A 72,089-nucleotide genomic window follows, 5' to 3' on the forward strand; every position below is an offset into this window, starting at 1 on the left:
CCTTCTATGTTATCTGACCTCGCTTTCGCTCGGTCAGATACCATAGGAAGAGGACACTCATTCGTATAATTCTGAATATAATGAGACCTCGTCAGTATTCTCTATATACACGTAAACCCGAGTAATGGATGAGGGAATGTGTGACACCATTACGTAAAAAAACAAGCACATAGAAAAGTAGTGCTAACATTCATTGCTTTAAAATTCTGTAATGCATAAGTTTCACAATTTCTTTGTGGCATTTTTTTAGCAAACGTTTATGCCGTTAGAACAAATCATGAACAATATAAGCTCAAATGCTTTGGCCATCATTGTTTACAGCTAAAGGGAGATGAAAGCAGTCGAAAATATTGACCAATCAGCAATTGGCTCAAAACCTACCCTAAACGATATCTCCTAGGAGATGACAGCTTGATCTTTAAAAGCGATATCTCCTCTGGAAACAAGTATTGGTTGGTAAAAATCATTCTCAGATTGAGAGTGTTGAAACAAAAAATGACATTACCTATCGTCGTGGTTTCTTCTGGCCCTGATTCAAGAAAAGAAAATGGCGTGTTAATTATATGTCATGACACAACAAAATATTACGTTATGATCGTATCTACAGGATATCAAATATACAATGGCAGTAAGTAAAAACGCTTCAGCTAAACGAGTGCTCTACTGCTTACGGTTTTGGGTCACAGGATGTAACCATACATTGTATTCTCGCAACGCTTAACCATATGTCAGACATTACTTTTCAACACCGACATTTAACTATTTGATTACATAATTCAGGGGATAAAAAAGTCAAAGGAAACATGGCTCTTACCCACAGTCGTTCCTGTCCCACTCGTACTTTCATTAGCAGCTGAAACAACAGGAGTTCAGGTAGTTCCAGGATACAGACTTTCTACAGTCTCCATTAATGAAAATGCGGAAAATTTACCATGAGAATATAAACATTTATATTTTCAGAGAAGTGGTAATCAGACTAAACTCCAGTGGGCACGGATACATTAATCTCGTGATGACAGAATGTAAAGAGGGAGACTGGATATATGTAGTGCATGACACGCACATAAGTACTTGATGCCAGTTCCTAGGTAATTTAAAGATGGGGATTACCTTTCACTGCACAATATGAAGAGCATAATCGTCAGTACAGCTCAACTCTGATGTTGTATTCCAGATGACATAGGAATCCGCAGGACATGTAATGTTGGTGGGAGCACCGTTCACGCACCAGTAGTACTCTCTGCAGTGACTTGGGTATGTGTAACTTCGTGGTATGCGATCGCCACTCACTCTGCCTTCACAGGAGAATTCACCTTTGTGGAAGAGTCACATAAGTAGTCACTTACTGCACGTATCGGTCACCTACTGTATAAATCAAGCACATTTAGGTACCTCGTAAGAATGGGAAAGGCACACGAACTCGGTGCGCCTAGTGGCTGCAAGAGTTGTATGATCCCCAGGGAGTTGAAGATTAATAATACGACTTGAGATTGACATCCAGTGATCGAGGGAAAAACAAAGCGCCTTTGAGCAGCTGAGCTGGATATCGGCGCTATACAAATGTTACTATGTATGTATATCAATGTCTGGAAAGTACTTCAGTGTGGCAGAAGTATGATGCACAGCGCCATTCAGAAAGTGGTCAACACTTTTTATACTTGGGATTACACTTTCTCTGTAAAGAACATATGTTAGAACCCTTTTGGCTGAGTCCCATTCGGCATTCGATGCCGCACTCTCAGAATCAGGCACCAGATCACCAACACAAAGTCACCGATCAATCTCATACACTAGCCATCGCATAGTCGACAAAATGCTGGTCTGAAAACTGGTAGTCTATAGCACATATTTTCATCTCATTTTCATCTCAAAATGCCTCCAAATGAGAGAGTGTTATCCCTGATGATAAATATGTTGAATTTGCCCACTTTATATGGCATTCACATTTTGTCAGAATTTTGCTAGGTCACTGATATGGTTTGTATTTGTAAAGATAAATAAATAACAGGACTCATCTTCATAAAAGTATTGATCACTAAAGGAGAAGAGCACCTCAACCCTTTCTTTTGTTTAACGTATAATTTTACTTGTTAGAGTGTTGTTTACTCTTTAGTCATAATCGTCTGTTAAATACCTGATGGACCAGGAGGAGGACCTCCTGACATACACACATCATTCTCTATATCAATGCACTGGCCTTCCCCACATGTGGAGATGTACACAACATCGTTGACACATGAGATCCAGAGTTGACACGTGTAGGGATGCTCTAATTTTGCCAGTCTGGTTCACGCACTTGTCCGCTGAAAAGTGATCATATAGATAAATAGCTACTTCTTATAACACGCATCAGTATTTTGTCAATCGAAATGCGATGACACATAGTGTTGCTAATAAATAATTAAATGCACACAATGGTTATAAATTCTATTCAAGTGTGTTAAATTGTCTGATATTTGCATCTACTTACATGGAATAACATGAACATCTCCACAGGCTGTGGATGTGTTAGCTCCTTGCTTGACGTTACAGCAGATGCTGGAGGCATTCCATGCCATGCTGAAGGCATAGTAAAACTGGGACGTCGCCTCCAGGGCACACGTGTCAGTCTGGTTTCTCCGCCACAAAGTCCTGTGTGATGAAGTTCAGTCTGTCCAGTGTTGTTCCATTGGCCAGTGTTGCACTCCAGTATACTTCAGCTGGAGGGACGCCTTGTCTGTAGGTGCACACAAACAATGACGTCTCCTTCCATCTGCCTTCCACTATCTCAAACGGAAGGGTCAAGGTCGGCTGTCCTGCATGAACTGACAAAGAAATAGGTCAATAATGATTTAGTGTCAGTGAAATAGAACTTGCATAATGTCATAAAATGTCATATGTGTAAAATCAATGAACTACTGAATCATATATGAGTCCAGCAATATCTATGGGAATTCTCTCCAAACAACCGCAGCACCTTCCACGAAATGGGTAGTCGACATCACATACTTTGCGTACCCTCTGACAAGTGTAAATTGGTGCGGCTCTACATTGAATCCAGCTTTATCTATGGGAAATATCTTCAATTGCGTTGTCAGTGCTTACCAAGAACTGTAACATTCGCCGTCGTTGTGAGATTCCCCTCTTCGCTCACGACACGACATTCATATCCCCGGTGTCAGTGCAGCGTGGATAGTTTATCCTGTAGGAGAACTCGGTCATGTTGTCGCTGATGTCTGGAGACTGGTCTAACAGGGCGTCATTCTTGAAGAAGTGCACACTGCTGAATGTGTAGCTCCTGTCTATCTTACACAGAAGAATCACGTCCCAGTCTCCTTGGTAGACACTGACATCGGTCATGGACAACGTTGGTGGAAGAAGTGATGTTGTTGGAATGACGGTGGATGAGACGTCATGCGTCGCTGTAGGATCTATCGACGCAGATGTGTAGTCTGGCAAAATAGAAATTTGCATGCTATTTACACCTAAACCTGTGTTTGATACATCAAGGTTAATTGATTCGACAGCTGAACCTGAAGTCATCTGAACAGAACCATATGCTTGGACAGCTTCACCCAAGACAGCTACACACTGGCTTGATGCTTCGCTAACTATTTTAGGGATTGAGATGTGATCTTTAGCAGCCATATGTATATGTAAAACTGTGTCATGGTATCTCAGTGGGATTGCACTGAACACCCAGCATGACTCATGATTGTTACTAGCAGATACACGCAGGTGCATGCACGTTGTATTTTGAGTGAGATATTCGACCTTCCTACCGGGCTTGACTGTGGTAATATCCTGACTCGTCTCTTCTACAGTGACCACAGCAACTGTCACAGACTCTGTCTCAATGACGTAGATCGACAGTGTGGTGGTTGGGGATGAGGAGGGCTTAAAATGTTAGTCAGTGCAACTTGCAGTGGAGCTGACGTTTGAGAAGATGAAGTAGAAAATTGCTGCAATGATGACAGAGCCGTTTCTGCAATACAAATCGTGTGACAGTGGACGCAGTATATAACTGTGTGAATAGATGCGCTATAAAATGTACATATTATTATTATTATTACATAACTTTACAAGCATCGTGAATAGTACCATTGTTATATTGTTATAACATATTTGCACGGGTACCTGTAACATTTTATTTTGTTCTGTATGACCCTTATTAATAATATACAGCCCGGATATCTTTACAAAGTCGTATTTTTCAGCTAACATCAGTGGTGTGCACGCACAGTACGTTGGTAAAGCTGCATGTTCTTTTCTATAAGATCATGTCTTGTCTACAAGAAACACAATTAAGGACACTTTCCTCCGACGTTTTGACAATGGTTATGGCACACTACACAAACCATCTGTTTGGGCTCAAAATGATAGCTTATGGAGTATGGAGTCACAGAGTGGATCAGACAACATGACGTGTATGTGATGAGACTAAACGTTTATTTGTAACCTGGGAACGTTGTACAATCAATATCTAGCGTACCCTCCACATACTTGGATTACTGCCTGTACCCTACGTCTCATACCCCGTCAGCCGTCGTTGCAGAAGACACTGTCGCCATTCCTGGAGCAAAGCTGCTCCTCATGCAGATTTTGACGAAGGTGGCACGGGTGCTGGTATCCATCGCCCGATAAACCCCCAATGCGGGTCACCGAATGTGAGTCACTGCATTGCTCTGAATGAAAACTGCTATTGCATTGCCCTAGCTTTGCCATCCAGCAATACAGGCCTTGTGGTAAGAGGAGTATCAAAATGAGGGACAACAACTGGATCCAGCACTTCCTGGATATACTGATAACCCAATAGATTCCCACGTATTGTCACCAAATCAAGAGTACAGTCATGAGAGACACATCCCGCATGATAACGGAACCTCCACTCTAAGTCGGTTGGTTGGTTAAAGTAGAAAATCTTGTTAGCGGAAATTCCTGAGAGTGTTTTCCCAAATATATAACCTGCAGTGGTGACACGTTTACGTTAATGTGTTGTTTCTTTCAATATTTCAGTTAGTTGAATGTATTATTACGCTGGCTCCAAACTCAGTTTTGAGTTACATGAAGAAGGAATCGGCTTTTAATCAGACCAATGAATTCTTCGCCAAGTCCTCAGATTCCTGCGTTGCCGTGGTAAACAAGAAGCCAAACGTGCTTGTTAAGATGATCGCTTCCTTCTATGGTTGTACAAGACTCCTAAGGCGATTCCGGACTGTTCTCGTAAAGACCCGGCAAAATTGTAACCAGTCCGTCAGAACGATGCTTGTGGCGAATGGTTGTCGACGAGTGACTCTCAGTAAGGCACTGTCTTCACGATTTGACGTCACCCGGGCCGTCAGAACGTGGTCGATCCCTCACCTCATTTGAATCCCTGTCTTGCTTTTAATAAACGACTGACAATTATGTAGTTATCCGACCAATTGCTTTATAGGACATACCGGAGTTACACATACCAATAATTTGTCATATCTGACCGTCTAATAATAAAAAAGCCGTTTAATTGAAAATATCCGAACAACTTTCATTCTGGAATTATCACTGAAATGAACAGCAAGACTCAGACACGTTTCACTGTAAATTTTGAATTTCATCCCGAAAATGTTCACGTGCACATCATGCAAATTATGTGCACAAAATTCATGAGACTTTGCGAAAGGAATATCATTTTCTAAATACCACATATTGGTTCCCAAATAATGCCCCCTCTCCTCCCACAAATTGGAACATCCCTTGCTATATTTAATGGCATTTTATAAACCTAAAAGCATTAGTATCCATTCATGATGCTTATATGTTACGTCAGTTGTTGTCATGAAATGTCAGTTGTTGTCCGGAAACTATAATTTAAAAGAACTGAATATCTATGTAACTCAATTGTACATGGACCAGTGACCTTCCATTCAAAAACACCATTTACTAAATTGAGTCGGGACGTTTGCTAGCAGTAAAGCCAAAGTCAGACTAGTAACATCTCTCTCTCACACACAAACAAACACACACACACACACACACACAATCATGCACATCACTACATACGAGGTAAATACATTCACGCAGTTATCTCCCTTTGATTATGGTCGTTTGTGCTCTTGAACCATTAATAACTAAGAGATTAAGCAAAGTAGATACCTTGCACTTTCAACTGCACATCCCTGATATCCCGTTGTAGATTTGTCTTTATCCACAATGCTTCCGACCTGTGGAACAAACGATTTTCACATCAATCACTTCTACAGCTACTTGGACTTAATCCTATGACGATAAAAGAAATACATCTTTACTGTCATAATTTATATTTTCTGGATAATAGAAAGAAGAGTTTAGATTAGTTATCAAGTAAACATTTTCAGTTACAAACTCAATACAGTGGCACAAAGTGTTTTCCTGTTTTCCAAGCAACCGGGGTTTCTATACGCACTTACGTTCAAACAAAACTTATTGTGAAGCTCTGTGAATTCGGGCGACGTTGTGTCAGACAGCTCCTCGGTATACTTTGACATTCAATACACGAAGCTTTACCTCCGCCCTGGCTGAAATATTGAAAGAAACAATGAAAGAAACCTACACGTGTCATCACTGCATGTTGTATTTTTGATAAAACACTCCCAGGAATTTCCGGTGACATGTTTGTAACATTATTAATTATCTATTAAATGTCCATTGTAACTTGTACCATGTAAGAGGGTTTCTAATTTCTAATTTGTGTGACCGATTATGCAGATTTTGTGTAAAATGTATGTGAAAATTTAGTTATCGATGGAGTGAAATACCTCATTTCCTCACTGTCATGGTAGATGTACATTTATCTTACCTCACACATAAATGTCACTTTCTGATTGGCTGAGCGCTCTTCTATTATTTTCAATGTGCCCCGCTTACAAGCAAGTAACATTTCAATGTACCCCGCTGTCAATGGCAACTCATTTGGTACTTCGTGGTAGTAATTTTTTCTCGAATAGCATTGAATCACGTATGATGTATTACCGATGTTTTGCGAATGCAAATCGATGGAAGGAGATAACTACTAAATCTGTTTTCTTGGCAGCAAAATCTAGCGATGGCTACAAAAAGATTTGTACCCGTGCTTCATACAATTCAAAATTAACATCAAGGTGTTCGGTAAGATAAATACGTTGTTCACTGGTCCCTCGGGGCCCATGGGTTGATGTACCCTTCGGGTTCAGGGAACATAAACAAAGGGTACATCAACCCATGTCCCCTAGAGACCAGTGAACAACTTATAATATACTGCATGATATCACACACACATGAAATGACGTATATTATTCACATGGAAGCTCAAGGTTGTCAAAGATGGTTCCGTGTCGTTTCACCCAGGTCATTTCACCCGGGTTGTTTCATCCCAATTCCATACTAGGTCAATTCAGCCCACATCAGGGGTCGTTTCACCCTAATTAAGAGTTGTTTCACCCCAACTAACTGAGTATACATGGAGAATGGTATTCATGCTTAAATCTGTTAATCCTAATTAGGCAATGTTTTTACAACAATGAGGCAAATGCAAGTGTGTCTGTGAGGGTGTCTGCACAGGACGTCGACCCTTGGGTGAAATGTCACGGTTCAGTTAAGAAAAAGGTCGATGTCCTGTCCATTTGACCTTAAACCAATTAACAGGGGATTAGAAAAGACCAAGAAATAATCCTGTGTTTTCACAAGGCGATAATCCAGATTATGCGGTTGAGAACACAGACAACAGGAGAAAAGTACTATAATTCGTCCATTTTATTTCGTATACAAAATCATCCAACATGAAGTAGGTGATATGCACCATTTGCAAACTGGTTCATCTGAAAGACAGTAAATGTAGATTTATTACTTCTTTTTTTTACACATTCTTTTACACAGACCACATTACACCACTCTACTGCTATATATAAATTGTTAGAATTGTTAAGAAAATCTGTTAAACGATATGCAAAACATGGTCACGTACATTATTCAGATTTGATATATCTATTTTACTTTTATATTTTCCTAAGTAACAGATTGATATCAGGCATTGACAAGATGCTTACCGTTATGTCTACTTGGACACGGGGATGAGCATGGTCACCTTTCACCATCGTCACAATGTCATTGACAGTTGACGCAGTGAATTACACTTCTTTTCTGTGCACTACCAGGATATCCAATTTCGCTTCACTCATAAATCCACCAACACACAGGTATCTTCCACCACTGGATGTAACTGTGTATTTGCCATATCGAAATTGAATGCAATCTACCGCGCGTTCCTTCCTTAAATATGTTCATAATTGTGAATTCACTCTCATATGTATGATAACATTGATGACATGTTGAGCGAACTATGTTCACGCCTTACACGATGCTCCGGTTATGGAAAATCTTAAAGCAACACCTACTAGCGGATTAGCGTGACTCTAGCAACGCCTTCAACATCAAAGTCTACCGCGGGTCGACTTCGTGTCCATAGCGAAATTTCAAAGGTCGACTTCTTGTCCATAAACCTCTGTGAGTCCCACGGGCGACGAATCCCAGTAAATGATAGAAAGTGTACTATGTGTAACCTAAAAGATATTGGTGACAAAGTTTATTATTGTTTTATATGTCCCAAATTAGAATTAGAAAGAAAAATATATGCGGAAATACTATTATATAGAACATATATGTATAAAATCAATATCCTATTTAACATCAAGAAGCTAGGAACTTTAAGAAAACTTTAATTTTTTTGTAAACTACCTCGGTGTTCATTGCACCTATCATACTGTTTGTACATACTTTTTTATGTTGTATAAATGTAAATATTATATATGTACTTCTTATGCTGCAGTTTGCACCCTGAGTGAATAAAGTTCAGTTCTGTTCAGATGGCATATCGGATTTAAAGCTTATATCTCTTTTAATCTCATCTCATCACGCTTAAAACTTGAATGAACATTGTCGACATTGAGTTAGTCATTACTAATGCATGTGTGTCATGACGAATGCATGTTTGGACATCTGCCTCAGCTGCAAGAAGAGAGTAGGACCGCGTCAAGATGGACGGCAGTGTGAAACTTGTCATCGCCATCAACACAGGATATATGGCACATATGAACTGATATAATTATTCTAACAATCTCAATATGCTGTTTCGACACTATACATAGATGAATATATTATTGAAACAATTTTACAGTTGATAATGATACTATCTGTTTGCTTGGGTGAAACAACCTCCAAATGGGGTGAAACTGTATGGGGTGAAACAACCCGGGTGAAAAGACTTGGGGTGAACATGTTTGGGGTGAAATGACCCGTGTTACGACGTATATTGTAATAAAAACGTAAATTGTAATACTTGCAACAAATTGTAATAACTCTTGACGTAAATTGTAATAAATACGTAAATTGTAATAAAATTGACGTAAATTGTAATACGCAAATTGTAATAAAAATGACGTTAATTGTAATAATTTTGGTTGAGGTAAAATGTAAATAAATATTTACGTAAATTGTCATAACAGTTTTAATCATTCGTAAATACGTGTGTGTTTGTTTTTCGTTGAATTTCATAATCATATAAGCTTGTTAGAAGAAATGATTGATTTTGTTCAAATTTGGTACCAAGGTGTCGTGGCCAGATTCACCGACACCAGTTGAATTTAGTTACCTTGAGATAATTTGCAAGGTCACAGCTAAAATCTCAGGGTTTTGTCAATATAAAGATTGTTAGCGCGATAACTCAAGAAAGAATTAATAGATCTTGATCCAATTTTATATCAAGATGTATTGGTGGGATTCCCTACACCAGCCGATTGGGGAACGTTTTAAGTTCACAGCGACAAAAATTGTTTGTTTTGCACATATGTAACTTCTTAGTGCGAAAACACAAGAAAGAATGAATATACTCTGCTTAAAAGTAGTACCCAAAATGTGTTGGGAATATGGTCTAACGCCAGTCGAATTCAGTGATCTTCGGATAATTTTTAAGGTCACAGCGAGTATTCTTGCAATATCCCCAAACTAATGGATGGAATTTGTTCGCATTTTGTATCAAGGCATCCGATGACAGTTTCGGTAACGTTTAGATAATTTGCAGGGTCACGCCGATATTATTGCGATATTAAGATATCGACATGTGGCGGGGGTAATAGCTGTGTTTGTGACAAAAACCTTTTCATTATGGATTTTCAAAATTTTGTTACAAATTGGTTTCTATAATTCCATGTTAATACTACCAGCTGTGAAAGTATTCGTGACACGTCTTACAAATACCAGAGATTATTTGTGTTTGTTTTAATATTAAAGTTAATTGTTATTCATTATGGAGTTATTTTCACTGTTGACACAAGGACATATTTCCCGAGCAATAGCTTTCAATATCTTAAAGTTAATTCTATTACATTTTGAAATTCGTCATGTCATATCAAAACATAACAGGATATTGTTTGTTTGCGCTTTGAAAAGTATGTTTATTCTTCTTCATCAATTTGGAAGGACATATTTGAAATTAATTTGATGTTTCAATCATATGAGTTTATTATGATTTATGTTTCGATCATACATTCATATATTGCGTTGTCACAGTTTAACCTGGTTCGTATTAGTTTCTTTATCATAGTACAATTTATTACTGAATTTTTATGAGAGGAATTTGATGTTAAATTTGCTAAGGATATTATGAATCGCTGGCGCATGGTTATTCCTTGCCACATAGCAGTCAAACTGTCTACTCACTTGTTGTATTTTATTGATGCATTTAAAATAAAATGTAGAAATGCTATTGAATTGTATCATTTGCTTCAAGGAATCGATCATATGTGCTCGTTATCAAAGTAAAGTCAAAACTTCTTTCTGTAAGGTATACAATGTTTGTTGACATTTAATTGTGAGGGGTATATTAAGGAAAACATTAATTTCACAGCCAAAAATACAACAAAGAAATCAATGGGTGACATTAACCTCAAAGAATGATAGTAACAATGCTTATAACCTACGAGGGGTCATTTGTTTTCATACGATATGCACCGGGTAAAATATCACTTTGTCATGGTGAAATGACATCATGAACAATGTTATGACGTCACGTTGCTTCTAAGAAGCCGCCTTCTAAATACAACGATGACGGGGAGCTTGCCTTTGTTGGAAAGTAGATTATCGTGTAATTTCCTCAATAAAAGACTTCGGTAATAAATAGAAAATTTTATTCGTGACCATATCCTACTATGTTAACGACCTAAATTATTCAATAAACAAGCACAATCATATGTAAATGACTTTTGAAGAACTGTAGTTTGAAACTTTAAAATAGCCAAATTAGACTTGCTCCCAAAATTGTATTGAGAAAAAGTTTCAGTAGATGGTAGATGTAAGTCTGTAAGGTAATCAGACGCTTGCATGTTAACAATTTTGTCAAAGCTTCAAAGTTTGTGTGTGTCTAACGTCTAAAGGTAACCAACTAGTTTTACTATACAAACTAGCTTTTGCTACTTCAAGCTGAACCATTTGAAGTTTATATTTAATATCTGCGGGACAATAATTTATTATCCCAGACCTAGATATGTCTAGTACATTTCACACATGCTTGATAGAATATTTCATTGTAGGGCGTACTTTAACGACCGTACTGAGAGGAAAACTGTTGTAGAGAGAGAGAGAGAGGTGTGTGTGTGTGTTGTTGTTGTTGTTGTGTGTTAGACCTTTTGGTCGGCCATTATGCTTTATGACGTAACATAGGTGTGACCTTTGTGTGACCTAATCGAGCTGACCTGGGGACTTTCCCAGAGGTATTTTTAGACTCGTGTGTGGGCAATATAAGGCTCCCGAACAGTCCCCATGTCATTCAGTCGCCAGAGAGAATGTACGCATGCTCTTGACTCTACTGGTTCTGGTAGTTGTTTACCTCAAAGATGGAAGCCATTCACCGTGATATTCTGAGGAAGAATCACTCCGGCCTAGTGCAAGCTATACAGCGTGTAGAAGAGGTGGTCGACAAACTGGTACAGTTTAAAGTGCTTACTTGCGTCATGAAAAGATGTAAAACTTTTAGAATTTAAATTTAAATTTCTTCACCACATAGTTTACACTAAGAGGGAACTAAAGGCTATGAACCTAGTAAACGATGATATCTGCACTTTTTGTAAAACTGACCGGGGAGGACTTAGCTCATGTCTTCCTTCAATGTGAATATGTAAAACATTTTTTGGGTGACTCTGGAACTATTTCTGAAGACCCACATTAATATGGGTATAACTCTGGATACCAATGCAATCCTTTTGGCTATCCAGACCAATATAAATTGCTGAATCACCTAATCCTACTGAGCAAAAGGCATATTTTTCTATGTAGTCTAAAGGGCAACACCCTATCAGTGGATAAGGTTATAAATAACATCAGACAAGTTTATGCCATTGAAAGGTTCATTGCTTGTAAAACAACAAGTATAATGCCTTTGAAAAAATGGTCTCCACTCACAAATAGTTTTAAACTTTAAGCAGATGTATTAGATATAGATGTTATTTAGTATTGGCTTTCAGCCATAGTTACTACTCGATGTAAACAATGTACAATCACTGAACTTTGTTGCTCAAACACACCTGTACAATTTTAATCAGATAGATTATGTATGATTGTTGTATATTACTGTGACTACAGCTACTGACTGTCTTCTCTCTGAGAATTTTTGTACCACTTCTGAGTCTTAGGATCCATAACCCGTAGACTTTTAGTCAGATAAACTACATCTGATGGTGTTTACTATTGGCTTACAGTTATATACTTACCTCCATGTGCAAACACTATGCCTTTTTGAAACTTTTCAGGTCAGTATGTATACACATCTACATTCATATAAATCACACCTGATATGGTACATAGTCATAGAGTGACTCTTCTTGCAGACTTTCTGCCACTGTTCAATTATTGTATTTTCAAACATGCTTGTACATCTCAAGCTGACAAATTACATCTGATCGTGTACACTATTGGCCTTTTGGTTTGCTATTAGCCTATAGCCATATGTGCCTTTCTTGAACTTTGCATCTCAAACGAGTCAGATTGTCTGTCTATATCTGATTTTGTGTATCACTGGCATACAACCTTGAAGTTTACATTCTCTGTCAAACATTGTGCCAATCTTGAACCGGATTGTACCAGCCGGAGATAGAGTATTTATATAATACTTTATATCTGTACAGCCATAGAATTACTTCATTACACTTTTCAATGTCCATCTCCTTGAACTTTGTTATGAAGCTTGTACCTGATGCCTGTTCGTACCCATGTGTCAGTACCCATTATGCTGGAATAAAAATAATAATAAAAAGAAAAAATTAAAAAATCCCAAAGGAGGGTGGGGCTTAAAGGGTTCAACAGTTGATTAAGTCACACAAAGGTCACACACCTATGTGACGTTATAAAAAAAATGGCTGACCAAAAAGGTCTCTAACCCCCTCCCTCTACAACAGGAAACTATTGTAGAGGCCTTTTTCTATTACAGCAGTTGCATGATGAGACCACTTTGTATTGTCTGATAAGATAACACCAAGATGTTTATGTTGATGTACACACTCCAAATGTTCATTATTAAAGATCAAGTCAGGGACTTGAGGCCAATGCCCATGGTTGAAAAGCATAAATTTAGTCTTATTAGGGTTGAACTTAACTAACACCATTTATTGAATTGGACTCCGATTGATGCATCACCATAATTTTCTAAGTAAATTTGTGCAAAGGATCACAAATGGACCAAGGGCAGATCCTTAACCCTGCAGTGACAAGTTTTTTTTACAATGTTCCATTAAGAGAGACACACTGTCGTCTATTGAAATTGTTAACCCACTAAAACGTTTCCACGAACACCATAATTTTTCTAATTTGTGTCAAAGGTATTGAAATGCACAAAATACTACACACAGTAAAGGTGGCGATTATCTAGGACTGGGCATATATTGTGATACATTTCTATAAGTTGAGATGTATTAGAATGACTAGCAGTAAAACCTGACTGGAATTACTTACTTATGTTCATGGAAATGGTTATGCACATGCTTTTACCATTATTCTTTCAAGAATTGCCCCCAGGATAGATAGTAAACTAATAGGTCAGTAATTAGTTGGGAGGGATGTATCTCCTTCTTTCAAAATAAGAGTAACATTACCCGTTTTCCACTTTGTCGAAAAAAACACACACACAGTGATATATACTAAGCAGCAAAAGAAACGTCAGTTTGGAATTTTCCGTCGCAGAAACGGCTTACTGTAAACTCATTTAATGTTTTGATTGTATATTTATGACAACATGTCCATCATTACCAGAGCAAAGACATTCCTTCCCAAACTCAGAATGGAACCCAGGAAGTGGTCTCAAAAACGCAACCTGATCTCGGAGATTGAACGTCGTTCTTCATGTTTTCCATGCAAATCATGCTGCACGTGCTGTTCACAAGACCAGCCCTATAAAATGCACCTCCAAACCTGGTTGAAACATTCATATTACAACGTCAGCAGGATGCAGCGACTCACGACAGCTCAAGAGCAACCAGGCGCTAGGAAGACTTGAAGCTGGCCACATTGCACAAGTCGTTGCCAATCACTTCCAGGTCAACGTTCGGACCATCTACAGGCTGCAGCAACGTTTCCAGGCCACCAACACCACAAAATGATCGCCTCCGTACAGGCAGACCAAGGGTGACCATTAAGACGACAAGACCGCAATGTTGTGCGACAGCGTGTACAGAATCCCTTTATGCAGGCATCCGAAACAGCACGCCAGACAGTTGGAACAAACGGAAGACCAACCAATACTGATACATTACGCCGACGTCTTAACAGCGGGAACCCATTTGACGTAGACCTTACCCTGGACCTATCCTCACCCCTCGTCATCGGCGTGAACGTCACACAAATTGCCCTATTACACCCAAAACTGGCGATACAGGCAATGGAGACTGTTCACGGATGAGAGTCGGTACTGCGTATCAACTGCAGATGGCAGATCAAGAATATGGCGACGACGTGGCCACCGTTTCTCAGACCAATGTGTTATGGAAAGAGACTAATGGGGAGGTGCAAGCATGATATGGGGTGGAATAGGCCTGAACCAGAGAGTGGGTCCTGTGGTGTTCCAGAACCTTGGTCCAGGGAGAGGCGGCGGCATCACAGCGGTGCGCTACATCGACCAAGCTCTCGGACCCCACGTCATACCACATTTCGCACGTCACCGGAACAACATTTTCCAGCATGATAACGCATGTTATGTCCTTATGATTACGTCAACTGAAAGGTGGGTAGTGTCTTCAAAAAGCTCTTTCAGTAAACATGAAGGAGGTGTCACTTGAACAAGCGATTTGTAGTTACAAATTGCCCTTTTTGCACTTTAATATCTAAGTTTGATTCCAGCGGACGTCTACCAATCTCAAACATTCAAAATGTTTCTTGCACATTTTGAACCTAATAACTGACCTAATTCAACGTGGTTTTCGTTAAAACATAAGTACCGTTGATCACTTAGTGCGTTTAGAATCATTTGTCAAAAAACGCTGTAATTAATTAACAACATACAGTGTCGATATTTTTTATCTAGAAAAAGCATACGACACTACATGGAAATACGGTATTTTGTAAAAAGATTTACATGACTTTGGTACCCGTGAATGTCCTGGTTAGAATATTGATCTTCAGTAACCCATGCTTGTCGTAAGAGGCGACTAACGGGATCGGGTGGTCAGGCTCACTGACTTGGTTGACACATGTCATCGGTTCCCAATTGCGGAGATCGATGCTCATGGTGTTGATCACTGGATTGTCTGTTCAAGATTCGATTATTTACAGACCACCGCCATATAGCTGGAACTTTCCTGAGTGCGGCTTAAAACTAAACTCACTCACTCACATGCATTTGGATTGAGAGGCCGTTTACCTCAATTTATAAACAAAGTTTTTAAATGACAGGCAATTTCAAGTATGAATTGGTTCTACCCTGTCTGATCATTATAGTCAGGATCAGGGTGTCCTACAAGGCAATATTTTGTCTGTCACATTGTTTAGTATAAAGATGAACAGTTTAGCAAAGGTTTCAAATGATTCAATTGACGGATCGTTATTTGTGGATGATTTAACATTTCCTGTATTAAACAAATTGCATTATATTGAAAGACAACTGCAGCTGTGTTTAAACAAGATTAATAAATGGTGGTTTGATTTAAATTTTCAAAATATAAACTAATTGCATCCAGTCTTTTCGCAAATACAAACCTCACAAAGACACAGACTTATATTTAGATAACACACCTATTTAAGTGGTAAAAGAAGCAAAATGCTTGGGTTTAATTGTTTATGAGCACTTGACTTTCCGACCTCATATTAAATATTTAACAAATATATGCCTGAAGGCCCTTGATTTGCTAAATGTTATCTCTAATACAAAGTGGGGAGGTGGTCAGAAAACCCTCCTCAAACTCTACCGAGCACTTATACGCTCCAAACTGGATTATGGCTCCATTATTTATGGTGGAGCCTGCAAAAGCAACCTTAAAGTTTTAGATTCTATCCACCATCAAGCTCTGAGACTTTGTCCTGTTTTTTTATTAATGTATGATAATCTTGTCGTTATACTGTCCTTGCTGACAGGTTATTAAAAAGTATATAATAGTCTATATATTATTATTCTTAGTACATACCTTTTTTGTCGTCGCGATATGGCTGAAATATTGTCGATGTGACGTAAAATTATTAACACACTCACTTGCACATTTTGTTTCCCGAAGTTTGTGACGCATTTATTGCAGATTTTGCGTTTTGGGGAGAACCAAGATAAAAAGTCAAACAAAGTGGGGATCGTGAGGCTTAAACATAGCAAAACATATTTCCTTGAGGTTGACAGATAATATGTAGAAAAAAAATAAAACATAAAACAGCTGCATTTGTATCATTTTCTAGGGAGGCTGACTAAGTTTTGAACGCCACTTGTAGATATACCCGTTAGAACACCACACCACCCCAACCCTACATGCATTAGTGTGTTAGATATACACGTTAGAATCCCCTTCTGTATATGTTTACATATCAAAACCTCAACAGATATTTGCCAGAAAAACATGATACTGAAGACAGTTGGATATTATATATCTATTATATATATATCAGGACGAATATCATTTTTCGTCATATAACTAAGAGCACCCTTTATACTACGGTTAGTATATTTTCCATAAGTGTTTATCAATCTGAAGGTCGCCCAATTCATCTGGTGTCCGCACATCCCGCCAACGTACCTGGTTACTACTTTTTTAAGCAAAATTTGTCAATTCTTTCTTGAGTTATCGCGCTGACAATTTTTATATTGACAAAACCCTCAGATTTTGCTTTGACCTTGCAAGTTATCTCAAGGTAATTAAATTCAACTGGTGTCGGTGAATCTTGCCTCGACCCCTTGGTACCAAATTTGAACAAACTCCATCATTTCTTTCCTGAGTTATCGCCCCAACAAGCTTTATATATGATTTATGAAATGCGTCGCGTATTAAACGAACACACGCGCATTTACGAATGATTAAAACTGTAATTATAATTTACGTAAATATGTATAACATCTTACCGCAACTAAAATTATTAAAATTTACGCCAATTTTATCACAATTTGCGTATGACATTTTACGTCAATTTTATTACAATTTACGTATTTATTACAATTTACGTCAAGGGTTATTACAATTTTCTGCAAATTACTACAATTTACGTTTTATTACAATTTACAACCCGTTACCGTCATAGACCAAGCATATCATTCAAATATGCATTGCATGTTACATTAAACCAGGCATATCATTCACATATGTACTGCATGTTACATTAGGCAAAGCATATCATTCGCATATGCATTGCATGTTACATTAGACCAAGCATATCATTCGCATATGCATTGCATGTTACATTAGACCAAGCATATCATTCGCATATGCATTGCATGTTACATTAGACCAAGCATATCATTCGCATATGCATTGCATGTTACATTAGACTAAGCATATCATTCGCATATGCATTTCATGTTACATTAGACCAAGAATATGATTCACATATGTACTGCATGTTACATTAGACCAAGCATATCATTCACATATGCATTGCATGTTACATTACACCAAGCATATCATTCACATATGTAATGCATGTTACATTAGACCAAGCATATCATTCGCATATGCATTGCATGTTACATTAGACCAAGCATATCATTCACATATGTACTGCATGTTACATTAGACCAAGCATATCATTCACATATGCATTGCATGTTACATTAGACCAAGCATATCATTCGCATATGCATTGCATGTTACATAAGACCAAGCATATCATTCACATATGTACTGCATGTTACATTAGACCAAGCATATCATTCACATATGCTTTGCATGTTATATTAGACCAAACATATCATTCACATATGTACTGCATGTTACATTAGACCAAGCATATGATTCACATATGCATTGCATGTTATATTAGACCAAGCATATCATTCACATATGTACTGCATGTTACATTAGACCAAGCATATCATTCACATATGCATTGCATGTTATATTGAACAAAGCATATCATTCACAGCATATCATTCACATATGTACTGCATGTTACATTAGACCAAGCATATGATTCACATATGCATTGCATGTTACATTAGACCAAGCATATCATTCACATATGCACTGCATGTTACATTAGACCAAGCATATCATTCACATATGTACTGCATGTTACATTAGACCAAGCATATCATTCACATATGTACTGCATGTTATCACAGACTAGGTAGATCATTACAGTGTGCATAGAAGCGCGTTGTGATAGACCAGGAACATTAATTAAATGTTCACCAAATGACATGATAGATCGTTATGGCGATTGTTAGAAAGTAATGTTTACTTACTGTACTGATGCTTGGCATCTGAAAAAGTGGAGAAATGATCATGTCAAGTGTTCAAGGGGCAGTTTTCAACGGTTTACTCCCGGTTTCCCAACATTTCCCACCTATAACAGGTCAAACTGTAAATAGTACACCAGATAAACGAGCGGCTGCTATTATGATACCACTGCTGGGAACCTACTCTAACCAGGGCTCGGCGAAGTAAAGTCTTTCTGATTATGTATGTACAGGTGCGTGTTGAAAACAGGGTGTTCTCGATCTCCCAACATTTGGGACCGTAGAACAACACAGGGATTAAGTAGCGGGTGGGTTTTATTATTGCAAAGGGGTGGCAGGTTTCCTAACGGGGTAAACCGGAATATTGTTGGCTGTGGCGCCGAATAAGGAATGTATAACGCAGGCCCTAAGGACGCAATATAACCCTCTTAGCCAAAATGGATTACCACCTGCTAAACTTACAAAATGTGGTCATGGATATCTCATCCAGTTCACAGAAATAGCTGATGCACCAAACTACAAAGCAATAAACAAAATCAGAAACATTCCAGTTAAAGTGTTAACACCTAACTGGACGCAACAAATAACAGGGGTTATACAACTAGACCCAACAATAACACAACAACAACTAGATTCTCTCGTCCAAACAGTCAACAACAACAACACACAAACCAAAATTCTTTCTGCCAACAGAATCATGTCAAAGAAAAACCAACCAACTATGTAGTTGTTACCTTCCAAGGCACTAGTCTGCCAACAAATATACCATTTGCTGGCATCATTGATCGCAAGGTTTAACCTCATCTCTAAAACCTACACAATGTACAAAGTGTCTCCAATATAACCATATTAACCAAAGACCAGGCTATTACTCCCCGAAAACGATAATATGGTATAACAAATACATACACATCATCACTTTAAATGTTTGCTTCCATTCACGTATATATATATATATATATATATATATATATATATATATATATATATGTATGTAAGTATGTATATTATCATGTCGGTAAGTGTATTACAGTGGAACTGCAATGGGCTAAACGCCCGTCAAAACGAATTCAAGCTCTGCTAACAAAACATAATTTCACCTGATATAATTCTTCTACAAGAAACCAGAATATCAACAAGAAAATCTACATACTTTCCACACTACAATATCATCAGAAAAGATAAAACCACAAACATAAAAGGGGAGAGGATGCCACCACCTTTAAAAGAGGCACTATAATAAAAATAATGGACACAAAACAATGATTTAATCATTTTAAACCAGGGTCAAGCCACATGGCACAGCTTAACCAAAATCCAATACTAGCAATTGATCTCTCATTAATAAACTCTCAACTAGGCCATCACTGCTCATGGGATATTGGTACAGATTCCTGGGGTAGTGACCATTTCCCAATTCTTACACATATAAATGGCAATCTTAAAGAAAATTCAACTACCCGCACATCAAACATAGAAATAAGGAAAAAATATAATTTTAATAAAGCAAACTGGGAAAATTTTTAAATGTTCTGCACACAACAAGTTGAACAAACCAACTTTCTTGAAGATGCAGACAAACTAAACCTGCAAATAATAGGCACATTAATTACTGCTGCTGACCAAAGCATCCCCTTAAGTAAATACACGCAAAACACTTCAGTGCCCTGGTGGAACAAAGAAATATATAAAGCCAGAAACAACAGAAAAAAAAACCTATTAAAACAAGCACGCAAAGATAAAAATAAAATTCCTCTGGCACAGGCAGCTAGACAAAATGTCAAACAAATAATACAAAAGGCCAGAGACCAGGACCGGCACAATTTCTGCAGCAACATAAGCTTCAAAACAAATTCCAGAAAAGTCTGGAAAAAAATATACTCAATGGGGGGTAAAAATAGAAAATCTCAAAAAGCAGCAGCCTACAACACAAAAACCCCAAACGCATCTAGCCTACAATAAACCTTTTCCTGAAGTGGAAATTTACAACGTAATTAACCACAAAAAAGGTACAGCCCTAGGTCAAGACAATACCAGTTATATCATGTTAAAAAATGCCCCTAAACCATTAATAAACCAACTACTAAAACTTTATAATACAGCTTGGATAAACGGTCAAATACCAAAAGCCTGGAAACATTCCCTTATCATACCCATACTCAAACAAGGCCAAGACGTAAACAAAGCCGAATTATATCGGCCAGTATCTTAAACATCTAACATATGCAAACCATGGAGGGTATGGTTAACAACCGCCTCACACAATATCTTGAAACACAAGATGTATATAATACAACTCAATCAGGCTTTGGCAAAAATCGCTACACCATAGACCATCTAGCACAAATTCACAACTCAATCAGAACTGCACAAAGTACAACAAAATACACACTTGCAGTCTTTTTGGATTTCTCAAAGGCCTTTGATATGCTCTGGAGACCCGTTGTCATAAAAAATTGCAAAAAAGGTTTAAAAGGGGCACTTCTAAATTTTGTATCAGCCTTTCTAACAGACAGAGACTTTAAGGTGTCCATAGACCACCAAATGTCCCAAAACTATACACTAGAAAATGGCCCACCCCAGGGAAGTATCATCTCACCCACCCTCTTCAATGTTATGGTTGATGATATATTCAACAACCTCAGTAAAACATAAACAAATCCCCGTTTACCGACGATGGAGTAATATGGGTAAATGAAAAAAATATAAAGCACAAAAACAAATTCAAGCTGCACTTAACCATATTGAAAACTGGACCAACCGATGGGGGTTCCAACTCTCTACCACTAAAACAACAACTGTAGTATTCAAAGCACAACAAAACGTACATCTTTATATTAACAAACAAAACTTACCGCAATCAGATACATTTCTTACGTCTAATCCTAGACCAGCACTTAACATGGAACCAAGATATTCAGTCCATACAAGAAAAATGCTAGTCAGATCTCAACATTATTAAATACCTATCACATAGAAAATGGGGTAGCAACAAACAAACATTACTACTATTATATAAATCACTCATCAAATCTAAATTACTCTATGGCTGCGAAATATTTCAAGATATGGCACAAACACATAAAAACAAACTTAGTTCCATCCAATTCCAAGCACTTAAATGTATAACTGAAGCCTTCCCAGGAACATCCCTTCAAGCATTATTGGTAGAATGCGGGGAACTAGACCTCACTCTCGAATGGGAAAGATGTACAATGAAATATGTAACTCGATCCCTTAACAACCCCATTACAAACAAAACTGAAAACCACTATACATCTCTTAATAATAAAACTAAAATCATTATCAATAAAGGCAAATACCCAAAACCTTTTGGACAAAAAATACAGGAAATTAAACAACAACTTGATTTATATACTACAGAATGTAATACAAACCCATATTACAAATCTCTTCCAGCATTACTGCCAAATATCCTGGCCAACACAAAACTTACTGAACACAATATACTTTATAAATTCACAGTGCAAGAATTCATACAACAAAATTACAATCCACAAGATAATCTTCACATTTATACTGACGGATTCAAAGGCCAAAATGGTAATACTGGTTTTGATATCTACATACCAAAAAAAAAGCCTTAAACAATCCTATAAGCTCCCAGCAAACTCCAGTATCTTCTCAGCAGAACTCGCAGCCATAGTTCTGGTCTTGCAAACAACATCTGACCAAACAAACACTACCATCTGCATTTTTACGGATTCCTTAAGCTCCATACAAGCTCTCAAAAATTACTCTACAACAAAAAGACCAGATCAAATAAATAACACAGAAGAATACTATACCACCAAAATAAACATAATCAAATACATGTTATCTGGGTCCCGTCAGATATCGGAGTCCATGGCAACGAAATGGCAGACCAAGCTGCCAAACTTGGACTCCACTTAAAAAAAAACAAAATAAAAATACCTTACTCCAAAACAGACCTAACAAATAAAGTTAACAATATAATAATAAATACATTCAATTATAACTGGCAAATAATAGGAAAACATTATCCACTCTACGAAATTCAACAAACACTAAATACAAAATGTAAATATTATCACCAAATACGCCGAATTGGTGTTGCCATAACCAGACTAAGACTAGCAAACTGCAATCTTAATCACTATCTACACAAATCCAAACGGCAAATGTATCACTTGCCAAGTTCCTGAAACAATAGCCCACACTATCTTTTACTGCTCAAAATATAACAAAGAACCCCATTTACCAATGCCTTAAAACAGAACCTCAATAATGCTAACTCTTCTGATCTCATCTCTGAGCACATTCTAACAAACCCCAAATTGATTAAAGCACTCACTAAATATCTTATTCATACAAAATTATACCAAACAATCTAGCAACAAAAACAATAATACACTAATTCCACTTTTTACCATTTCAAAAATTGTCTAAAACTTATGTAATCAAATGTAGTTTTAACTCTTCAAATTAGTCTCTCTTTCTATCATCTTCATTTTTAACCTTTTATATATTTATCATTATTCACTTAATAAATATGTTGGGTGGTAGTACCATCACTCTTTCAAAATTTCTATTTCCCCGTTCCCCTCATTTCTTCATAAGTGTACTACCCCGTCGCCAGAAATAACTTAGTTGAATAAAGCCAATAACAACAGCAAGCCAACCGATATTTGACATCATTTCAGGGCTCCAAATCAGACTTCAAAGAGAAAAGATCTGAAAAAGGCGTTTCTGGTTGTGTCGAAGCTGTTTAACAAGTACAGAGATCGAGAGACGATCAGGAAGTAATATGTTGAAGTACACTCTGCAAACAAAGATCGAATCACTTGCGAATGTTGTAGAGGTGCAGAGTGACACAGTTGAGAAAATGGATGTATGTGGGGATGAGCTGAGGGACGACGTGAATATCTGATTATTATAGGATATTAAGAAGAAGGAAAAGGTTCTTTTGAAGAATGTCGTAAAATCTACAACTCAGGGATGTCACTCAGGCTCCTAGACTAGGAGGAAGCATGAGGGGCGCAGCCATTAAACCCGTTCATTTGAAGGATAAAGTGGACATCTTCTCGAACCGTGGACTCTTGACGATAATAGTCTCCATAATTGTAGACAATGACTTGACTATACGACATCGAGCCGCGTTTAAGGAAGTGGTATAACAGGATAAATAGAGGCCATTGAGGCCATCAGGACCTCTACAGAAACAATTAGAGATGGGAGCACCAAGGGCAGCGAGAGAAGAGGCCAATTACAGTCTAAGCATATGTCGATATTTTCCGGTCACGTGACATCTAATCACATGTACCCCTATTGAAACGGCAGAAACGGATAAACTTACGTACAGAACAGTTATAAAGGTTTCGGTCCTCGAGGGCCACCCGGCTATGCACATTGAAGAGCGATTGACAGCAGTACGAGTACCAAGTCCCATGGAGTACGAGTACTGATGTCTTCTTTCACGTTTGGCTTCTTTAGAATATTTAAATAGTACTCCCCAAACATAATAACACATATTCACCTTCATGTGTTGGTCAAAATATTATGTAAATGTTTGTTTAAATTCATCAGCAAAGTCGATATTAGTTCTTTAAAGCTACTATGAAATCCCCATTGAGTTATTAAATCTGCAGATTTATCACATTATAATGATAAATATACAGACGCCAGTGTTGTCTATGTTAATAATTCTGTCTTCTCCCTTCACGTTGAGCAAATAGACTTCATGAATACAAGTGACAATCCAACACTATTTAGCATTTGTTTTACTGTTTCTACCCAAGCAATACAAAACGTTTGTTCTTTGCCTTTATAAAACCATAACGACAGTAAATGTGCATGAAATATTTTTTGGGTCTATACGACTCAAGTTCCATATTCTCTGTCAGAACATCCCTTATAGCCATTTGAACAGGAACATTTATAACTATTTCTGCGCATGGAGAGATTAATTCACCTACTACACAGCTGCACCACACAAAAAACAAGGCGTCAACAAGTGACAATGCGTTGTTGTCTGTATGTCGACTTTCAACGCCTTTTAATACAGGTCAAATGGAGAGGCACAACGTGACAATATCCCGCCTATTGTTCACTATCTCAGCACGTTGCAATGATATAAATTACTTGTACAGCTGAATAAGAACATACTCAAGGTTGTGTTCCTCGTCGGCATGGGGAGGAGGGGTAGTGGCAAGGGGAGTAGATGTTTATTGGAATCTACCTACCATGTAAAGTCACAGAGGTTAATAAATACATAAATTCAGTTTGATAAGTATCATATTTGAAGTATTCAAAAGTTCGAATCATGAGACAAGGTACTGCTTTGACATGCGATGTATATATTTGGGTAGCACTAGGTAATACGAGTGCATGATCAGTGGACTGTACATCTGCAGTGTCATGTTGACCCAGTGAACACAACGAGTATGGATTTCATGGTATAAGCTCTATGATGTCGACTTACCCCAGGGGTCCGTAACGTATAATAGAAGTAGCGGATACACTCTACTGTGAGTTTATGGAGTTTTAATTGAAATCTAAAAGAACTGAGCATCTATAGGCATAGAAGAATACAGGGTTTTGCTCATATTCTGTAAAATTCTTTTTCATGAGGAGTGAACGTTTGTGACATTGCCTTATTGTTATTTACATAGATTATTTAATAAGCGATTATTCTTACCACGTGAAGTTTGTAGATGAATATGTGATAATGATTCACACTTTACATTTTCACAGTTGTGTATTTTAGAGAACAACAATTTTATAATGCTCGTAACACAGAACACATTTTGTACTGAAATTCCTGACATTCATTAGATGTAATCCACATATATTAAGTATACGACACAGTAGCAGGGGTAAAGACATGCCTGATATTTCATAGGAACATAAACAACGCTGTACACAATGTGAAGAAGGAGTTACCATTGGTCACAAGGACAAGGTAGACGATGGCAGCGGATAGGCCAGCGACAAGAATGGCCAAGATGAAGAGTAAGATGTAGACAGCGCCACGTCTGGGAGATGCTGGTGCTTCTGACGTGTCCTCGCTGTTTGACTCCTGCATGGCGTTAACTTGGAGCGGTCAGCAGGCTGAAATATGACAAATCACCCAGAGCCAATCTAAGACTACTTGTTTCTTTAGAAATATAAGAGAATGCAGCACCAAACATCGTATAACTAACCAAAGGCATTTACCATGGAATAGAGTATATGTCATCACATACATAACAACGAAAAGAACTTTAACACATCTATAAAAAAATATCCCCGTCGAAAAGCAGGGTCTATTGTACAATTTCGATTATAACATGAGCATGTCTTTATGAATCACTATGTAACTGTGATGAAACCAGGTATTCGTGAATAGGTCAGCGTATCCTGTTCCACCAGAAACGGGCGGTGAGGTAGCCTTGTGGTTAAAGTGTTCGATCGTCACGCCGAAGACCAGGGTTCGATTCCTCACATGGGTACAATGTATGAAGCCCATTTCTGGTCTCCCCGCCGTGATATTGCTGCAATATTGCTAAGAGCGGCGTAAAACCCAAACCATTCACTCACTCACTCCACCAGAAACATATACAATGGCTGGTCAGTCGTTCATAAGTCAAAATTGAGATCACCTTTTGTCATAGCCTTGTGGAGTACCTTGTCACTCTAAATCTGTATGCAGAGGTCTCCTCTATTTCAAGTTCAGGATCCAGACCCGCAAAGTGTTCGTATCATTAAGGCCTATCGTAACTCTATATTTTACCATAGGTTTACGAATGGCATAGTGCTATGAACGTTTTGTGGATCGGGGACGGAGAGAGGGCAAATATTTAATATTGCTTGTCAGGGCGAAAAACGGAATTTGTACTCTTAAGCTACATTTTGTGTATATACATAAAAATTATAAATTATAATGTCACATGGTGTACTAATGTCAGCGTTTTCTTAAACGCAACAACACATTGGAATCAATTCAGTAAATATATACACTAACAATGATAACGTCACAGACTGCTTGTTAACTCAAAGACACTGAAGACAACGCTACATATCACCTTCAATGCAATCATGCAACACAAGCCCCTCCCTTCCATTATAGTCAACCCAAAAACAATTGACCGGAAATGAGCCTGGACTTATTTTGCGGTGCATTAATACATAATTCAGTAGAAAAGTGATATCACCTGTTAACTAAATGACGACCCTTTAATGCAGACGAATATGGATCGTTGTGCAATCTTCTGTCCCACCTCAGTGTCAGAATGTCAAGCAACATCTTACAACCTTTGCTGAAGAACTAATACAAATTTCTGTCGGATGCTTGACAAATGTTGCACTCTAAATAGCTGTCATGGTCACGTATAACCGCATGTGCTGAGCACAGGTTTATTAACCTTGAATACATTATTGGCGCTGGAACATAGAGCGTATATGTATTTGGAAAGACTGTGGGGAGTAGCTCTATTTCATTGAAAAACAGCTAGGTAGAACGTTGTCAATGAAACAACACAACGTTGACCAAGTAAACGTTTTTCTCTTCTTCTGATTCAAAGGTATTGTTTCAGGAGATTCAGGGGAAACATGAAAAATATGCGGACCTCGCTTATGAAATGTCCTGCTTGCATTCCAAGTGCCAAGTTGTCCGATTACCTATTGTTTATTGTGCAGAAGGCTGCACTGTTGGTTAATCTACGCATTCTTCGAAATGCTGAATATAGAAAATGTATTCGGAATGAGCTGGTTAACTGTGGAAATGATTCAAAGACGTTCTGGACATTATTAGATAGTTAGCAGTGGAGGATTGGGCAGAAAACTTATATTCGACTGAAGTTTCCCGAGATGCGGACACAGCTAATACAAAAGTCAAACCAACAACTTTGACGCTTAGTTGTTAGCAGGTCACATTCTTGACTGCCCAGTAACACAAGATGAACTATTTTCGAATCTATCGGCCTTGAAAAATAACAAATCAGCCGGAGTTGACCATATCTTGTGTGAATATGTAAAGAATTCTTCTTATTTAAAAATGTGGACGGAGAACTGGGTGCCGTTCCACTAACCGATCTTAGCCATATGCCAATCGTAAACCCCTAAAATCCCAATCTTAGCGTGACGTTACGATCGGCACACCGTTCCACTAACCAATCTTACCTAAGTCAATCGTAAAGTTAAGATTCAAAGTCTAAGTTGCTCATGACCAACTTAGGATAGCTAAAATCAATCGTAGAGAAACCAAAATGGTGGCTTTCCTATTCTATGTGAAAAATAAGAGCGAGCATTTCACCGTGAGCGTCCCCTAAAATCCCCCATGAAATAAATTTGTATATTTCTGTGATGTAAACAAACACTGCACTGAAGCCTTACAAATGTCAGGCCAGTCTGACCACTGTCGTCATGGGAACACAACCGAGCGAGTCGGTGTGACACATTTGTACAACAATATTGCAACGTCATGGTTAAGAATAACGACAGCCGTGAAGTGAACAATGTTCTGAAGCAAAAGATACAAATATGTTTGATTTCACTGCGCATATTTGGTGGGGATTCTAAAGGCAAGCCGCGTGTGATTCAAGATTAAACTACATTTGTGACGTCATTCCATTTGTCTGCTCGCTCCATTACTTTTCAGGAATGGAGCGATGTGTACCAACTTCAAATTAAAGACTTCATTTTGTCATTTTGACATATAACTTTGATAACAGAAATATTCCCAATACTTTGAATGTAATTTCGGGAGTAGGGTAATATCCTCGTAACTCTCCATTCCTTAAAAACAATGTGCCTCTCGCACAAAAGAGTCTCGATCTAAGCTTGGATCGGATCGTCACAAGATCAAGGACCGGCTACGATCGGCCTAAGATAAGTTAGTGGAACGGATGTGTAACTTTTAAGCTAAGACGATTGTAAAATTGGCGTAACTTGCTAGATAAGACTGATCTTAGATAAGATCGGATTAGTGGAACGGCACCCTGGTCATTAAGAACTATCGTCCTTACATATATAAGAAAGGCAATGTGTCCACCCTGGATAATTACGGGACCGATAGTGTTCTATTTTAATCTGTAAATGCGTATATCTACTCTTCTGGTATTTTATGTTTATAGACACGTCAACGTTATTTCTTGTTACAGGAAGTCTATTCACCAATTTCACTCAGTTTCAATCAGGATCTACCTATATATTTCATATGGACGCTTGTAATTTATGGCACGCTTATATCTTGTAAAAAAGTGTAATTGTGTCAATATGTCTTAGTGGTGTGCTTGTTGCACGAAAATAACGATGTTCTCTTACTGCTGGTCTTGATGTAATGAAAGAGGAGTTGAAAGAGGGTGCCCCTGATGACCGATCCAATCAGTTGACGACAACAAGTTGTTTACTACAACAATATATAGCGAGGTGATTTGGAGAAATGGCAGAGAACCAACAATGAGAAGCAACAGAAGTCTCTGACAGACTCTCCCTGAGCTCTCCAATGTATGTTCCGAGATGCTCGTTAGCAGACCCCCCAATCATCATGAGATGCAGTAGAACTCTGAAGACAATCAAAATCTGTCCTGGCTGCTTGGCACTGACTATTCAGCAGTTGATCTTCTGGGTTGATGTTTATGTTGTAAATAGACGTTAATGCTGTCCTTGTACTGTTGTGTTGTCCCTTACTTTGCTACAACCCGCATCAAGTAGTTTCAAAACATCTAGCTAATCATATTGTGATTCAATGGAGGGTTCTATGTTTTTGAGGGTGTGATATGAGTCTGCGAGAGTCGCAGTATGTGGACACTTTTTAAAGGCGATGAAGTAATATGAGGAATATGTCTTCCTCGTGAATGATAACGTGAGGAATGTAGTCCCATGGGAACGGAAATATGCATACGAATACTTTACCAATGAAAGAGTAATAAAGCGGTAAATACATAAGAAATATGTATCAGGACAGAGGTAACACTATGTTTCCTTGAGAGTCGGTATAAACATGATGCATAAACAGCCAGCCAGAAGAGAGGACACATAGAAAATACGTTTGCAAGGGACGTTCTACATACACGAGGAACATGTTTCCATGAGGGATGATATTAACATGAGGCACGTATTGTCCTGAAAGTATTACGTACCTTGTTCAGTCGACGTCCATTGGGTGTTAGTGACTTGCCTTTACCGTCACGCCATGTGAAGGTATTCAGTCAGCATGTGTGTTTCATGAGAGGCCAGACGGGACTGTAACTTGAGATGTTGAGTAAACGAGCTTTGGAATCAGGAAGTTAACTAACACTGAAATAAAGATATCCGATATTCAGCAGACTAAAGAGAAGAGGCTATTCATTTTGGCGAAAAAACTTTCAAACATTCAAATTACTTTGCCTTTTCAAACATACAAATATGTTTGTTTTTTTTTAAAGCTGCCTATATATTCAGGTGACACAATGTACAGCTTGTTCAGCTTGACCTGATGAAGTGAATACTAATGCATTGCGTAACCGTGTCACAACTGGTTGGGTCCATTATTGTGAAGGGGTGCACCTTTGTCAGTTCATTGTCAACAACCGAAACAAGGTCGCCCTTTGACATCTTAGTGTCGAGAAATCGTCAGCAATGTCCTAACTATCTTTAAAAAGGAAGCTAGAGATGGTTTAAGTTTTCCGATTCGGACTTTTAGGAATTAATAACATTCTCTGCTCCCCTTTTTAATGAAGTTAACTTGACCTGCCGTTTGTGCCTTTTGACCTCCCGGGTCATGCATATGTAGAGTAGCTCAGGTCAATCTGAACAAGCTGTATACTCGTAAATCATAGTGTATTGTGTGTGTGCGTGTGCGGGGGTTGTCACTGTTAAAAGTATTTGAAGGAGCGGTAACTTTTCTGCACGCTGTTTTAGATTGGCAGAGCCCAAGGCGCGCCAATGATGTATAGATCAAGAACATGTTTGCAGTGACGGGTTTGTACACATAAAACACACGTTTCCAGGGATGGGGGTGCATACGTCAGGCATATTTTTTCCAGGAAAGGGATTTATACATCAACAATATGTTTCCAAGGAATGTATATATGCATTAGGAAATTTGTTTCAGCGACAGTGGTATATACATCAAGAATATCTTTTCATATACAAAAGAGTGTGTTTCCAACGATAGCGGACCCGTGGAGATCTGGATTAGAGTTATCTTCAGTAGCCCATGCTTGTCGTAAAAGACGACTAACTGGATCGGGTGGTCAGACTCGCTGACTTGGTTGACACACGTCATCGATTCCTAAATGCGTAGCATGTCACTCATGATTGTTTGCTCATGTTGCTCCAGACTCGATTATTTACAGACCGCCGTCATATAGCTGGAATATCAATGAGTGCGGCATGAAACTAAACTCACTCACTCATCCAACGATGGCGGTTTATACACGAAGAATGTTTTCAGAGGAGGGTGTGGACTAAAGAATGTATTTCAAGAGGGGAAGGTAATTGCATGAATAATATGCTTGTTGAAATGGCAGTAGACAAAGGAGAAAGGATTCAAAACATTCTTTCGTCACATTGAATTGTAAACAAACACATGCATGTACATTCTTCCTACAGAACTGACACGGCTAACCACACTAGCCAATAGCTTAATTTCGGTTGTGTAGGGAATACATTTAATTTAACGGAAGTTGAGTCTGACAATTTTTACACTTCACGTTCACACAGGCAGGTCGCGACGTTGCCGTAGATTTTGATACGAACACTCATCAAGCAACAAGAACATACAACAACTAATAAAGTAGGTACAAGAACGTAAACAACTAATTAAGTACGTACATGCCTTCCCCATCAGAACGTTAGGAAAAACGTTGAAGACTTAATGCAAATTTCTTATATCGATAACATACAAACAGTTATGTTTATGTTCTATTTAAAACGTCTTGGCAATAATTACAAAAGGTATCATGTATATCGCGTTCACTTTTCATATGCTATTTTAAACAGATCAAATTATGAATTTATGTATCCATTATGGGTCGCAACTACATTAATTTTGTTATCTCTTGTATAGTCAACATATAAACACTTTCTGATAAAACATGTGTTAAATAATTGTCAAGGTGTGCAGGCCAAAAACCAAGAGATTTTATGATGCTTCAATTTTATTGAGTTATGGTTAGGGGGGATAACTCTAGTGGGTAAATATTTTTAGGGCGCATCACGTTCAGTTAGAAAGCACATGGTGTTTACGGTTCGGAGACACTTAAATTAATTTGTGGATGCTTCAGAAGGCAAACAATTAGGTAAATTTATAAATAGTATAAACCAATGTTGTAGAATATAAAAAACACAATATTGATGTATATTATGTTGTATTTTTTCGTAAACAATGTGAAATATGCGAGGTAAAGGTTCGAAAGATGACGTAAAGTCTTAAGTATATATTTTGTAAAAGGTGAATAACAAAGGTATAGGTATAATATTTGATTATTTAATTGATGCTCAACAACATTGTAAACGAATTTTAGCAGTCAAACTTGTGAAACTTGTGAAACGTGCCAATCGTGTCAATGTGGCTTGTTTTGCCCTGTTAACGCTGTATGACTTTGGATTCTTGAAAAATAAAACTTGAGTCAAGACACATACGAATCTGTAATCTAATCATTACACAAGGTGCTTCTCCATTCAGAAACAAGACCGGAAAGACCTACATTCCATAACCACAGGAAGCATCTGCTTGAAGCAGAATCCATCCATAACTATAACACGAGCTTATGGCTAGGGGTGATGATGATTTTGAGAGGGTGGGTGGTGGGGGGTCACCATTTTGTTCTTGGGAGGTTTGGGGTCATCAATTTTGTACACATGTACCAGAGGGGGGTCAACAACTTTGTACATAAAGATATTTCCAAAAAGGAACAATTGAGGGAATTTGCTTCCACTGTCACAATACTTGTCCTGAACCTTTGTATCCATATGTAAGGTTAGTGAGGAAGGTGTCTTATTCCTATAGGTTCAAGCAATCGAGCACTTAAGATTTTCCTTCGGTTGTATCGTATTTGATAGCGGCCTCCAAAGTTGAAAACTGAAATGTTCTGACAAAATTGATATTGACTCTTCACTGAGATTGCAAAACTTCATGCAGATTGCTTGAACTCCAAAGATCTCATGGCATTAAATGTATAAATCCCGTTCTGGTTGTTTAATTGATTATAAATAATCATAAACATATTGATTTGGGGATACATTTGCTGTACCAAGCAATAAATCTCTCTTGGTTTAGATTTGCAGGCAGCTTTAGAATCTAGGGCAAAATATGTAATAACATGTCTTCAAATTGTGAGAGGGACCAAACGTGAACAGCATTGATGCGTTAATGTTGGTAATTTCTTCCCCAATAAATATATCAGCCAGTGTATTGAATTGGATCCATCCATCCGGCGTTGTCCGGGGTAATAATGTGCTGTGCTGTCATTGCTGTGCTATCATCAGGTACGCTATGAGAATACCTGGTGTGGAGTTTGGCGCTATATAAATGGACACATTATTATACATACATACACTTAGGACACAGAGAGACAGACAAGAGAGAGACCGCGTTTCTATACAAAGAACACCGTTATATATTTTGTGTTTGTAACAACTTTATTTTGACAAAAATGTCAAACAAACATATAAGTGAGCGTTTCTGTCATAAATTGATAGTGTCGTCAATGTGGTTTTCTTTCCTGTGAGACGATAACACATAAGTCTCAAATGAATGTACGTGACCTAAGACATCCAATAAGCGGTGAAGTAGTTTCGAGATCCAATGAAACAATGTTGGTTAACGGATCAGTCAGAATTAAAACTATCTTCAATGTACATACAAGTTCTTACACTTGTTCTGCAAACACGTGTGGATAATAACTGTTTCTAGTATGTTTAGAGTATATATTTATAGTATATTTAAGATATGTGTTATTAAGTAAAAGAAATAACAGGTATACTCTTAAAACGTCAACTTTGATATAGAAATACACGTGAAAACTGATCATGCTCATTGCTATCGGCAACATAACGTCAGCGACGTACTGCAATCACCCATAAAATATACACACATTGGTCGTTTTAGTTGTGAAGAATAACAAATAAAATCAATCAGTGCTTTCTGCTTTGACAGATATACTGAACCGCAGTATTAAAAAAAATACGTATACCGTCTTTGTATTTCAGTCCATATCGACCTCTGTATCCTTTCCAGTAAATAAGGTGAGTAATAGCTACATTTGGTTATCATAACACATATTTCACGCAATAATGTACATATTTCAAGCACAAAAGAAAGAAACAACATAAATAGTCGTTACGCTCTCAATATTCGATCCCATATATTGTAGAAGTTACTTCCTAACCATGAATTGGTGATCCTTTACAGTAAATTTTGGGAATCACCCCTTGTCTTGATTAAACTCACTTTAAGTGTCTTCAGTCTTTATCAAAGTTAGTTGTTTTTTTTTTATACCAATCATCATGCTCGTCTAAACATATTGCGGACAAGAATACAGATCATAAATACATAAATACATACATAGTTAGTATCAAGAGAAAATGAATTGTACAGCACTCTCAGGTGAAATTATTTATCATTAATCCGTTATAAATCTATGTCCATTTCCACACTGTTATAGCCATGCATTTTGTACATCTAGAGGATGCCCTATTGTTTTCTTTGAGGACGAAACATATTCTTCCGACAAAGACCATTTTTCTTCAGTATGAAATTAAAAGCTTCCTCTTCACTCTGCCAATACTTTCTCAAGAAGCATAATTTGAACTGACACATCCGCCCAAATATACAATCGAATAAAACACTTACAGATACACCTTTTAACAGCAAATATTGCAATGAAATACAAGCATAATTGGTCATAGTGTCAGTAAAGTAAAATCCGGAATGACATCAAAACCTTTCTTATGCTGATATAGCATTTTATATGGTAGATGTTAATGTGTACGTGAAATATGATGCATACACCAATTCAAATGACACTCACATTTACGAAAATATAATAGCAATTGTAGTAGTATTAGATTTTCAGACATTCACCAATCATATGGAATCAATGCCACTGATAGTGATGAACTTGTTATGCATTATCAATTAAAATGAAAACAGGAAAGTCCCGATGTGAGTAATATCCGTCAACTGTCCATCAATCCTTCATGTCCAGTATCATCGGAACATCCCGCATCATGTGCTGAAGTATGTAGCTGTGTCTTCACGAACAGGGCTCGATTGTACCATCTGAAATAAATGATTTCTGCATGATTTCTTTAGTGATATTATGACACAGGATCAGCGACGGGCTATGACAGTAGGATCAGCTGCGGGTTATATGGAAATATGAAAACTAGAGAGTGAATGTTGCGGGCGATGATGCTTCAGCAATCGTGCAGCTATTCACTGCATAAACATGAAAACGTTCGAGTCTATCGTTGATTACACTTTAGTCAGCAGTGAATATACACTTCACTATAAAACATCCAGTAACTCACCTTCTACATGTTGACAGTAGTAGTCTGTGGGATTGTTTGTGCACGGTATGCTGGCCTCTGAAATGTTATAATGCACCTGTAGCCCAGCACCACATTCATAAGGCGTCTTCACTCCATTAACACACCAGTAGTACAGAGTACAGTTGTTGGGGTAGGTGTTCGCCCTGGCGATGTAGCTGTAAATGCTGCAGTCACACTTGGAGGGAGGAGCTATAAAGCCAACAAGAGAGATGTCATGACACAACAGTTGCTCAACTCGCTATTTCTTTCAATACATCTGTCTCACAAGAATGTCACACGAAACCTTCCTTTTTTAATCGGGGAACTAGCTATAACACATTATTGTGGCAACATTCATCCTCTCATCTTCTGTACGATAAACCAGATCTTAGGGTTACTCAAAAGGGACCTATAATAAGGACAGTCCAACATTATGTATGTTAAACTACTGACAGATTTGTGTAAGGAATTCTTTATTTCAAAATACATATCCTCCTGGCTCTCCTTCTCACCACTGTCTTCGAAGACAAACATTACCACAGCATAATCGTGATTAGCTTTATGTCGTAGCTGTCTTGTGTTAATACGTATATTTTGTTACAGATTATCCAAACTGCTAGTAGTTATGCGACCAAACAACTGTTCACTTTATAGTGTATACATTTAGTCCAGTACATGCGATCCAATATTCAAATGGTTTTGACTACTTCTTGTTCACTCCTTCTTTTGGACTAGACTCACATTGAATGATAAGCAGAGTCAGATGAATAATAATCATAAAGTTAACATCTCTGCGGTGGAAGGAGCCATTTCTTCTTTATAATTAATCAAATTAGTTTACACCGCACATAAACTTTAACAAACATGTCACATACAAACAGTTAATACATAGAGATAAGCAATATGTACTCAACTACAAAGAACGCTTTCACACTTAGAGCAATAAATTATATTGAAAATGGGTATTCAAAGGCACTTAATATGGAGAATATCATAAAGACCAGGCCAGGTCTAACCTGATGTAGCCTCCTATTTCAACAATGGTGAACCATGCGGGGTGCATGCAGCACGCTCTTTTGTGAAAACGCGACCCAGCACGTGTGACCACAATTCCATGTGCCTAACCACCAACACGTGTGCAGAATTTGCTGAGTGATTAACAAAAACACGTTAACAGTTCTTGAGAGAAAAACCATGTTCATGACACGCCTTAAAAATGTTGAACGAGAACGTGCAATCGCATGCTCCATGCTGATCAGTCTACTGTGGCTGTTGCACGTGCCATGAGATGCAATAGATGGACAATTCACACCCTCAGGACATGTGTGCATCAAACGGGTACGCCCAGGTCAGGACGGCCTTTCGTGACGTCACATGTTGAGCACAATCAAATTCGGCTACGCCATATACCGTTCGACTGCCAACTTAAACTTTTTGATCAACTTGTTAAGCCTATTTTATTGTATGGTGCTGAGGTGTGGGGCTACGAAAACACTATTCAATTAAAACGTATTCATTTGAAATTTTGTAAATACACATTGAAGGTAAAAACAACAACCCCAGACTTTATGGTTTACGGTGAACTTGGTAGATATCCACTAAGTATTTCTATCAAATTTTTTTTTTGAGAATGTTATCATGATGTAAATTATTATTATCTCATGGTAAACTATCAAAAGTTATGTATAAATTAATGTTCAGTTTGCAAAATTCTCAGGCAAATGCTACATATCCACTAACAGCAGAAGTAAAATCTGTCTTAAAGAGTACAGGCTTTAGTTACATTTGGCAGTTACAAGAATTTCAGAATACCCATTGGCTGATAAATAATGTTAAAACTGTACTCGTTGATCAGTTTCTACAAACTTGGAGTGAACGTAAAGCACAATCATCGAAAGACCTATATTACAATATGTTTAAGGATAATCTTTATATTGAAACTTATTTGTTGCAACTTCCTCTGGATTTACGTATTTATACCACAAAACTTAGAACCTGTAACTATAGACTCCCTGAAAGTGGTAGATGGCATAAAGTTGATAAAGAAAATAGACCGTGTACATCATGTAAGAGTAAAATTGGGGATGAATTTCACTTTATGTTAGAATGGAATGTGATAAACGAATTACGAAACAAATATCTCCCTATTATTGTAAACATCCCTCTGTTGAAAAATATAATTCACTTATGTCTATCACATACAAACCAATACTTGTTAAACTTGCTCTTTTTGTGAAATTGGGCTTGCGCACGCTCCGTTAATATAACATGTATGTGTTTCATTGGGTTTTTTTATGTATATTTGTTTACTCTGTGTCATGTATATGACTCATGAGAATAACCTTTGATTTGACTTGACTTGTCATCGTTTTACGGGGTCGGTTGGGTAGCCTAGTGGTTAAAGCGTTGGCTCGTCACGCCGAAGACCCGGGTTCGAATCCCGGGTACAATGGGTGAAGCCCAATTCTGGTGTCCCCCGCCGTGATATTGCTGGAATATTGCTAAAAACGGCGTAAAATCAAACTCAGTCAGTCAGTCATCGTTTTACGACCGCAACGTCAACGCATTGTTTCGAATCCCGTAACTGCCAAGTCCATACCAAACCGCTTGTGTGCTGCCCTTCTTTCGTGCTTGACGTCCTTATACTGCGCCGATTCTGCCACAGGTAAACAAACCGTAATGGACGTCTACGCCGGGCACAATTGCACCTACAGATGGCTAAATGTCCTGCAAAATGCTGGTATTGACGTGATGGATTGGCCATCGAGATCACCTGACCTCAGTCCCATCGAGCACGTATCGTATGCTCTTGGAAGAAGCCTTCGTGCCTTGATACGTCAGCCCCGGAATGTTCAAGAGCTGGGCGGCGCCATGTTGGTACAGCAATGGCGCAGGCTGTCTGATCCTGTGTTCACGGGTGTTAGGCTGTCAGCGAGACAACGTTGCCTTGCTCTTGTGAATGCAAGAAAAGGACATATGCGGTACTGTACAAGCTCCAATGCAATTGCCTAGTCCCTGTGAAATCAAAAGGTGACCCAAGCGTGATGCTGTTGAGTATGGAAGGTGAACCAAACTCACCTTAATGCCTAATCCTATTTTAGCTTTACATCCATAAGCCAGATTTATCCACTCACAACATTTTATGTTCTATATGAGTATGTTTGGGACATACAGTAACACGTGTGCAGTTTCGTTTTTTGTTTAGCATAAGGTAAGATAATATGGCAAATTTCGAAAGAGAAATTATAATTAGTCACTGCATATATTAGTTTCTATGTGACGTAAAAACACAAGTTAGTATAGAACAAAACATATTGCAACAAGAAAGGAAATGGTATTATTACACACATATTTATGTACGACTTGTTTCGGTTAAAACAACAATACACAGCACACTTAAACACACCCAGTACCTGACGTGACGTTTGTTGGATCTATTTAAGAAAAGACAAAGCAATATTGAGGTTTTGCTGTGTTCTGAACACACTTTAAGGTGTCCACTTATATTGTTGGAACTGAATATCATCATTTCACATCACTCGATTACTTTTGACTTTCAAATCATGAGTTCTTGGACAAGTGTTAATCTCCATGAAACTGTGACAAATCATTGACATGGCGAAAGAGGACAAAGTTTACAAATACTTTATGACATTTTAAGTTATTGGAAATTGGACATATGACATACTAATAAGAACGTTCCACTATCTTAAACCTGCCAAGGGTCACACTGATAAAGAGCATCGGATATAGACACTCGCGTGCCACATACACATTCGTAGCGCAAGTGGACATCCATTATAAAATTTATCATCGATGCTTCGGTCCAACTAAATTATATAATCTCAAGTCTATAATTACAACGTTATCGTAAGTTTAATCAGTAAATGCGTTTATCTGTGATAGCTAGAATAGGTATATAATACGGACGACAGACAGTCACAAATTATTCTGTGGATGCCTTATCAACTCACATTTAGTCACTCAGGTAAGGAACGTTACTTTCCGATTCAACCTTACTACTACTACTACTACTACTACTACTACTACTACTACTACTACTACTACTACTACTACTACTACTACTACTACTACTACTACTACTACTACTACTACTACTACTACTACTGTCTGAATATGTACTATGATTATGTATATTGTATATCTTGTGTAATTACCCTCTCGGGTAATGGTATATTGCTGTATGCTAAATAGTCAGTCAGTATATCTTGTGTAATTACCCGCTTGGGTAATGTATTAGAGTATGTCGGGTTTGCTCTATTCAATGATACGTAAAATATTGTATTATATTGTGTCCCTTGATATCATGACTTATGTATCTTGTGTAATTCTTTTATTGCGTTGCATCATCCTTACCCACGGTAGTGACGGTTGTATCTTCAGTGTTATTATCACCAGCAGCTGAAAGGACAAAGACAGTCCTACATTACTGGTTTGGTTTACACAGTTGTGTGTCTAAAGACACGGAAAAAGACTACAATGTTCTCAACACCGTAATATAACAGACAGACATATATTGAATGCTAGATATATTGTATGGCTATCATCAAAGTTCGCTTTATCAAGCGATTTGAAGAAGTACGTGACTTTGCAAGGATAAAAGTCATACTCACTGGTTGGGGGACGTTGCTGTGCACAATATGACAGTGAAAGATCGTTGGTGCAGGCCAAAGCTTGTGTTGCATTAGCCATGAAAAAGGACGATCCCGCACACGTCCTATTGTAGGGAGCTCCATTTACGCACCAATAATAATCCTGGCAGTGATTTGGATGAGTGTATTCACGAGGAATATTGTCGCCAGTTGCTCTGCTTTTGCAGGAGAATGGATCTTGAACAAACAAAGGGTATGGTGAGACTTGGACTGCTAGTATTACCAGAAGGCACGTCCCGAGCCGCATAGTTGGGTACTAAGACTTATTTTGCTCAAATTTGATATGAACGTGCTCAGCCCCACGTTGGGCGCCAATGTAGCGGCCATAAAATTTCCGAGTCCCGTGCTGGGATTCGAACCACGAACCTTCTATTCCGAAGTCGCGATATTCAGTAGTTGACAGTAGTTGACAGTAGTTAACAAAAAAAATCCTCAATGTGCTAATTACCAATGGGTTTCTTTGTATGGCATTATACACTGCCAATAATGTCAGTTATGTGCGAGATTGTTTACATAGCCATTGGGTAATGAATGAGTGACTGACGCTGGTTATCGTGTTTATGCATAGATACCTTAACGAGTTGATAAAAATGAGAAAACACGGAGGGAAGCCTCAGAGTTTTCACCCTTTTATCAACGAGTGGTGATATATTTGATAGCAAAAGACAGGAGTGTGATTCTATTCATCATCCAATATCTTACTTAGTTTGTCGTTCAAGAGAAATTAAAAACGAAACGTCACCTGTAATAAGTTCATTTGAAGAAATTGCGTATGAATACATCCACGTGAACCCGAGTGATGGATGAGGGAACGTGTGACACCATTACGTCAAAAACAAGCACATAGAAAAGTAGTGCTAACATTCATTGCTTTAAATTCTGCAATGCATAAGTTTCACCATTTCTTTATTGCATTTTTAGTAAACTTTTATGCCGTTAGAACAAATCATGAACAATATAGCTCAAATGCTTTGGCCATCATTGTTTACAGCTAAGGGAGATGAAAGTAGTCAGAATATATTGACCAATCAGCAATTAGCTCAAAACTTCCCTAAACGATATCTCCTAGGAGATGTCGCTTGATCTTTTACAAGCGATATCTCCTCTGGAAACCAGTATTGGATGGTAAAAATCATACTCAGATTGAGAGTGTTGAAACAAAAATGACATTACCTATCGTCGTGGTTTCTGTCTGGCGCTGATTCAAGAAAAGAAAATGGTTTATGTTAATTATATGTTATGACACAACAAAAATATGCATTTAGTTGTTATGATCGTATCTACAGGATATCAAATATACAATGGCAGTAAGTAAAAACGCTTAGAATTTCAGGTCAAGTCCAGGTCAACGCGATACGACACTCGTGTGACGTACAGCGTTGACCACGTGGGTAATAATACGATGTCACAGGATGTAACCATACATTCTAATGTCCGCAACGCTCAACCATATGTCAGACATTACTTTTCAACACCGACATTTAACTATTTGATTATATAATTCAGGGGATAAAAAAGTCAAAGGAAACATGGCTCTTACCCACAGTCGTTCCTGTCCCACTCGTACTTTCATTAGCAGCTGAAACAACAGGAGGTAAGGTAGTTCCAGGATACAGACTTTCTACAGTCTCCATTAATGAAAATGCGGGAAATTTACCATGAGAATATAAACATTTATATTTCTCCAGTGGGCACGGATACATTAATCTCGTGATGACAGAATGTAAAGAGGAGACTGGATATAGGTAGTGCATGACACGCACATAAGTACTTGATGCCAGTTCCTAGGTAATTCAAGGATGAGGATTACCTTTCACTGCACAATATGAAAGAGCATAATCGTCAGTACAGGCCAACTCTGATGTTGTATTCCAGATGACATAGGAATCCCAGGACATGTAATGTTGGTGGGAGCACCGTTCACGCACCAGTAGTACTCTCTGCAGTGACTTGGGTATGTGTAACTTCGTGGTATGCGATCGCCACTCACTCTGCCTTCACAGGAGAATTCACCTTTGTGGAAGAGTCACATAGAAGTAGTCACTTACTGCACGTATCAGTCACCTACTGTAAAAATCAAGCACATTTAGGTACCTCGTAAGGATGGGAAAGGCACACTAACTCGGTGCTCCTAGTGGCTGCAAGAGTTGTATGATCCCCACGGAGTTGAGATTAATAATACTACTTGAGATTGACACCCAGTGATCGAGGGAAAAAACAAAGCGCCTTTGAGCAGCTGAGCTGGATATCGGCGCTATACAAATGTTACTATGTATGTATGTATATCAATGTCTGGATAGTACTTCAGTGTGGCAGATGTATGATGCACAGTGCCATTCAGAAAGTGGTCAACACTTTTTATACTTGGGATTACACTTTCTCTGTAAAGAACATATGTTAGAACCCTTTTGGTTAAGTCCCATTCGGCATTCGATGCCGCACTCTCAGAGTCAGGCACCAGATCACCAGCTCACCGATCAATCTCGTACAGCCAACGCAGCGTCGACAAAATGCTGGTCTGACAACTGGCACTCTATAGCACATATTTTTATCTCATTTAATCTCAAAATGCCTCCAACTGAGAGAGTGTTATCCCTGATGATAAATATGTTGAATTTGCCCACTTTATATGGCATTCACATTTTGTCAGAATTTTGCTAGGTCACTGATATGGTTTTGTATTTGTAAAGATAAATAAATAACAGGACTCATTTTCATAAACGTATTGATCACTAAAGGAGAAGAGCGCCCCAACCCTTTCTTTTGTTTAACGTATAAGTTTACTTGTTAGAGTCTTGTTTACTCTTTAGTCATAAACGTCTGTTATATACCTGATGGACCAGGAGGAGGACCTCCTGACGTACACATATCATTCTCTACATCAATGCACTGGCCTTCCCCACATGTCCCGATGTACACAACATCGTTGACACATGAGATCCAGAGTTGACACGTGTAGGGATGCTCTAATTTCCCAGTCTGGTTCACGCACATGTCCGCTGAAAAAATGATCATATAAATAATAGCTACTTCTTATAATACGCATCAGTATTTTGTCAGTCGAGAAATACGATGCCACTCAGTGTTGCTAATAAATGATTAAATGCACACAATGGTTATACAATCTATTCAAGTGTAGTAAATTGTCTGATATTTGTATCTACTTACATGGAATAACATGAACATCTCCACAGGCTGTGGATGTGTTAGCTCCTTGCTTGACGTTACAGCAGATGCTGGAGGCATTCCATGCCATACTGAAGGCATAGTAAAACTGGGAGGTCGCCTCCAGGGCACACGTGTCAGTCTGGTTCTCCGCCACAAACTCCTGTGTGATGAAGTTCAGTCTGTCCAGTGTTGTTCCATTGGCCAGTGTTGCACTCCAGTATACTTCAGCTGGAGGGACACCTTGTCTGTAGGTGCACACAAACAATGACGTCTCCTTCCATCTGCCTTCCACTATCTCAAACGGCAGGGTCAAGGTCGGCTGTCCTGATCGAACTGATACGAGAATCCGCAAGTAGTGGATTAAAAAGTGATCTCATACTAATGAAACAGAACTTACGTGTGTATAGCATATGTTGTGAGTGCGTGAGTATGTGTATACATTATGAAACTATTGAATTATGCATGACATATTTGAAGTCGAGTTTTCGTTGATGTTCTATATTATGCCTCCAGCATCATTTAGCATGTGGCTATAATTGCGTTAAAACAGACGTTGTCAGTGCTTACCAAGAACTGTAACATTCGCCGTCGTTGTGAGATTCCCCTCTTCGCTCACTACGCGACATTCATATCCACCGGTGTCAGTGCAGCGTGGATCGTTTATCCTGTAGGAGAACTCGGTCATGTTGTCGCTGATGTCTGGAGACTGGTCTAACAGGGCGTCATCCTTGAAGAAGTGCACACTGCTCAATGTGTAGCTTCTGTCCATCTGACACAGGAGAATCGCGTCCCCGTCTCCTTCGTAGACACTGACATCGGTCATGGACAACGTCGGTGGAGGAAGTGATGTTGTTGGAATGACGGTGGATGAGACGTCATGCGTCGTTGGAGAAGGATCTATCGACGCAGATGTGTAGTCTGACATAACAGAGCGTGTGTTTGATACACCAGGGCTTGCCGATTCGATAACCGAACCAGTACTTATCACAGCAGAAAGTGTTGTTTGAACAGCTTCACCCAGGTTTGATGTTTGTACACCTACCTCCGGGATCGATGTTTGGAGACTTACATTCGGGCTTGACGTTTCAACCACTAAATCCGAGGTTTAGCTAAACGAATGCTCTACTGCTTACGGTTTGGGTCACAGGATGTAACCATACATTGAATGTCCGCAACGCTTAACCATATGTCCGACATTACTTTTCAACACCGACATTTAACTATTTGATTATATAATTCAGGGGATAAAAAAGTCAAAGGAAACATGGCTCTTACCCACAGTCGTTCCTGTCCCACTCGTACTTTCATTAGCAGCTGAAACAACAGGAGGTAAGGTAGTTCCAGGAAACAGACTTTCTACAGTCTCCATTAATGAAAATGCGGGAAATTTACCATGAGAATATAAACATTTATATTTTCAGAGAGGTGGTAATCAGACTAAACTCCAGTGGGCACGGATACATTAATCTCGTGATGACAGAATGTAAAGAGGAGACTGGATATAGGCAGTGCATGACACGCACATAAGTACTTGATGCCAGTTCCTAGGTAATTCAAGGATGAGGATTACCTTTCACTGCACAATATGAAAGAGCATAATCGTCAGTACAGGCCAACTCTGATGTTGTATTCCAGATGACATAGGAATCCCCAGGACATGTAATGTTGTTGGGAGCACCATTCACACACCAGTAGTACTCTCTGCAGTGACTTGGGTATGTGTAACTTCGTGGTATGCGATCGCCACTCACTCTGCCTTCACAGGAGAATTCACCTTTGTGGAAGAGTCACATAGAAGTAGTCACTTACTGCACGTATCAGTCACCTACTGTAAAATCAAGCACATTTAGGTACCTCGTAAGGATGGGAAAGGCACACTAACTCGGTGCTCCTAGTGGCTGCAAGAGTTGTATGATCCCCACGGAGTTGAGATTAATAATACTACTTGAGATTGACACCCAGTGATCGAGGGAAAAACAAAGCGCCTTTGAGCAGCTGAGCTGGATATCGGCGCTATACAAATGTTACTATGTATGTATGTATATCAATGTCTGGATAGTACTTCAGTGTGGCAGATGTATGATGCACAGTGCCATTCAGAAAGTGGTCAACACTTTTTATACTTGGGATTACACTTTCTCTGTAAAGAACATATGTTAGAACCCTTTTGGTTAAGTCCTATTCGGCATTCGATGCCGCACTCTCAGAGTCAGCCTCACCAGCTCACAAAGCTCACCGATCAATCTCGTACAGCCAACGCAGCGTCGACAAAATGCTGGTCTGACAACTGGCACTCTATAGCACATATTTTTATCTCATTTAATCTCAAAATGCCTCCAACTGAGAGAGTGTTATCCCTGATGATAAATATGTTGAATTTGCCCACTTTATATGGCATTCACATTTTGTCAGAATTTTGCTAGGTCACTGATATGGTTTTGTATTTGTAAAGATAAATAAATAACAGGACTCATTTTCATAAACGTATTGATCACTAAAGGAGAAGAGCGCCCCAACCCTTTCTTTTGTTTAACGTATAAGTTTACTTGTTAGAGTCTTGTTTACTCTTTAGTCATAAACGTCTGTTATATACCTGATGGACCAGGAGGAGGACCTCCTGACGTACACATATCATTCTCTACATCAATGCACTGGCCTTCCCCACATGTCCCGATGTACACAACATCGTTGACACATGAGATCCAGAGTTGACACGTGTAGGGATGCTCTAATTTCCCAGTCTGGTTCACGCACATGTCCGCTGAAAAAATGATCATATAAATAATAGCTACTTCTTATAATACGCATCAGTATTTTGTCAGTCGAGAAATACGATGCCACTCAGTGTTGCTAATAAATGATTAAATGCACACAATGGTTATACAATCTATTCAAGTGTAGTAAATTGTCTGATATTTGTATCTACTTACATGGAATAACATGAACATCTCCACAGGCTGTGGATGTGTTAGCTCCTTGCTTGACGTTACAGCAGATGCTGGAGGCATTCCATGCCATACTGAAGGCATAGTAAAACTGGGAGGTCGCCTCCAGGGCACACGTGTCAGTCTGGTTCTCCGCCACAAACTCCTGTGTGATGAAGTTCAGTCTGTCCAGTGTTGTTCCATTGGCCAGTGTTGCACTCCAGTATACTTCAGCTGGAGGGACACCTTGTCTGTAGGTGCACACAAACAATGACGTCTCCTTCCATCTGCCTTCCACTATCTCAAACGGCAGGGTCAAGGTCGGCTGTCCTGATCGAACTGATACGAGAATCCGCAAGTAGTGGATTAAAAAGTGATCTCATACTAATGAAACAGAACTTACGTGTGTATAGCATATGTTGTGAGTGCGTGAGTATGTGTATACATTATGAAACTATTGAATTATGCATGACATATTTGAAGTCGAGTTTTCGTTGATGTTCTATATTATGCCTCCAGCATCATTTAGGATGTGGCTATAATTGCGTTAAAACAGACGTTGTCAGTGCTTACCAAGAACTGTAACATTCGCCGTCGTTGTGAGATTCCCCTCTTCGCTCACTACACGACATTCATATCCTCCGGTGTCAGTGCAGCGTGGATCGTTTATCCTGTAGGTGAACTCGGTCATGTTGTCGCTGACGTCTGGAGACTGGCCTAACAGGGCGTCATCCTTGAAGAAGTGCACACTGCTGAATGTGTAGTTTCTGTCCATCTGACACAGGAGAATCACGTCCCCGTCTCCTTCGTAGACACTGACATCGGTCATGGACAACGTCGGTGGAGGAAGTGATGTTGTTGGAATGACGGTGGATGAGACGTCATGCGTCGTTGGAGAAGGATCTATCGACGCAGATGTGTAGTCTGACATAACAGAGCGTGTGTTTGATACACCAGGGCTTGCCGATTCGATAACCGAACCAGTACTTATCACAGCAGAAAGTGTTGTTTGAACAGCTTCACCCAGGTTTGATGTTTGTACACCTACCTCCGGGATCGATGTTTGGAGACTTACATTCGGGCTTGACGTTTCAACCACTAAATCCGAGGTTTAGCTAAACGAATGCTCTACTGCTTACGGTTTGGGTCACAGGATGTAACCATACATTGAATGTCCGCAACGCTTAACCATATGTCCGACATTACTTTTCAACACCGACATTTAACTATTTGATTATATAATTCAGGGGGATAAAAAAGTCAAAGGAAACATGGCTCTTACCCACAGTCGTTCCTGTCCCACTTGTACTTTCATTAGCAGCTGAAACAACAGGAGGTAAGGTAGTTCCAGGAAACAGACTTTCTACAGTCTCCATTAATGAAAATGCGGGAAATTTACCATGAGAATATAAACATTTATATTTTCAGAGAGGTGGTAATCAGACTAAACTCCAGTGGGCACGGATACATTAATCTCGTGATGACAGAATGTAAAGAGGAGACTGGATATAGGCAGTGCATGACACGCACATAAGTACTTGATGCCAGTTCCTAGGTAATTCAAGGATGAGGATTACCTTTCACTGCACAATATGAAAGAGCATAATCGTCAGTACAGGCCAACTCTGATGTTGTATTCCAGATGACATAGGAATCCCCAGGACATGTAATGTTGTTGGGAGCACCATTCACACACCAGTAGTACTCTCTGCAGTGACTTGGGTATGTGTAACTTCGTGGTATGCGATCGCCACTCACTCTGCCTTCACAGGAGAATTCACCTTTGTGGAAGAGTCACATAGAAGTAGTCACTTACTGCACGTATCAGTCACCTACTGTATAAATCAAGCACATTTAGGTACCTCGTAAGGATGGGAAAGGCACACTAACTCGGTGCTCCTAGTGGCTGCAAGAGTTGTATGATCCCCACGGAGTTGAGATTAATAATACTACTTGAGATTGACACCCAGTGATCGAGGGAAAAAACAAAGCGCCTTTGAGCAGCTGAGCTGGATATCGGCGCTTTACAAATGTTACTATGTATGTATGTATATCAATGTCTGGATAGTACTTCAGTGTGGCAGATGTATGATGCACAGTGCCATTCAGAAAGTGGTCAACACTTTTTATACTTGGGATTACACTTTCTCTGTAAAGAACATATGTTAGAACCCTTTGGTTAAGTCCCATTCGGCATTCGATGCCGCACTCTCAGAGTCAGCCTCACCAGCTCACAAAGCTCACTGATCAATCTCGTACAGCCAACGCAGCGTCGACAAAATGCTGGTCTGACAACTGGCACTCTATAGCACATATTTTTATCTCATTTAATCTCAAAATGCCTCCAACTGAGAGAGTGTTATCCCTGATGATAAATATGTTGAATTTGCCCACTTTATATGGCATTCACATTTTGTCAGAATTTTGCTAGGTCACTGATATGGTTTTGTATTTGTAAAGATAAATAAATAACAGGACTCATTTTCATAAACGTATTGATCACTAAAGGAGAAGAGCGCCTCAACCCTTTCTTTTGTTTAACGTATAAGTTTACTTGTTAGAGTCTTGTTTACTCTTTAGTCATAAACGTCTGTTATATACCTGATGGACCAGGAGGAGGACCTCCTGACGTACACATATCATTCTCTACATCAATGCACTGGCCTTCCCCACATGTCCCGATGTACACAACATCGTTGACACAATCTATCCAGAGTTGACACGTGTAGGGATGCTCTAATTTCCCAGTCTGGTTCACGCACATGTCCGCTGAAAAAATGATCATATAAATAATAGCTACTTCTTATAATACGCATCAGTATTTTGTCAGTCGAGAAATACGATGCCACTCAGTGTTGCTAATAAATGATTAAATGCACACAATGGTTATACAATCTATTCAAGTGTAGTAAATTGTCTGATATTTGTATCTACTTACATGGAATAACATGAACATCTCCACAGGCTGTGGATGTGTTAGCTCCTTGCTTGACGTTACAGCAGATGCTGGAGGCATTCCATGCCATACTGAAGGCATAGTAAAACTGGGAGGTCGCCTCCAGGGCACACGTGTCAGTCTGGTTCTCCGCCACAAACTCCTGTGTGATGAAGTTCAGTCTGTCCAGTGTTGTTCCATTGGCCAGTGTTGCACTCCAGTATACTTCAGCTGGAGGGACACCTTGTCTGTAGGTGCACACAAACAATGACGTCTCCTTCCATCTGCCTTCCACTATCTCAAACGGCAGGGTCAAGGTCGGCTGTCCTGATCGAACTGATACGAGAATCCGCAAGTAGTGGATTAAAAAGTGATCTCATACTAATGAAACAGAACTTACGTGTGTATAGCATATGTTGTGAGTGCGTGAGTATGTGTATACATTATGAAACTATTGAATTATGCATGACATATTTGAAGTCGAGTTTTCGTTGATGTTCTATATTATGCCTCCAGCATCATTTAGCATGTGGCTATAATTGCGTTAAAACAGACGTTGTCAGTGCTTACCAAGAACTGTAACATTCGCCGTCGTTGTGAGATTCCCCTCTTCGCTCACTACGCGACATTCATATCCACCGGTGTCAGTGCAGCGTGGATCGTTTATCCTGTAGGAGAACTCGGTCATGTTGTCGCTGATGTCTGGAGACTGGTCTAACAGGGCGTCATCCTTGAAGAAGTGCACACTGCTCAATGTGTAGCTTCTGTCCATCTGACACAGGAGAATCGCGTCCCCGTCTCCTTCGTAGACACTGACATCGGTCATGGACAACGTCGGTGGAGGAAGTGATGTTGTTGGAATGACGGTGGATGAGACGTCATGCGTCGTTGGAGAAGGATCTATCGACGCAGATGTGTAGTCTGACATAACAGAGCGTGTGTTTGATACACCAGGGCTTGCCGATTCGATAACCGAACCAGTACTTATCACAGCAGAAAGTGTTGTTTGAACAGCTTCACCCAGGTTTGATGTTTGTACACCTACCTCCGGGATCGATGTTTGGAGACTTACATCCGGGCTTGACGTTTCAACCACTAAATCCGAGGTTGATGTTCTACATCAGGACTTGATGTTCCGACAACTTCACTCAGGGTTGATGTTCTGACAACTACATCCAAGCTTGATGTTACAACAACTCCATCAGGGCTTGACGTTCCGACAACTTCACTTTGGGTTGATGTTCTGACAACTACAGCTGGACTTGATGTTCCAACAACTTCACTCAGGGTTGATGTTCTGACAACTACATCCGAGCTTGATGTTACAACAACTCCATCAGGGCTTGACGTTCCGACCACTTGGGCAGGTTTGATGACAATCAGGGCTTGACGTCCGGGTTCCGAAACCCAGGTTTGATGTTTCGACAACTACATCTGGGCTTGAGATTTGCGTTTTTTCGGCCACTGAAAATTAGTGCAATGGAAATGTGGTTATTTAATGTGAGGTAGACCAAATGTTGAAACTGTCTACTCCGGATATATTTACCATAAATAATAGTTTCAATCTGCCCAATGTGAACGGCTATTTGTTATATGAAAACATTTCTAACAAGTTAAACTTGATAACGGGTCTCATGGATAAAAACGTGTTTGGGCACAGAATGTTTTTTGATGGAACACAAACGAGTATTACCAGAAGCATGCACAGTAATAAACAGATAGTCTATGTTCACATGAATATTCTGAACATAGTAAGGGACTTCAGACCCACTATGTTGGTAAAAATGTTGAGGGTGTAATATATTTTAGTTTCTTGTTGTGACACACACACACCAATGAATGATAGCTTGAACATCGTCTTGGTGACCGACGTCATTGTGTTAGGTAGCGTAAGGGGTCATGTAACGTCATGCAAGATTTCTCTTGATGCCACAATTCACTTTCATAGTATTGCTATCTGGATGATAGCAGTATGGTACACATACAGTGACATAATACTTCAAATGTGGCATTCAATTTAGCACGTGTCAAGCTATTTAATGTGGTTGAGTTTATGAAACGTCAGTGCAAAAGATTTCCCAGTCTTCATAAGAATACTTTCCAGTCCATGCTCTTAATGTCAACAAGTAAGCCTAGATCTGAACTAAGACGCCATACATACACAAGTGTCCTCTAGTATGCTTAAGATGCAAACTATTATCTTTAGTCATCCAGTAAGCCTAATATAACATATGCATCGTCGTTGTCAAGCCTGCATCAACGCCAGTGGTGGACACGATTCTAGAGATTACGGCCTAATCTGTCGAATTTTGAACAGTCAGCAGTGCCGATCCGTCGAATCGTTTTTGAGTGGTTCTGTGCAAATCGGTCGAATTTCAGACCGTGTTAACACACACAGACGATGCTGAGTTTGTGCACTCACCTTCGACACCACATCTCTTCAAGGGCGTGTCACGATGCCTAAAGTCAAATCATCCGAATTTCGATATTATGCCGTCCACAGTTAAACAGTGATTTAGGAGCGCACCACAGATCACCTTATTATCTTTCAACATTAAAATGGCATAACATCAAATAACGCAGTTATTTTATTCCAGTAGTATATATCAGGTGAAGGCATATATGTCAGGTGGACGCAATCCAACTTTCCTACCTGGCTTTACTGCTGGTGTAGCCTGCCTCGTCTCATCTACAGTGGCCACAACAACTGTCACAGACCCCGTCTCGATGACGTAGATCGACACTGTCGTGGTTGGGGATGAGGGGGCTTTAAAGATGTTTGTCACAGCAGCCTGCACAGGAGCTGGGGTTTGAACGGCGAAGTAGAACAGTGCTACAATGATGACGGAGCCGTTACTGTAACACAAATGGAGGGTGAAGGTGTACAACACAATGTACAATGAAGAATGTCAAAACATGCATGTGTCGTGTGTTTCCTATTGCCAGAACACATTGCCACGAATAACATATAAACTATATAAAGGTTTAGGCATGGACCCTTAGTTTATGTCATTACCGTTACTATGTCAATCACCGTTACTGTGTCATCTACTGTTACTGTGTCACATACCGCTACTGTGTCACATACCGTTACTGTGTCATATACCGTTACAGTGTCATGAACCGTTACTGTGTCATGAACCGTTACTGTGTCATGTACTGTTACTGTGTCATATACCGTTACGCTGTCATATACCGTTACTGTGTCATGTACCGTTACTGTGTCACATACCGTTACTGTGTCATATATCGTTACTGTGTCATGTACCGTTACTGTGTCACATACCGTTACTGTGTCATATACCGTTACTGTGTCACATACCGTTACTGTGTCATGTACCGTTACTGTGTCATATACCGTTACTGTGTCATATACCGTTACTGTGTCATGTACCGTTACTGTGTGTCATACCGTTACTGTGTCACATACCGTTACTGTGTCATATACCGTTACTGTGTCATGTACATACTGTACATGTTACTGTGTCATGTACCGTTACTGTGTTCACATACCGTTACTGTGCCATGTACCGTTACTGTGTCACATACCGTTACTGTGTCATATACCGTTACAGTGTCATGAACCGTTACTGTGTCATGTACTGTTACTGTGTCATATACCGTTACGCTGTCATATACCGATACTGTGCCATGTACCGTTACTGTGTCACATACCGTTACTGTGGTCATATACCGTTACTGTGTCACATACCGTTACTGTGTCATGTACCGTTACTGTGTTACTGTGTCATATACCGTTACTGTACATAAAATACCGTTACTGTGTCATATACCGTTACTGTGTCATGTACCGTTACTGTGTCATACGTTACTGTGTACCGTTACTGTGTCATATACCGTTACATGTGTCATGTACCGTTACTGTGTCATCTACCGTTACTGTGTCATATACCGTTACTGTGTCACCGGATGTCATCATACCGATACTGTGCCATGTACCGTTACTGTGTCACATACCGTTACTGTGTCATATACCGTTACTGTGTCATGTACCGTTACTGTGTCATGTACTGTTACTGTGTCATATACCGTTACTGTGTCATATACCGTTACTGTGTCATGTACCGTTACTGTGTCATATACCGTTACTGTGTCATATACCGTTACTGTGTCATGTACCGTTACTGTGTTCTATATCACTGTCTACCGTTACTGTGTCATCTACCGTTACTGTGTCATCTACCGTTACTGTGTCATATACCGTTACTGTGTCATCTACCGTTACTGTGTCATTTACTGTGTGTCATGTACCGTTACTGTGTCATGTACTGTGTCATGTACCGTTACTGTGTCATATACCGTTACTGTGTCATATACCGTTACTGTGTCATGTACTGTTACTGTGTCATCTACCGTTACTGTGTCATATACCGTTACTGTGTCATATACCGTTACTGTGTCATGTACCGTTACTGTGTCATGTTACTGTGTCATACCGTTACTGTGTCATGTACCGTTACTGTGTCATGTACCGTTACTGTGTCATATACCGTTACTGTGTCATGTACCGTTACTGTGTCATGTACCGTTACTGTGTCATATACCGTTACTGTGTCATGTACCGTTACTGTGTCATGTACCGTTACTGTGTCATATACCGTTACTGTGTCATGTACCGTTACTGTGTCATATACCGTTACTGTTACTGTGTCATGTACCGTTACTGTGTCATGTACCGTTACTGTGTCATATACCGTTACTGTGTCATATACCGTTACTGTGTCATATACCGTTACTGTGTCATGTACCGTTACTGTGTCATATACCGTTACTGTGTCACATACCGTTACTGTGTTACTGTGTCATATACCGTTACTGTGTCACATACCGTTACTGTGTCACTTACTGTTACTGTGCATACCGTTACTGTGTCACATACCGTTACTGTGTCACATACCGTTACCATTTGTATTTTCTTAGCTGGACATATAAGGACAAATGTGCAAGAACATCCTCAAAACCTGTACGTTCCATCATGTAACAAAGGGAGGTAACTGCTGGTCCAGCGAGTTTTGTTGAGTCATCATATTATCATATTCAGGCCTCTTACTGTTTCACTGTCTTCGACTCCAGTATTGGCTATGAGGCAGGTAATATTTACCTTCATCTACTTTTAATATGGACTTCAAATGAAATATGAAGATGGTATGGATTTATTGGGTTAAAAAAAAATGTCATCATTTCAATTAAATCATCCTATACAGATTTGTTCAGACGTCACTTTCATTAGATGTCTCTTACGCGTTTATCCTCAATGACAACATGTCGATACTACCTCTCCACCCATACCACCTCTACCACTACCACTACACTACCACACTACCACAACCACTCAGCACCACCATTACCACCATCAACATCAATACCAGTACTACTACTACTATCACTACCACTATCACTACTACTACACTACTACTACTACTACTACTACTACTACTACTACTACTACTACTACTACTACTACTACTACTACTACTACTACTACTACTACCATCACTACCACTACCACTACCACTACTACTACTACTACTACTATCACTACCACTACTACTACTACTACTATCACTACCACTACCACTACCACTACCACTACTACTACTACTACTACTACAACTATAACTACCACTACCACTACTACTACTACTATCACTACCACTACTACTACTACTACTACTACTACTACTACTATCACTACCACTACCACTTCTATTATCACTACCACTACTACTAGTACTACTATCACTACCACTATCACTACCACTACTACTACTACTACTATCACTACCACTACCACTACTACTACTACTACTATCACTACCACTACCACTACTACTTTCACTATCACTACTACTAGTACTACTATCACTACCACTACTACTACTACTACTATCACTACCACTACTACTACCACCACCACCTACTACTACTACTACTACTACCACCACCACCACCACCTACTACTACTACTACTACTACTACTACTACTACTACTACTACTACTACAAGATCTAGCTAGCTCAGAGTTCATATATGTTCCAAACATTTTGCGTTTGACACATTGAGTGATCTAAAACAAAGAGTGAAGCATTATATATGCCCTGAACATAACGAAATAAGATGATAGTCCGTAAGCTACAATATAATATAACTGAATGCCTATGTAAATCACTTGTCACAAACCAGTGAGATGGACTGAGTAAGGAAGCCATGTTCAACTGAGGCATGCAGTCTGTTCACTAGCAGTAAATACAAGCTAATCCCGCAGTTGTTACACCAGAAAATGTGCCACACAGACACGCACACACAGCGCAAGCGCAGTTATCTTGAAGTAAGGTAAAGGTGCACGTAAATGTACGCTGTATCAACCCTTTGGTTATATTCCCGTGCTGTTAAACCATGATTACACACAGCTTTAACAAAGAAAAAAACCTTGCACTTTCAACTGTACACCCCTCGTATCCGGTTGTAGATTTGTCTTTATCCACAAGGCTGCCGACCTGTGCAACAAACCAATACAATAAAAAGAACCTCCTGCAAACATTCTCAAGTCAACTACACTTTCCACATGTCAGCTACAAACACCCTCCTGTCAGCTACAAAGATCATCCAGACAGATACAAACGCCCTCCTGGCAGCTACAAACACCCTTCAGTAAGCCACAAACATCTTCCTGTCACCTACAAACATTACCCTGTCAGCTACAAACATCCTCCTGTGAGCTACAAACATCCTCCTGTCAGCAACAAAAATCCTCCTGCTAGCTACAAACATCCTCCTGTCTGCTACAAACATCCTCCTCTCAGCAACAAACATCCTCCTGTCAGCTACAAACATCCTCTTGTCACCTACAAACATCCTCCTGTCAGCCACAAACATCCTACTGTCAACTACAAACATCCTCCTGTCACCGACAAACATCCTCCTGTCAGCCACAAACATCCTCCTGTCTGCCACAAACATCCTACTGTCAACTACAAACATTCCCCTGTCACCTACAAACATCCTCCTGTCAGCCACAAACATCCTCCTGTCTCCCACAAACATCCTCCTGTCAGCTACAAACATCCTCCTGTCAGCCACAAACATCCTAGTGTCAACCACAAACATCCTCCTGTCAGCCACAAACATCCTCCTGTCAGCCACAAACATCCTCCTGTCAGCCACAAACATCCTCCTGTCAGCCACAAACATCCTCCTGTCTGCTACAATTTCTTCCTGTCAGCCACAAATATCTTCCAGTCAGCCACAAATATCCTCCTGTCTGCTACAAACGTCCTCCTGTCTGCTACAAACATCCTCCTGTCAGCCACAAACATCCTACTGTCCACTACAAACATTTCCCTGTCAGCTACAAAAATCCTCCTGTCAGCCACAAACATCCTCCTGTCAGCCACAAACATCCTCCTGTCAGCCACAAACATCCTCCTGTCAGCCACAAACATCATCCTGTCAGCCACAAACATCCTCCTGTCAGCAACAAACTTCTTCCTGTCAGCCACAAATATCTTCCAGTCAGCCACAAATATCCTCCTGTCAGCTACAAACGTCCTCCTGTCTGCTACAAACATCCTCCTGTCAGCTACAAACATCCTCCTGTCATCCACAAACATCCTCCTGTCAGCTACAAACATCCTCCTGTCAGCCACAAATATCTTCCAGTCAGCCATAAATATCCTCCTGTCAGCTACAAACGTCCTCCTGTCTGCTACAAACATCCTCCTGTCAGCTACAAACATCCTCCTGTCATCCACAAACATCCTCCTGTCAGCTACAAACATCCTCCTGTCAGCCACAAATATCCTCCTGTCAGCTAAACGCGTACACTTGACTGCTACCAATATCCTCCTGTCTGCTACAAACATCCTCCTGTCAACTACAAACATCATATTGTCGACTACAAACATCCTCCTGTCATCCACAAACATCCTCCTGTCAGCTACAAACATCCTCCTGTCAGCTACAAACTTCTTCCTGTTAGCCACAAATATCTTCCAGTCAGCCACAAATATCCTCCTGTCTGCTACAAACGTCCTCATGTCAACTACAAACATCCTCATGTGTGCTACAAACATCTTCCTGTCAGCCACAAATATCTTCCAGTCAGCCACAAATATCCTCCTGTTAGCTACAAGCGTACTCTTGACTGCTACAAAAATCCTTCTGTCAGCTACAAACATCTATCTGTCACCTACAAACATCCTTCTGCCTGCTACAAACATCCTCCTGTCAGCCACAAACATGCTCCTGTCAGCCACAAACATCCTCCTGTCAGCCACAAACATCCTCCTGTCAGCCACAAACTTCTTCCTGTCAGCCACAAATATCTTCCAGTCAGCCACAAATATCCTCCTGTCAGCTACAAACATCCTCCTGTCATCCACAAACATCCTTCTGTCACCTACAAACATCCTCCTGTAAGCTACAAACATACACCTGTCAGCTATTAACATCCACCTGTCAGCTACAAACATCTTCCTGTCAGCTACAAACGTCCTCTATATGTCACCGGCTAAACGTCCTCTTACAGCCTACTAAACGTCCTCCTGTCTCCTTGCTACAAACATCCTTATGTCAACAACAAACATCCTCCTGTCAGCTACAAACATCCTCCTGTCAGCTACAAAGCATCCTCCTGTAAACCTCAAACATGCTCCTGTCAGCTATTACCATCCACCTGTGGCTACAAACATCTTCCTGTCAGCTACAAACATCTTCCTGTCAGCTACAAACATCTTCCTGTCAGTCACAAACATCCTCCTGTAAGCTTCAAACGTCCTCCTGTCAGCTATTAAAATCCACCTGTCAGCTACAAACGTCCTCCTGTGAGCTACAAACATCTTCCTGTCAGCTACAAACATCTTCCTGTCAGTCACAAACATCCTCCTCAAAGCTTCAAACGTCCTCCTGTCAGCTATCAAAATCCACCTGTCAGCTACAAACATCCTCCTGTGAGCTACAAACATCTTCCTGTAAGCTACAAACATCTTCCTGTCAGCTACAACCATCCTCTTGTAAGCCACAAACATCCTCCTGTCAGCTACAAACTTCTTCCTGTCATCCACAAACATCCTCCTGTCAGCCACAGACATCCTCCTGTCAGCCACAAACATCCTCCTGTCAGCCACAAACATCCTCCTGTCAGCCACAAACATCCTCCTGTCTGCTACAAACTACTTCCTGTCAGCCACAAATATCTTCCAGTCAGCCACAAATATCCTCCTGTCGGCTACAAACGTCCTCCTGTCTGCTACAAACATCCTCCTGTCAGCCACAAACATCCTCCTGTCAACTACAAACATTCCCTGTCAGCTACAAACATCCTCCTGTCAGCTACAAACATCCCTGTCAGGCTAAAAACATCCTCCTGTCAGCTATCAAACATCCTCCTGTCAGTTACAAACATCATCCTGTCAGCCACAAACATCCTCCTGTCAATACAAACATCCTCCTGTCAGCTAACAAACTTTCTTCTGTCAGCCACAAATATCTTCCAGTCAGCCACAAATATCCTCCTGTCAGCTACAAACGTCCTCCTGTCAGCTACAAACATCCTCCTGTCAGCTGTAAACATCCTCCTGTCATCCACAAACATCCTCCTGTCAGCCACAAACATCCTCCTGTCAGCCACAAACATCCTCCTGTCAGCCAAAACATCCTCCTGTCAGCCACAAACATCCTCCTGTCAGCTACAAACATCCTCCTGTCATCCAGAAGCATCCTTCTGTCAGCTACAAACATCCTCCTGTAAGCTACAAACATACACCTGTCAGCTATTAACATCCACCTGTCAGCTACAAACATCTTCCTGTCAGCTACAAACGTCCTCATGTCACCTACAAACGTCCTCTTGCAAGCTACAAACGTCCTCCTGTCAGCTACAAACATCCTTATGTCAACAACAAACATCCTCCTGTCAGCTACAAACATCCTCCTGTCAGCTACAAGCATTCTCCTGTAACCTACAAACATACTCCTGTCAGCTATTACCATCCACCTGTAAGCCACAAACATCTTCCTGTCAGCTACAAACATCTTCCTGTCAGCTACAAACATCTTCCTGTCAGTCACAAACATCCTCCTGTAGGCTTCAAACGTCCTCCTGTCAGCTATTAAAATCCACCTGTCAGCTACAAACGTCCTCCTGTGAGCTACAAACATCTTCCTGTCAGCTACAAACATCTTCCTGTCAGCTACAAACATCCTTATGTCAACAACAAACATCCTCCTGTCAGCTACAAACATCCTCCTGTCAGCTACAAGCATCCTCCTGTAACCTACAAACATACTCCTGTCAGCTATTACCATCCACCTGTAAGCTACAAACATCTTCCTGTCAGCTACAAACATCTTCCTGTCAGCTACAAATATCTTCCTTTCAGTCACAATCATCCTCCTGTAAGCTTCAAACGTCCTCCTGTCAGCTATTAAAATCCACCTGTCAGCTACAAACGTCCTCCTGTGAGCTACAAACATCTTCCTGTCAGCTCCAAACATCTTCCTGTCAGTCACAAACATACTCCTCAAAGCTTCAAACGTCCTCCTGTCAGCTATTAAAATCCACCTGTCAGCTACAAACATCCTCCTGTGAGCTACAAACATCTTCCTGTAAGCTACAAACATCTTCCTGTCAGCTACAACCATCCTCTTGTAAGTGACAAACATACTCCTGTCAGCTACAAACTTCTTCCTGTCATCCACAAACATCCTCCTGTCAGCAACAAACATCCTCCTGTCAGCCACAAACATCCTCCTGTCAGCCACAAACATCCTCCTGTCTGCTACAAACTGCTTCCTGTCAGCCACAAATATCTTCCAGTCAGCCACAAATATCCTCCTGTCAGCTACAAACGTCCTCCTGTCTGCTACAAACATCCTCCTGTCAGCCACAAACATCCTCCTGTCAACTACAAACATTTCCCTGTCAGCTACAAACATCCTCCTGTCAGCCACAAACATCCCCCTGTCAGCTACAAACATCCTCCTGTCAGCCACAAACATCCTCCTGTCAGCCACAAACATCATCCTGTCAGCCACAAACATCCTCCTGTCAGACACAAACATCCTCCTGTCAGCAACAAACTTCTTCCTGTCAGCTACAAAATATCTTCCAGTCAGCTACAAATATCCTCCTGTCAGCTACAAACATCCTCCTGTCTGCTACAAACATCCTCCTGTCAGCTACAAAATCCTCCTGTCAGCTACAAACATCCTCCTGTCAGCTGCCACAAACATCCTCCTGTCAGCCTACAAACGTCCTCCTGTCATACAAACATCCTCCTGTCAGCCACAAACATCCTCCCTGTCGGCCACAAATATCCTCCTGTCAGCCACAAACTTCTTCCTGTCAATACAAATATCTTCCTGTCAGCTACAAATGTCCTCCTGTCGGCTACAAACGTCCTCCTGTCTGCTACAAACATCCTCCTGTCACTCTACTAAACATCCTTCTGTCGTCCACAAACATCCTCCTGTCGGCTAGTAAACATCCTCCTGTCAGCCACAAATGTCTTCCAGTCAATACAAATATCCTCCTGTCAGCTAAAAGTTCTCTTGACCTGCTAAATTCTTCAATATCCTCCTGTCTGCTAGTAAACATCCTCCTGTCAACTACAAACATCCTCCTGTCAGCATAGACTTCTTCCTGTTGGCCACAAATATCTTCCAGTCAGCTACAAATATCCTCCTGTCTGCTACAAACGTCCTCATGTCAACTACATAAACATCCTCATGTGTGCTACAAACATCTTCCCTGTCAGCTACAAATATCTTCAGTCAGCTACAAATATCCTCCTGTCAGCTATGCAGTGCTCTTGACTGCTACAAAATCCTTCTGTCAAGCAAATAATCGATCTGTCACCTGTAAACAATCCTTTCTGCCTTGCTAAACTTCTTCCTGTCGTCCATAAACATCCTCCTGTCAGCCATAAACATCCTCCTGTAGCCACAAACATCCTCCTGTCAGCTATAAACATCCTCCTGTCTGCTACAAACTGCTTCCTGTCAGCTACAAATATCTTCCAGTCAGCCACAAATATCCTCCTGTCAGCTACAAACGTCCTCCTGTCTGCTACAAACATCCTCCTGTCAGCCACAAACACCCTCCTGTCAACTACAAACATTTCCCTGTCAGCTACAAACATCCTCCTGTCAGCCACAAACATCCTCCCTGTCAGCTACAAACATCCTCCTGTCAGCCACAAACATCCTCCTGTCAGCCACAAACATCATCCTGTCAGCCACAAACATCCTCCTGTCAGCCACAAACATCCTCCTGTCAGCAACAAACTTCTTCCTTTCAGCCACAAATATCTTCCAGTCAGCCACAAATATCCTCCTGTCAGCTACAAACGTCCTTCTGTCTGCTACAAACATCCTCCTGTCAGCTACAAACATCCTCCTGTCAGCCACAAACATCCTCCTGTCAGCCACAAACATCCTCCTGTCAGCCACAAACATCCTCCTGTCAGCCACAAACATCCTCCTGTCACCCACAAACTTCCTCCTGTCAGCCACAAACATCCTCCTGTCAGCTACAAACATCCTCCTGTCATCCACAAACATCCTTCTGTCACCTACAAACATCCTCCTGTAAGCTACAAACATACACCTGTCAGCTATTAACATCCACCTGTCAGCTACAAACATCTTCCTGTCAGCTACAAACGTCCTCATGTCACCTACAAACGTCCTCTTGCAAGCTACAAACGTCCTCCTGTCAGCTACAAACATCCTTATGTCAACAACAAACATCCTCCTGTCAGCTACAAACATCCTCCTGTCAGCTACAAGCATCCTCCTGTAACCTACAAACATACTCCTGCCAGCTAAATGCCACCTGTAAGCTACAAACATCTTCCTGTCAGCAAACATCTTCCTGTCAGCTACAAACATCTTCCTGTCAGTCACAAACATCCTCCTGCTTCTTAAACGTCCTCCTGTCAGCTATTAAAATCCACCTGTCAGCTACAAACGTCCTCCTGTGAGCTACAAACATCTTCCTGTCAGCTACAAACATCTTCCTGTCAGTCACAAACATCCTCCTCAAAGCTTCAAACGTCCTCCTGTCAGCTATTAAAATCCACCTGTCAGCTACAAACATCCTCCTGTGAGCTACAAACATCTTCCTGTAAGCTACAAACGTCCTCCTGTCAGCTACAAACATCCTTATGTCAACAACAAACATCCTCCTGTCAGCTACAAACATCCTCCTGTCAGCTACAAGCATCCTCCTGTAACCTACAAACATACTCCTGTCAGCTATTACCATCCACCTGTAAGCTACAAACATCTTCCTGTCAGCTACAAACATCTTCCTGTCAGCTACAAATATCTTCCTGACAGTCACAAACATCCTCCTGTAAGCTTCAAACGTCCTCCTGTCAGCTATTAAAATCCACCTGTCAGCTACAAACGTCCTCCTGTGAGCTACAACAAACATCTTTCCTGTCAGCTACAAACATCTTTCCTGTCAGTCACAAATATACTCCTCAAAGCTTCAAACGTCCTCCTGTCAGCTATTAAAATCCACCTGTCAGCTACAAGCAAACATCCTCCTGTGAGCTACAAACATCTTCCTGTAAGTTACAAACATCTTCCTGTCAGCTACAAACCATCCTCTTGTAAGTCTGAAAACAAACATGTTCCTGTCAGCTACAAACTTCTTCCTGTCATCCACAAACATCCTCCTGTCAGCCTACAAACATCCTCCTGTCAGCCACAAACATCCTCCTGTCAGCCTACAAACATCCTCCTGTCTGCTACATAAACTGTTTCCTGTCAGCCACAAATATCTTCCAGTCAGCCACAAATATCCTCCTGTCAGCTACAAACGTCCTCCTGTTCTGCTTAAACATCCTCCTGTCAGCTACAAACATCCTCCTGTTGAACTACAAATATTTCCTGTCAGCTATAAACATCCTCCTGTCAGCTACAAACATCCCCTGTCAGCTAGCAAACATCCTCCTGTCAACCACAAACATCCTCCTCTGTCAGCCACAAACATCCTCCTGTCAGCCACAAACATCCTCCTGTCAGCCACAAACATCCTCCTGTCAGCAACAAACTTCTTCCTGTCAGCCACAAATATCTTCCAGTCAGCCACAAATACCCTCCTGTCAGCTAGAAACGTCCTCCTGTCTGCTACAAACATCCTCCTGTCAGCTACAAACATCCTCCTGTCAGCCACAAACATCCTCCTGTCAGCCACAAACATCATCCTGTCAGCCACAAACATCCTCCTGTCAGCCACAAACATCCTCCTGTCAGCCACAAACATCCTCCTGTCAGCCACAAACTTCTTCCTGTCAGCCACAAATATCTTCCAGTCAGCCACAAATATCCTCCTGTCAGCTACAAACGTCCTCCTGTCTGCTACAAACATCCTCCTGTCACCTACAAACATCCTTCTGTCATCCACAAACATCCTCCTGACAGCTACAAACATCCTCCTGTCAGCCACAAATATCTTCCAGTCAACCACAAATATCCTCCTGTCAGCTAAAAGCGTACTCTTGACTGCTACAAATATCCTCCTGTCTGCTACAAACATCCTCCTGTCAACTACAAACATCCTCCTGTCAGCTACAAACTTCTTCCTGTTAGCCACAAATATCTCCCAGTCAGCCACAAATATCCTCCTGTCTGCTACAAACGTCCTCATGTCATCCACAAACATCCTCCTGTCAGCTACAAACTTCTTCCTGTCAGCCACAAATATCTTCCAGTCAGCCACAAATATCCTCCTGTCAGCTACAAGCGTACTCTTGACTGCTACAAAAATCCTTCTGTCAGCTACAAACATCGATCTGTCACCTGCAAACATCCTTCTGCCTGCTACAAACATCCTCCTGTCAGCCACAAACATCCTCCTGTCAGCCACAAACATCCTCCTGTCAGCCACAAACATCCTCCTGTCAGCTACAAACTTCTTCCTGTCAGCCACAAATATCTTCCAGTCAGCCACAATTATCCTCCTGTCAGCTACAAACATCCTCCTGTCATCCACAAACATCCTTCTGTCACCTACAAACATCCTCCTGTAAGCTACAAACATACACCTGTCAGCTATTAACATCCACCTGTCAGCTACAAACATCTTCCTGTCAGCTACAAACGTCCTCATGTCACCTACAAACGTCCTCTTGCAAGCTACAAACGTCCTCCTATCAGCTACAAACATCCTTATGTCAACAACAAACATCCTCCTGTCAGCTACAAACATCCTCCTGTCAGCTACAAGCATCCTCCTGTAACCTACAAACATACTCCTGTCAGCTATTACCATCCACCTGTAAGCTACAAACATCTTCCTGTCAGCTACAAACATCTTCCTGTCAGCTACAAACATCTTCCTGTCAGTCACAAGCATCCTCCTGTAAGCTTCAAACGTCCTCCTGTCAGCTATTAAAATCCACCTGTCAGCTACAAACGTCCTCCTGTGAGCTACAAACATCTTCCTGTCAGCTACAAACATCTTCCTGTCAGTCACAAACATCCTCCTCAAAGCTTCAAACGTCCTCCTGTCAGCTATTAAAATCCACATGTCAGCTACAAACATCCTCCTGTGAGCTACGAATATCTTCCTGTAGGCTACAAACATCTTCCTGTCAGCTACAACCATCCTCTTGTAAGCCAGAAACATACTCCTGTCAGCTACAAACTTCTTCCTGTCATCCACAAACATCCTCCTGTCAGCCACAAACATCCTCCTGTCAGCCACAAACATCCTCCTGTCAGCCACAAACATCCTCCTGTCAGCTACAAACATCCTCCTGTCAGCTACAAACATCCTCCTGTCAGCCACAAACATCCTCCTGTCAGCCACAAATATCCTCCTGTGCGCTACAAACGTCCTCCTGTCGGCTACAAACATCCTCCTGTCAGCCACAAACATCCTACTGTCAACTACAAACATTTCCCTGTCAGCTACAAACATCCTCCTGTCAGCCACAAACATCCCCCTGTCAGCTACAAACATCCTCCTGTCAGCCACAAACATCCTCCTGTCAGCCACAAACATCCTCCTGTCAGCCACAAACATCCTCCTGTCAGCCAAAACATCATCCTGTCAGCCACAAACATCCTCCTGTCAGCCACAAACATCCTCCTGTCAGCTACAAACTTCTTCCTCTCAGCCACAAATATCTTCCAGTCATCCACAAATATCCTCCTGTCAGGTAAAAGCGTACTCTTGACTGCTACCAATATCCTCCTGTCTGCTACAAACATCCTCCTGTCAACTACAAACATCATATTGTCGACTACAAACATCCTCCTGTCATCCACAAACATCCTCCTGTCACCCACAAACATCCTCCTGTCAGCTACAAACATCCTCCTGTCATCCACAAACATCCTCCTGTCAGCTACAAACATCCTCCTGTCAGCCACAAATATCTTCCAGTCAGCCACAAATATCCTCCTGTCAGCTAAAAGCGTACTCTTGACTGCTACCAATATCCTCCTGTCTGCTACAAACATCCTCCTGTCAACTACAAACATCATATTGTCGACTACAAACATCCTCCTGTCATCCACAAACATCCTCCTGTCACCCACAAACATCCTCCTGTCAGCTACAAACATCCTCCTGTCAGCTACAATCATCTTCCTGTCAGCTATTAACATCCACCTGTCAGCTACAAACATCTTCCTGTCAGCTACAAACGTCCTCATGTCAACTACAAACGTCCTCTTGCAAGCTACAAATGTCCTCCTGTCAGTTACAAACATCTTCCTGTCACCTACAAGCGTACTCTTGACTGCTACAAAATTCCTTCTGTCAGCTACAAACATCGATCTGTCACCTACAAACATCCTTCTGCCTGCTACAAACATCCTCCTGTCAGCCACAAACATCCTCCTGTCAGCTACAAACATCCTCTTGTCATCCACAAACATCCTCCTGTCAGCTACAAACATCCTCCTGTCAGCCACAAATATCTTCCAGTCAGCCACAAATATCCTCCTGTCAGCTACAAGCGTACTCTTGACTGCTACAAAAATCCTTCTGTCACCTACAAACATCCTCCTGTAAGCTACAAACATACACCTGTCAGCTATTAACATCCACCTGTCAGCTACAAACATCTTCCTGTCAGCTACAAACGTCCTCATGTCACCTACAAACGTCCTCTTGTAAGCTACAAACGTCCTCCTGTCAGCTACAAACATCCTTATGTCAACAACAAACATCCTCCTGTCAGCTACAATCATCTTACTGTCAGCTATTAACATCCACCTGTCAGCTACAAACATCTTCCTGTCAGCTACAAACGTCCTCATGTCACCTACAAACGTCCTCTTGCAAGCTACAAACGTCCTCCTGTCAGCTACAAACATCTTCCTGTCACCTAGAAACATCCTCCTGTCAGCTACAATCATCTTACTGTCAGCTATTAATATCCACCTGTCAGCTACAAACATCTTCCTGTCAGCTACAAACGTCCTCATGTCACCTACAAACGTCCTCTTGCAAGCTGCAAACGACCTCTTGTTAGCTACAAACGTCCTCCCGTCGGCTACAAACGTCCCCCTCTCAGCTACAAAGATCCTCCCGACAGCTACAAACATCCTCCTGTCAGCTACAAACATACTCCTGACAGCTGCAAACATCTTCCTGTCAGCTTCAAACCACCTCCAGTCAGCTACAGACATCCTCCTGTAAGCTACAAACATCTTCCTGTCAGCTACAAACATCCTTCTGTCTGCTACAAACTTCATCCAGAAAGATACAAACATCCTCACGTCAGCTACAAACATCCTCCCGTCAGCCACAAACATCCTCCTGTCTGCTACAAACATCCTCCTGTCAGCCACAAACATCTTCCTGTCAGCTACAAACATCAATCTGTCTGCTGCAAACATCCATCTGTCACCTACAAACATCCTTCTGTCACATACAAAGATCCTCCAGACAGCTACAAACATCCTCCTGTCAGCTACAAACTTCCTCCCATCAGCTACAAACGTCCTCCTGTCAGCTACAAAGATCCTCCTGTCAGCTACAAACATCCTCCTGTCAGCTACAAACATCCTCCTGTAAGCTACAAACATCCTTCTGTCAGCTACAAACATCCTATTGTCAGCTACAAACGTCCTCCTGTCGGCTACAAACGTCCTCATGTCAGCTGCAAACATCCTCCTGTCAGCTACAAACATCCTCCTGTCAGCCACAAACATCCTCCTTTCAGCTAGAAAGATCCTCCTGACAGCTGGAAACGTCCTCCTGTCAGCTACAAACGTCCTCCTGTCAGCTACTAACATCGCTCTCTCTCTTACAAACACCTTCATGTCAACTACAAACATAGGTATCTCAAATCCCTACTTTTTAATTAGGAACATAACAAACCCTGGTTTGCTTTTACAACATGTAGTGGTTATTAAGAGAAAGAAGAGTTTACATTGGTAAAAGGTTTCCTTAAACAGGAATTCAACAAGCTTGAAACAATTATAGTTATCGTGCGGGTTACACAGAAAGGTTTGTATACGCACTTACATTTGAACAAAACTCATTTTGAAGTTCTCTAAATTCGAGCGACGTTTTGTCTGACAGCGCCTCGGTGTAGTTGACATTCACTACACGAAGCTTTACCTCCGCCTTGGCTGAAATATGGAAATAAACAATGAAAGAAACGCACACGTGTTACCACTGCAGGTTGCATATTTGGAAAAATACTCTCCAAGGAGCTCCCGTCCTCGCGGTAACGTGTTTGTTACATGATTGAGTACAATATACATCTATTGAGAAATACTACAACCATGTATCATATTTGGAATGCAGACATTTTGTGCATTGATTTTTTTGAGTCTGTCAAAGTGTAGATTAGATACCTTACAAATGGGTTTCAAATGAATGAATAACAGACTGCAGTGAGACGACTTCATTCAGAACAAAGTGAGTTTATTTCCATTCTACCATGACATGTATACTGGGACAGTACTATTTATAATTTGGCTGGAGAGAGCAGGCATATTATTCACATGTACACCGACCGTTATGAGAGAGCAGGCATATTATTCACATGTAAACCGACCGTTATGAGAGAGCAGGCATATTTTTCGCATGTACACCGACCGTTATGAGAGAGCAGGCATATTTTTCACATGTACAGCGACCGTCATAAAAGACCAGGGATGTTATTCACATGTGCACTGCATATTATGATAGAGAAGATATATTATTCACGTGAGCACTGAAGATGACAAGATTTTATGGATGATCAACTTCTCTATTTTGACAATGATGATGTTTCGGTATAGATTCTTCTACCGTTTTGAAGCAAGAACTATACCAATAAAAACTGTGCACTCAATGTTAGGACAGGTTAGGCAAATTGTTCACATATGCACTGGAGTGAGTGAGTTTGGTTTTAGGCCCCACTCAGCAATATCATATGCACTGGATGTTAGGTTAGACACGGTATATTATTACATGTGGACTTCGTGTTATAATAGACCGATTATATCATTACCATTTCACGGTAGGTTAGAATAATGCGTTATGATATATCGCAAATATCATTAAAATGTTCACCAAATGACATGATAGATCGTTAAAGCGATTGTTAGTATGTAATGTTTACTTACTGTACTGGTACTTGACACCTGAAATAGTAAACAATTTTCATGACAAGTATGGAAAGGACACTTTTAAACACGTACCTGTACATGATCTGAACGACTGAACAGTCGTATCATTATATCAGCCTCTCGTTTATCTGGCCGAGACTAGACTATCTGCACGTCGTCGAGATGTGGTGGAAACCAGAGAGAGATAACACTCCTATAACTACATGACCAATATGACACCTTCTTCAAAACGGTCAAGAAATTCCTGAAAACGATTAATAAAGCTAAAAGGGAAAAGAGTTGTTATGGTAATGGAAAGTTGATCACGGAAGAAAACGAAAACGTGACAATTTATAAACTATGAAGCTCGGGAAAGGACAAAGGCTAAAAAGGTAAGGACAACCAGAAGGCCTAAACAAATATGGGCCAGAAGGCCAGAAGATGGTAGCCCCAATGTCAGCCAGATGTGGGACAAGTGCCCGGACACAAAATGTAGCTTTCTTGTAAGGAACATTTAAGGTTTACAGCCTAAATTATGCCATGGTTCATCATAAACAGCATGTTCTAAATATAGTTAATGTTAAGACAGTGGAATTACAATACTGAAAGATATAGTTAGATTTACTTCGACGATGCAGAAGTGTTGAGTTATATTGACTCGCAGAGAAGCTGTAAGATTGCATTGCAAACAACAGGCACGCGGTGATCAAGGCTTCACTGATAGATGCAATGCAGATTCTATTATATACCAGTTTGGTCGATCTTTGATCTTGCTTTGTCAGTGTGTGAATATACTGAATAGATATTTGGGCATTAGAACTTTCCTGACAGTGGTGCCAGTACCATTGACTACTGTATTGCTTCTGAGGAACTTTTTATTTTTACTTCCCATACCGACGATTTTTATAATCAATAAATGCGTAATAACATTTCCCTTTCTTACGGTTATATGATTCTGCTTCAAGGGTTTCCATATTATCAATAGCAGAGACCTTTCTCAATCATCTTCTTTGTCGTCCATTAATATTCCAGATTCTATTAAGTTACATACTTTTGCATTTAAATATATGTAAAGATCTTAACATGTGTATTGATAAGAAATATACGTTTGTCATTAGGATCATACGTTTTACTTTTCTTAAAATTGTAACAATACCCTTTGACCATACTTTAGGAAATACATTTAATATAGCAGTTGTTGGGATAACCGCATAAACTCGATACAGTTAACAAATATTGCTGGTATTCCTTCAGCTCCCGGGACATATTAAACTTGAGACTACCAAATGCTATCAATATATCTTCCTCAGTTATAACATCTGAATGGGATCTGCCATATGTTTTATAAAACTGACACATACCTAATGCATCAAGTGTTTACAACTTCACCCACTTCCTCTGAAACTGTAAGGGGCGGTGGGGTAGTCTAGTGGTTAAAGCGTTGGCTCGTCACGCCGAAGAGCCGGGTTTGAATCCCCAAATGGGCACAATGTGTGAAGCCCATTTCTGGTGTCCCCCGCCGTGATGTTGCTGGAATAATGCTAAAAGCGGCGTAAAACCAAACTCAGTCAGTCAGTCAGTCTGAAACTGTAACATCAGTTAGCATCTCTATTATGGAATCTGTATGTGTATAGTATTAGAGTTCCCCAAGGCGACGGCTCCGTGGCATCAGATGCTGTTGTTTTCATTGAGAACTGTTTATTTACACGTCCAAAACGGTGTACAGTCCATGATTCTCACTGCTGATGTTTCCCCGATTATTGTCTTCTTTCTGTATAGACGTTTTTGATTTATTTCTTGCTGCCACTTTTTTTTTAAAGTTTTGGCGTGATGACCAAAAAAAGAGTTAAATACTTGTTCATATTCAATATCCAAACTCGCCAGGCTGCGCCTAAACATATACAGGTATGAGATTTTACATGCGAGCCACAGTATCTAAAGACGTCCACGAAGAAATCGATGGCATTGGACAATATTATTCTGTAAAGCGGCCATAAAATCTCAAGATCTTTTGTTTGTTCTTAAAACAAATCAATAAAATTGTCGCCCTTTCTTGGTGTCAGGAATATAATTAAATAAACTGTGGCTTTAGTACGGGGACTGTAAAGAGAAGCAGTATCCAATAGATAATGAGAAGAGTGAGAAATGATGAAATGATACTGCAATTGATAACACAGTTAAAGGAGGCGAAGTATCACTAATACTCGGGGGAACTACCGTCTTGGTGTCAACAGTAATATCAAATCATCTGAATGGGTATTATCGGCAGCCAGTACGTGCAATACTCTTCAACAGTTGGAATCTTCTGAATTGGTTATATTAGGTTCTTTATGTCAGAGTTTTTCGACCCGATGTTCCAAATGTGTAGTCTATGCATCTACGTATCCGATAAGCGTGATCCTGTCGTGCACAGAGTATATATTCCTATTTAATACTGTCATCTGACTAGTCGGTTTGTCCAACACTTTACTTGTACCCACACTGGATGTACCTTCACGGTAGCTCTCCTAAACCTGTAAAACTAGCCTGTCTCGTATATGTCCTGCACGCGATCCCGGATACAGTTCTGCCTGTAATGATCAAAATGTTTGCAAACACAGGGTAAAACCCCGTTCTTGTACTTTATGTACACTCTGCTCACCATGTCATGTTTCAAAATCCGTTCCTCTGATCACCATTGCAGACCACAGAAATGCAATAGACTCCATATGAAAAACTCACACACTGTCCATCTCGTGTTGTCCACAACACTCGGTTTACACAGTGGAGTCCACTGGGTTGGGTAAATCCACCTGGTCTTGATCTCCAGACACCTACGTTAATTCCCTATCTGTTTCTATATACTTCAGTGAACCATTTAGCGATGTGAGGTTCCTCCTGTTTATTTAAGTTGTAGCTTCAAAGTCAACAGCCTTCAAACATCTGTCCATGCGAATGGATGCTGCATACATTATGTCCCATGGTTTCAGAAGGAACTACATGTATATATCTTTGTTAAGAAACAAACAACCAGACTGCTTTTGCAAGCAATGCAAAAATTGAATTGGTGAAGTTTTAAAAATGGTGAAATACCATGATTCAAGAACGTATCTTAGATATTGGGTATGTAAATGTACAGAAATTGGCATGTGAACAGTCGAAAAAGATTTTTCCACATAAATGCAAAAAATGAGTGAAATTGACAAAAACTGAAAATGGTCACATGCTCTACAGGAACAATTGCTATAGTCTCAGTATTAGTACGTTTATACAAAACTATTATTAAAAAAATACATAACAATTAGTAAACTGTTCTTACAGCTCGATAATTTGAAAAATCAATAATTGAATTCGCTGGCGTTAAGCAAATATGAGGCCTATTCAAAAGCCAACTGCTTAAGGATGGCAAGTTATAGGTATGCGGGATGCTGGCATGTCACTGACGGCTATTGCAAGTATGCGGG

At 40.2% G+C, this 72,089-nt stretch overlaps 2 protein-coding genes across 9 annotated transcripts; both read right to left on the reverse strand.

The window, feature by feature from the left end:
- Positions 1–1,255: 1,255 nt before the first annotated feature.
- LOC124275722 lies at positions 1,256–47,181 on the reverse strand. Of its 8 annotated transcripts, none has more exons than XM_046711362.1 (11): positions 46,695–47,180; positions 46,128–46,460; positions 45,791–45,958; positions 44,768–44,971; positions 41,570–41,608; positions 41,203–41,227; positions 39,991–40,206; positions 39,734–39,778; positions 38,770–38,790; positions 35,357–35,566; positions 33,441–35,105 (listed from the first exon to the last, which is right to left on the reverse strand). In XM_046711362.1, exons 1-7 carry the CDS (start codon positions 47,050–47,052, stop codon positions 40,158–40,160), a joined length of 1,176 nt encoding a protein of 391 aa, XP_046567318.1. In that variant the 5' UTR covers positions 47,053–47,180; the 3' UTR covers positions 33,441–35,105; positions 35,357–35,566; positions 38,770–38,790; positions 39,734–39,778; positions 39,991–40,157. The 8 variants fall into 8 exon arrangements, with proteins under 8 accessions (XP_046567319.1, XP_046567318.1, XP_046567324.1 ...); XM_046711368.1 differs by lacking the exons at positions 38,770–38,790; positions 45,791–45,958; positions 46,128–46,460; positions 46,695–47,180 and adding exons at positions 42,890–43,028; positions 43,198–43,530; positions 43,765–44,103; positions 44,463–44,511 and having other exon boundaries at positions 41,570–41,589; positions 44,768–44,895; XM_046711363.1 differs by lacking the exons at positions 33,441–35,105; positions 35,357–35,566; positions 38,770–38,790; positions 39,734–39,778 and adding exons at positions 1,256–1,313; positions 2,135–2,303; positions 2,471–2,804.
- Positions 47,182–47,347: 166 nt separating this feature from the next.
- LOC124275723 lies at positions 47,348–50,141 on the reverse strand. The gene is made up of 5 exons (XM_046711369.1): positions 49,627–50,141; positions 49,060–49,392; positions 48,723–48,890; positions 47,699–47,902; positions 47,348–47,442 (listed from the first exon to the last, which is right to left on the reverse strand). Exons 1-5 carry the CDS (start codon positions 49,982–49,984, stop codon positions 47,348–47,350), a joined length of 1,158 nt encoding a protein of 385 aa, XP_046567325.1. The 5' UTR covers positions 49,985–50,141.
- Positions 50,142–72,089: the final 21,948 nt, after the last annotated feature.

The sequence above is a fragment of the Haliotis rubra genome, unplaced genomic scaffold (assembly GCF_003918875.1).
Source record: "Haliotis rubra isolate DU_JTF1 unplaced genomic scaffold, ASM391887v1 Scf2014, whole genome shotgun sequence".
NCBI lineage: Eukaryota > Metazoa > Mollusca > Gastropoda > Lepetellida > Haliotidae > Haliotis > Haliotis rubra.

Excerpts from the sequence above, each read along its gene's own strand:
- LOC124275722 (XM_046711363.1), bottom strand. The coding sequence starts at position 47,052 with ATGTCAGACTACACATCTGCGTCGATAGATCCTTCTCCAACGACGCAT. Across the intron at positions 45,959-46,127 it reads AGATGTTCATGTTATTCCAT|CGGACATGTGCGTGAACCAG; the intron begins GTAAGTAGATAC and ends TCATTTTTTCAG. Across the intron at positions 44,972-45,790 it reads TCCTCCTCCTGGTCCATCAG|GTGAATTCTCCTGTGAAGGC; the intron begins GTATATAACAGA and ends TCTTCCACAAAG.
- LOC124275723 (XM_046711369.1), bottom strand. The coding sequence starts at position 49,984 with ATGTCAGACTACACATCTGCGTCGATAGATCCTTCTCCAACGACGCAT. Across the intron at positions 48,891-49,059 it reads AGATGTTCATGTTATTCCAT|CGGACATGTGCGTGAACCAG; the intron begins GTAAGTAGATAC and ends TCATTTTTTCAG. Across the intron at positions 47,903-48,722 it reads TCCTCCTCCTGGTCCATCAG|GTGAATTCTCCTGTGAAGGC; the intron begins GTATATAACAGA and ends TCTTCCACAAAG.